At 35.4% G+C, this 72,089-nt stretch overlaps 5 protein-coding genes and 1 pseudogene across 7 annotated transcripts; 3 read left to right on the top strand and 3 right to left on the bottom strand.

The window, feature by feature from the left end:
• Positions 1 to 20,986: 20,986 nt before the first annotated feature.
• LOC133303885 (uncharacterized) lies at positions 20,987 to 21,865 on the top strand. The gene is made up of 2 exons (XM_061503854.1): positions 20,987 to 21,196; positions 21,335 to 21,865. Exons 1-2 carry the CDS (start codon positions 20,987 to 20,989, stop codon positions 21,863 to 21,865), a joined length of 741 nt encoding a protein of 246 aa, XP_061359838.1.
• A 3,904-nt stretch (positions 21,866 to 25,769) lies between these two features.
• On the bottom strand, positions 25,770 to 27,123 carry LOC133303893 (uncharacterized). Its single transcript, XM_061503862.1, has 3 exons — positions 26,850 to 27,123; positions 26,670 to 26,758; positions 25,770 to 26,430 (listed from the first exon to the last, which is right to left on the bottom strand). Exons 1-3 carry the CDS (start codon positions 27,007 to 27,009, stop codon positions 26,302 to 26,304), a joined length of 378 nt encoding a protein of 125 aa, XP_061359846.1. The 5' UTR covers positions 27,010 to 27,123; the 3' UTR covers positions 25,770 to 26,301.
• Positions 27,124 to 27,265: 142 nt separating this feature from the next.
• Positions 27,266 to 33,368, top strand: LOC133303891 (uncharacterized). 3 transcript variants are annotated; one of them, XM_061503860.1, is made up of 7 exons: positions 27,266 to 27,473; positions 27,568 to 28,170; positions 31,364 to 31,548; positions 31,763 to 31,917; positions 32,120 to 32,319; positions 32,674 to 32,799; positions 32,893 to 33,368. In XM_061503860.1, exons 1-7 carry the CDS (start codon positions 27,318 to 27,320, stop codon positions 32,989 to 32,991), a joined length of 1,524 nt encoding a protein of 507 aa, XP_061359844.1. In that variant the 5' UTR covers positions 27,266 to 27,317; the 3' UTR covers positions 32,992 to 33,368. The 3 variants fall into 3 exon arrangements, with proteins under 3 accessions (XP_061359844.1, XP_061359843.1, XP_061359845.1); XM_061503859.1 differs by having other exon boundaries at positions 27,268 to 27,473; positions 31,763 to 32,001; XM_061503861.1 differs by having other exon boundaries at positions 27,335 to 27,473; positions 27,578 to 28,170; positions 31,763 to 32,001.
• Positions 33,369 to 33,987: 619 nt separating this feature from the next.
• Positions 33,988 to 36,303, bottom strand: LOC133303894 (serine/threonine-protein kinase ATG1t). The gene is made up of 6 exons (XM_061503863.1): positions 36,010 to 36,303; positions 35,800 to 35,893; positions 35,653 to 35,733; positions 35,462 to 35,573; positions 35,248 to 35,362; positions 33,988 to 34,390 (listed from the first exon to the last, which is right to left on the bottom strand). Exons 1-5 carry the CDS (start codon positions 36,168 to 36,170, stop codon positions 35,295 to 35,297), a joined length of 516 nt encoding a protein of 171 aa, XP_061359847.1. The 5' UTR covers positions 36,171 to 36,303; the 3' UTR covers positions 33,988 to 34,390; positions 35,248 to 35,294.
• Positions 36,304 to 43,731: 7,428 nt separating this feature from the next.
• LOC133303884 (pentatricopeptide repeat-containing protein At4g21300-like) lies at positions 43,732 to 45,984 on the bottom strand. The gene has a single exon (XM_061503853.1). The coding sequence runs from the start codon at positions 45,982 to 45,984 to the stop codon at positions 43,870 to 43,872; it is 2,115 nt and encodes a 704-aa protein (XP_061359837.1). The 3' UTR covers positions 43,732 to 43,869.
• A 12,723-nt stretch (positions 45,985 to 58,707) lies between these two features.
• LOC133303883 (uncharacterized) lies at positions 58,708 to 63,735 on the top strand (annotated as a pseudogene).
• The last annotated feature ends 8,354 nt before the right edge of the window (positions 63,736 to 72,089 follow it).

Here is a 72,089-nt window from a genome sequence, read left to right as displayed (position 1 = left end):
CAAAAGCTTAGCACAAGGCTCCTCCAAGACATACTAGACCATTGGAGCATCAATCAACACCATGAACACAAATCTATGGAAAAGGGCCATGGACTTTGGGGAGGAATTTCTCAAAATCTAATGATTTTCAAGGCTCAAGGATACCACCAATGGGTTTGGAAGGGGATTTCCAATAAGTTTCATGACAAATTTTGCTTGATTTGGTGAGGTATTGATGGAGTTAGAAGAGGAAGAAAGCTTGGACAATTTTCCCCCCACCCATCCATGGAGGCTGCGGGTTCAAGGTGAGGAAGGAGAGAGAGAGGCTCAAATTTTTATGACTTGCCATGTGGCCAAGTCCGCTTAAGTGAGGTAGGCCCCACCGCCACCTCACACGATTTCAAACTAATTCGAATTTTCCTCTAATTCCACTAAATGTCCTAAAATTCATAACCTATTTAGAAACTCTAATTTTTAACATTAACCATTGTTTTTCAATTACTCTTGATCAGATGAATCATGAGTTTTTCGATCGTTTGGAGAAAATGTTGTTTTAAGCTGTTACGCGCGTCGTAGGCACGCTTCCCCAAACTTAATAATTTTCGTCAAATTTCATCGAAATTCATATTTCCTAGTTCTATAAACCATTTATAACTTGTACTCAAAATCTAGAGCTCAAAACTCAATCGGCACGTTTTACGGTACAACTGTACCGCAATATTTTTACTCGGTAAAAATACTATTCACTGAACTTTTTAAAACTTGCCTAACCACTCAATTTTTCGTTCTGAATCCATTTCCAGGGTTATTTTTATCATTTGAGACCTCCTACTCAATTTTACCTTCCTAGGGTTGCGTTTTTGGCTAATTACCGTTTTACCCTTTCTTTGTAATTTAACCCGATTTTTAGGATTCTCACTAATCCTTCCCTTTAATCCAATATTAATATATTAATATATGTTTTAGAAATGTGAGGTGTTATATCATCATGATTAAATATGTTATAGCATTCAAAGCATGTATATTCTAACAAAATTTACCCTATATGCAATGACAAGCACAATGAAGCAATATCAAATAGGATATTTTTTATCATGCTAAGCATAATTCTCAAGTAAAGAAGGCATCTATCATGTAACAGTGTAAATTCAACAAATATCATATCCAAATTATACAATACCAATAAAGTTTAGAATTGATGATACTTATCAAATTTGATTCAGTGTGAAGCTTTTTGTTCATGTTGATCCTAGCCACTTAAGTTTTTTTTCCTTTGAGTTTTCCATTTGTCAGCCTTTAAAGAAAGTCTCTTTTATTTCTCTTCATTCATCTCTTCTTAGCCATATATGCTTGACAGTTCAAGATTTTGTTGCCACACTTGATTACCGTTTACAAAGCTATCTCTTGAATCTTTCCAAATCAAATGTTAGCATCAATATCATTTAACCACATCTCAAAGCATAATTTAGGTTGATATACACTATAGAAACATGTATAACAATAGGAACCAAGAAAAAGAACAAATGAAGCACATATGCTCTTGAATCTTGAAATATGTATATTCTAAGCATAGTCAAAGCATGATTCAAGATTGACAAGAAGTACATGATCATCATCAAAACATATTCATTTTTTAGACAAACAAGATCATGTAGGGCATGTTATGATATATAAACAATTTCAAACATAAACATATGCCAATCCAAGAGATACAACTTATTTTCAAAAAGCAATACTTGAAGGGTCATGGAATTATCATTTTAAACATATTCTTCTTGTTTCAAGAGTATGGCATATGTCAAGCATTTTCAAATAAGAAGATATTTAAATTTTCCATGTTTCAAGTAAGTTGTGATACATTTAAGCATATAACAAAGAGAAGTAAAATAATTTGTGAGCATGTATATCTCCATGTAAAAATAATGTTATAGGCATAAGCTCAAGTTTAATGAGGTTATCATGTTATTACAACCAATGTGTGTGCCTAAAAATACTAGCATATATTATGACATTTAAGGCATATTGCTATAGTAACACAACTTTAGAATATGTAAGCATATCAAGTAAATATCAAATAATTCTCTAATTATCATGTATATATCGGTTAAGGCACAAAAATGGATAGAAGATTGACATCACCAATCTTATAAATGACTTCAACATTCAACAATCCTTTTTGAGAGTATGGATTAGCTCTCCATGTTTGCATCTCCTCTTATAAGTGAAGTCTTTTCATAATTCCCAAGTCTCATGTTAAAATTTTTTATTCCATTTGAACACAAGCTTGAGATAATTATAACCCTACAATTCAAAGTACGTTTGGTATCCATTTTAGATACATAGGGATTAGTCATTGATTATTAATTAATTATGCTTTCATGAATAAAAATTGTAAAATCACATGCAAATTGAGCATAATAAGTTAATCAATTTAACATTAAACACAAAGTCAATAACATATTCATTGTTTACTTTTCTTAAACCACTAATATTCCATTTAAAATTAGGAATTCACCTTAATTTCAAAAAATCTGAATTTTTGTTATATTATAACACACTTCTCAAGCTTTCTAACAAGGTATAGATAATGACAATCGGAGTTCAATAGCTGAATATATGATCAGTTAAAGTTACTATTTTAGAAACAGAGTATTCAGTGAAACAGTCACAATCACAAATTAACTGGGAACTACTAAAAACTCCATAAATTCCAAAAAATTTATATGATATAGTACTCATCATAAGCTTTCTAAAAAGACAAGAATCACTGCAATCAAAATTGTTTAGCATCATTTTACTAGTTCGGCTCATTTTCAATGGTATTTGCACTGGTGTTAAAAAATATTATCTTCTATGCGTCGAAAATGCAATGCATACTATAAGAGTGTATTATTTTCATGAAAAATGTTCTATGATCCCATTACTTAAATGTCAAATTGTTAATCATGAATTGTATGATTGATCATTATATATAAAGTGAATAATGATATGTGAATGAAAACAAGAAATTTATCAATGGCTCCATTATGATTGTACAGTCCCCCATTTATTATATGAATCTTTTGCATTTTATCTGAGTTACCTTCCTATACCAAAAATTATTGACTCATTGTTTCTGAAGATACGGTGGTTATCTGAAGATATGGTCTTATTCAACTTATTATTTCTCTTTTTTCCACCATCAAATAGAGATGGAACTTTTTCAACAAGTTATTGACTTATTTTATTTATTTTTAATGGTGGATCTGTTGATCAGAGGTCGTAGTAGCACCAAAAATTGCCCAACTAAACTTTTTTCTGCAATATTCTACATCAGGGAGCGCTCTTTCGAGAGGCAGATCTCTCAAATTCATCATTGGATCAAGCTCAATCTTTGATACAAGTTTCATCACATAAGATGCTAAAGTTTGACAGTTCCATTTTTGGTTTGAAGATTCCAAAATGGTTTTGTGCAATTGAGAATAAAGGGCGTCAATATTTCTATCCTGTTTTGGGCAATAATTTTCAAAGAGGGAGATCTCTTTGATCAGCCACTGGATCGTACTCAAATTTGGTCAATGTGTTCTTCTCTTGCAATACTCTAATTTGACCGTTGTGTTTTGTGAGTTGAGGTTTCTGATGGTAGATACTAATTTCAAACATAAGCTATGTTTTTATGTATACCTTTTATCTTTTGGTACAACTTGTGTTCAAGTTATTTATTCGTACTCTAATTGTTTATAGATGTAGTTGGACAACTTGTAATCTCACTTTTGTTTATAGTAAAGAATTTGGCTGAACTCTAAAACCGATACCATGGATTTTACTCATCAAATTGTTTTGTAACACTTTGCCTTTGTTTCTTATATAAATATTGTTGGAACAATTATTTTGCTTGTATTCAACCATTCTTAACCGATTTAGGAGAAGGGAATTTGGTCATATTTCCTCAACAACTAGTATCAAGAGCTTGCGTTATTTAAACAATTGACTTGTGTTAAAATATGGAAGTTTATACATGTATAATGGTTACACTAAATGGTTCAAATTATCATGTATGGAAAAGGAAGATAAAAGACCTTCTTTATATGAAGGAGTATCATCTAAGGATAATGATCATTTTGCCATGTGAGAATTCCCCCCTAAATGCCATGAGAACAGTATATTTTTCAAAAGTGTCACATGTCCAAACTCGCTAAGGAAGATAAAAGACCTTCTTTATATGAAGGAGTATCATCTAAGGATAATGACCATTTTGCCACGTGAGAATTCCCCCCTAAATGCCATGAGAACAGTATATTTTTCAAAAGTATCACATGTCCAAACTCGCTTCAATAGGTAGTGATTTGGTGTGTCAGCGTGTCACGATTTTGGTGGCTACCTAACTCGCTACCTGTTGTAGTGAGTTTGGGGTCAAAGTGTCAGTCTGCTTTGAGTAAAAGTAGGACACATGGCATCACTATATAAACTCGTTGAAGTCTAAGGACATTATTTTTGGGTCTGATACTCCACTTATTCCTCTCCTCAAAAATCATCTTGAAACTAACCTTTAACTTCTTCGAGAATTCCCCCTCCTCAGAAACCCAACCAACCTTTCAAAATATATTAATACAAATTTCCAAATTTTTATTTAAAAATAACATAGTAGAAGAGTTGGTGCAACATAAATGAAAAGAATAGAGAGAAAAGAAGATGTGCAACCAACACATGTCAATATTGATTGGCATTAAAGCTGCTCAATGTTCTTTGAATCTTAGGCATTGCCATTACCCTTCTTGTCAATTCTTATCTTTATGGCAAAGCAATAATAAAGAGGGGTCACCACACTCTTTTCTAAAAATCCTCCCAAAGCTTTCTTTCTCCATAAAATTGTTTTATCTCTTTATTTTAGGAAATAAACCAATTGTCTGGAAATATAAATTATTAAAAAAATTACTTTTTTTCTCACATTTTATTTATTAAATACAAATATCATAAAATGTGTTAACATTAAATACATATTATTTATCAAATATTGTTTTTTGAAGATAAAAACAAATCATGTTATTAAATATATATTTTATTCAAAAATTCTTCGTAGCCACATAAATAATAAGAAAAAATATATCCTCATAAACAATGCCAAAGAAAATTTGGAAATTTGTATTAATATATTTTGAGAAAATTTCTAATTTAGCTAAAAAAATTTATGTTATTTATCAAATATTTTTTTTTTGAAGATAAAAACAAATTATGTTATTAAATATATATTTTATTCGAAAATTATTCGTAGCCACATAAATAATAAGAAAATATATATCCCCATAAACAATGCCAAAGAAAATTTGGAAATTTGTATTAATATATTTTGAGAAAATTTCTAATTTAGCTAAAAAAAATTGAAACATTAATTTAGCTCTTGAAAGATTAACAACATCAAGTATATCAATTTTGTCTGAGAAAATAATTTTTAGATTATCTTAGAATAGAAAAAAATCATTTGACGAATAAATTGATATATTAATTCTTTGAGAAGTAAATTAATGTTTTAAAAATCTTATGAGTATCAAAATAAAAGTTTATGCTATTTTAACATATACTGACATACTTGTTGATATAACTTTAATATATCCTAACGTTATAGGTTTTGGAAAAAAATTTAATTGTGGTCAGTGTCCCCTAGTGTGTTATGAGATTTTCGATGAAGTGAAAGTTTGGTTGGATTTTAGGGGGGGGGGGGGGGGGGGGGGGGGGGGGGATTTTCGAAGAAGTGAAATTTTAATTATCTTGCATCTGTATCGACATTGACATGGGACACGATATATGTCGATACGTTAATTCTAAAAATGTCATGTTTTGACACGTTAGGATATGTTTTGATATTAATAATATTTTTAATTAATATATATATAATATACTTTATATTTAATACATATAATAGCCCATATAAGTCATATAACTAATCATATATTCAAATTTCATAACATAAAATAAAGCAAAAATATTTTTCATGTCAAATTTCATAACAGAAAAAATTGATTTAGAAATTATTTTTTTATGTTTTGTTAATAAAATAAAATTTAGACCTAAAAAAAACATGTCGGATGCATGTTGGAGCGTTGACCGCATGTCGAAACGTGTCGGACGCGTGTCGGTGTCCGACACACATTTTTTTTAAAAGTGTGCGTTAGTGCTTTCCAGAATGCTAATTCCAAGAAGGTTTATGAGGAGAGAAATAAGTGCAGTGTTAGACTAAAAAATAATTTCCCTAGAGTTTACTTGTTATATGGTACAACGAGTTCATATAATGATGTCACGTGTTACACTTTTACATAAAAGTTTGATTATTTTGACCATCATATTTGATATGTGCCGTAACGAGTTTGGGAGAGGCTGCCCTGCCACGTGTGACATGTCTTATTTTTACTTAGAGTAGACTGATACTTTGACCGCTTAACTCGCTATGACTCTTAGCAAGTTAGGTGACCACCGAAAACGTGACACGTTGGCACACCAAACTCTCTACCTGTTGTAGCGAGTTTGGAAGCGTGACACTTTGAGAGAATGTATTACATGTTTGCTTGGCTTTTAGGAATTTTTTTTTTTAAAAAGGTGGCATTTAGGTCATTGTCCCTTGTCTATATGTATTTGGTATTGAAAAATTAGCAAATAAAACTAAAGAAAGATGTAATTTGATTCATAGACAAGTTTGTAGTTGTGTAAGATAACGAGGAGATGATAATATTTTAAACCATATTAGTGATGAGACTCATCCACGTAGTGGAACAAGCTTGAACAACTCTATGCAAGAAAAATTGATGATAATAAACTCTTCTTGATTAATTAGATGGTAATATTATGGTATTAAGAAGGCAGTAGTCAATGTAATTTCAAGTAACTATTGATCAGTCGGGAAGAATTATACTAAGATTGAAGACGAAATAAATGTACCATTTCATGAATCATGAAAGTTAAAACGGATAGGGAAAACATGTGATGCAACAGGTAGTAATTTGCTTAGGTAGGTTTTCGAGTGAGGTCCAATCTGAGCATGCCATCAAATCAATGGGACCATCATAGTAGGAGACTTTTGGTTGATGCATCGCTAATGGTGCATACTTCACCTCGTCCTTGTTCATTTTGAATGTTCTTTTTCAACTTTCAAACTAAGCTGTGCGTTTTTTTTTAAAATACATTTTAATTATTTTTTTGAAGTATATAAGTAACTTTCTTCGATATTTTCGTAAGTTTTAATTTTTTGAATAGATTATGAAATTAATCTGAAGTGTGAAGTAGGTCATAAATAAAAATTTTAAATTCCTCCAAAAAATGACATATAAGAATCGAACCAAAATCTTTTTTTTTTCCAATGCTCAACTCCATTCACACGAGGTACCACCATTTGTTACTATGTTTGTGTTTGTTACTTTGGTACTACGATTGCTGGATTAGATTAAAAGGTCAACTCAGTAACATCCGAAAAACTATAATGTATGAGCAACGTTATGGGGCTTCAACTGTTTGCTTCTAGGCTACCTTAATTTGGTCATATACATTCTATGGCAATTAAATTTCAACTTCTTTGACGTCATAGGAAAAAAGGTGGCGCCGCTGGCGCGGTGACCAAATAATAATATTATCAAATATAGTAGCGTGATGTGTCTTAAATGGTGACTACTCACTCAAATGTAACTCCTTTGCTCGATCTCAACTATATTTGAATAATCAAGTAGACAAATTAAAAGTTTCACAGCCAAACCTAAGGTGTAAAGTGAAGACAAAAAAAAATTATTTAAGAACACAAAGGAAATGAATTGCAGTTTGCAAAATGGCCCCAAGGCATGCCCATCATCCTAGACGGGTTTAGGCACAACAAAGGGTTAATGAAAACCTCAGATTAGATACGCATAAAGTGTGGGTCAACCTGAAAGGTCTGACATTGCATTTAATTATTATCCGCTTGGGGATGGATAGTGCACTTTTCTCGTCATTTTTACTTGTTAATTCACTTGAAGCACACGTTCAAATCATGTAGAGGTGACAATTTGAGTTAAATGGGTTAACTCACTAATATGTTAAAATGGAGTGGGTTGAGTTATATATTTCAATTCATCAACTCACCTAAACTTGTTTTGCTTAGTTGTGGGTCAAAATGGGTTGGCAGTGGATCGAGATGAGTTGGCCCGCGAGTTAGTTTTTTTTTACTAATAAGTAGTATTTTATTTGTCACTAAGTTTTTGTGATATGAAATTTTTTTTTATCTTAGTGCTCCCCTAGAAAAATAAAGAAGAAATATTTTAATTATTACAAAGGTTATCCATATATTGAGGTAAAAGTAAATTCTTAAAAAATATTTGATTGAATATTAGTATACATTTAGGTTTGAAATTGGAAAAAAACTAAAGGTATTATGAAATGAAAATAAGAAATATCATAAAAATTTATAATTTATTTATAATTATTTTTTATTTTTTAGGTGGATTCAACCTACCACAAAACGGGGTGGGTTGGGATTTTCCACCCATATCAAAATACGGGGCAGGGAGGGTCAACCCCTTTTTGACGGGTTCGCAGCGGGGCGGAACAGGCTGACTTGTTTTGCCACCTCTAAAATCATGTATAAAAAAAAACCTCTGCCCGAATGTTGGTCTTCCAAAACAACTTTTGACAAATAGAAAACTATATATTTATTATGGGTTTAATATTTGTAGGAGATAAATTTTTCGAATCCAAGAAACAGACTCTTTGCAATTATGTAAGGGTAAAGTTGCGTTCAAGAATTTCTTCCACCCCACACTCCCTAGTCGGGTTTAAGAGGGAGTGATTTGGTTTAAAAATATATGAGGCTTATATTTTCTTTTTTTCTCTCTTTTCTCCTTATATGGGCATGCGTAGACTTTACACACTTTTATATATGTATAAAAAATAAATTTATCGTGAGAAATATTAAATTCATTTAATATTTGACTTTTCATTTTAGATTATAATATAACTTTAGGGGAAGGATCTATTTACATATTTTTTTTTACAAATTACACTAAGTATGATCGATCGTATACTCTTGATTGAAGTATGAATGGTCATATTTAATATAATTTATGAGAGTTTATAAACAAAAAATTTATAAATATAAATATTAAACTCATTTATTATTTGACTTTTCGTTTGAGATTATAATATAACTTTAAGGGAATGATCCATTTACAATTTTTTTTACAAATTATATTAAGTATGATCGATCATACACTCTTGATTGAAATATGATCAGTTATACTTAATATAATTTATAAGATTTTAAAAACAAAAAATTTATAAATATTATCTTTCCGCTAACTTTAAATACATAATCATGAGTGGATATTTCATAAATGGAACACTAGAAGAAATCAAATAGGAACAGTAACTATTATTGAAAATCGGTACAGAGTGGGCAGATGAAGGAACAGTGAGGTCAGAGTGTACGTGAGTTAGTAGAAGTTTACTTGCTGTGGATGCTCATTGATAAGGTAACACAGTAGCCCCTTTAATTAGGGGAATGGGTTAAGACACAGAATCAGAGAAGAGTAAAATCATAGCCTACAAAAGGTTCATTCCGTGACATGTGGACAAGTTTTCCTGCATTGAAGGGGTCTAAAACAACAGTTCCTTGTTCCTTAGTAAGACCGTTAATACGGAGTGGGTCCAAAACATTCACCAAACCACAAAAAAAATGACATAACACAAACCCCCTTTGCTTCATCTCTTTCTTTCCTTTCTTTTATTGGTTTGTATTCGACCAAGAACAAATCCCATTTTTGTTGGCTTTTTCTTATTGTGCTATTTCTTTCCATTTTAAACATTAAATATTTGTCAACAAGGTGTGGCACAAGTGGTTAAGGAGTCGGTCCATACCCCAAAAGGGCGTGGGTTCGACTTCCTCTGGCCGCTTTAAAGACTTTTGTTGATGGGTAAACTGTAAAGCGGGTTTAGTTTGCCGTTGTCCCTGGTGTAAATCCTCATAGAGGTTGAACAGGTCTGCCATGTCTCCCTTTCTAGAACGTTTTTTTTTTTTTACTAAAAAAAAAAAAAAAAAAAAAAAATTAAATATTTTATAATCTTTTTCTTTTCATTATAATTCACTCTATCCCATAAAGACCCGTTCCAAAAAACTTCCCTCATGCTTTTCAACTTTCTGCTCCCAACATCACTGTTACTTGTAGGAGCAACCCTTTTTGATTCAATCGCTTTATTCCTCCCTCAAACCCTCTTCTCTCTGCCAAATTACAGTTTTGCATTTAATTGCCCATGTTTCATGTTATTTCCACCTCATTTTCCTCAAAAGCTAGTCATTTCAACTTCATCTTAAGTCTTCACTCTTTACCACATTGTATGTACACTGGCTCATGAACTTTTACATAATGGTTATACGCAGTAGGGGACCTCAAATTTTACTGTTCTGGCTGATCTTGTTCCTCTGCATATTAAACCACTGTCATGGCTCAAGCTCAAGAGTTATAAACGTTTTCAAACTCAAGCCAAAATCTCAGCACACGGGTCACTTTTTTGGGTTCTTGCCAAGAAGGATGCACACACCGTACTCCTCTCCTTCTAGGAAACACAATGACATTGGCTTACGAAGTTGGAGATCACCCTAAAGATTCAGAAACCAGCTTTGGGCAAAGGTGACTTCTGGGTTTTTATTTCAATTTTCTTTTGAATCAAGGCAATTAACTAATGCACATTGGGGGTATGGGGAGGTTTTAAATGGTTAATTCATAGTTTTTCTAAGTTTGATGACAATGTTATTTTGTTTTAGGGGATGTAATGGGTATGATCTATTTCCTGAATTTCTCTTTTTGATGAAATGTATGTTTAATCTCTAATTTTTATTTTTCTGGGTTCTTCTGGGATGTGAATCAATATAATATAGACAATGATGAATGATCCACAGCAGCACATAGTTTCCAAATCAAGTCTAAAAGTTGTTCTGCTGTATTTGAGATGAAAATTTCTAGTACGTATACCGTAGTATTACACTACTACTACTCATGCATTTTTTGTATTACTTCTACAACTATTCCTCTAAAATCAGTTTTCTAGAAGCTGCACTTCAAAAGAATTGGAAATTCTTCTGATTAATTATGCAAAGGATAATGCATTTTATGCTTAATAAAATTAGTGATTAATCAATAACTAAATTATTCATAGGTGGAACAAGTAGACTGGAACTAAATACCTACTCCGTTGAATTTAACTTTATGCAAGCAAGAATCTGATGCCAATGAATGCGGGATAAGGTGATCTCAGTATCATGTGGTCTGGTTGCGTGTATTACATTCTTCTAGATTTTCATGTATATGAAAAATGTTTGTTTTTCTTCAGAAAAATTTAAATCCATATATTTGGGTAGTGATAATCAGCCATTAAAAAAAAAACTCAACTAAATTCAAGAGTTAATGCCGGATGAAAATAAAATAGAATGTATCATTCATCTTAGTGAATCTGCCAAATTAAAGTTGTAATAGACATTTCCCATATTAACTCCGGACAATCTTTGGAGAAAGAAAAATAAGTTCAACCTAAAGCATTTACATTACTGTTTATGAAAAAATAGTTTTCGTGATCATTATATTTCTTTCTTTCATAAAGAGTCTAGAATTCTAAATTTTATTAGTTTTTGTTGTTTAATTATGCTTAGCTAGCATACATTATGACTAGCGTTAGCATCATTATAAATCGGTTGCTTTGGATAATGACTAGTAATTAGAGTTTGATAGGATTCCAGTGAAAAAAGACATTATGAAGAACACAAATAATAAATAATAATGTTTTTTTTCCACCGTTATTTGTTTCAATATTTTCAACATTAGACTTCTCATTTTGATTGGTTTGGTTTTCACTAAAAACAAACTACCAGTGATAAAGAACTACAATTTAATGTGGCAATCCGCCATTAGTTGAATTGGAATAATTATAAATCAATGAGAAAAACGTAAATACAACCTCTTTCCAGGTTAATGTTTTATAGTTTACCAAAAAAAAATGTTTTATAAAAAATGGAGAGTCCGAACCCAAAAATATACATGATTACTGAATCCTCCAAAGGTTAGTCTTCATAATATTGTTTCTAACTCTGGAAAACAGAGTGCATGAATTATCGGCTTTTTGACCTTTATAACCTTTAATTAATAATTAATTATCAATTTGACCTTCATTTGAAACTAATTCGAAAATTTAACCCCTTCAGAAAACATAACATCAATCTGCCCTTGTTTGACCGTTGACCATGAAGCCTACCCGGGTACACCCCTCCCTACCCTGGTATTTTTTGAAATTTTTTATCTACCCGGGTAGAGAGGGGTGTACCCGGGTAGAGTTCTTGAATCTGGAAAAATGGTTGAATTAGTTACCCGGGTAAGAAGGGTTGTACCCGGGTAAACATCCAGAGTAGCGTTTTTATATAAATGAAAAAAACTGTGACAGGCATGGTTCATGGACGATAGCAACGAAGATCCAAGGCTTCCTCGCCATGGCAGCCCTAATGAATTTGTTTCCATCAACCAATTAGCAGGTCATTACTCTCTCTCTATCTATCTATAGTTTTACTTAGTTGTGACGCTGCAGAAAAATGGTGAGTTTTGCAGAATTGGGACTCTTATACTGGAAGCTGAATCGAAATGATGTTGAGGAAGATTAGAGAAACTACGGGATACAATTACATGGTAATGTTGTATTAATTTTTTACTAATTTCATTTTGTTTTCTGTAATAGTGCTTCAATTTTTTGCGTTTTCATTAACCTGATAGAAATATAAATCCGAGGAGAATATGAATTGGAAAAAGAAACTTTTTAGCATCTCGGTTATATAAAAACGCTATTCCGGATGTTTACCCGGGTACAACCCTTCTTACCCGGGTAACTAATTCAACCATTTTTTCAGATTCAAGAACTCTACCCGGGTACACCCCTCTCTACCCGGGTAGATAAAAAATTTCAAAAAATACCAGGGTAGGGAGGGGTGTACCCGGGTAGGCTTCATGGTCAACGGTCAAACAGAGGCAGATTGGTGTTATGTTTTCTGAAGGGGTTAAATTTTCAAATTAGTTTCAAATGAAGGTCAAATTGGTAATTAATTATTAATTAAATGTTATAAGGGTAAAAAAGCCATGAATTATCCCATACCTATTCTCATACCTCAACTACTCTATGACGCAATTATCTTCAAATTAAATTACCTTTCTGCCAGAATTTTTTCTTTTTTTGGTTGAAGGGCCACCTTTGCACGGTTATATTCAATTTTCATTTCCAAAAACATTGCCCCTTTGTCCATGGCATGCTTACAGATGAAATGGTTGCAGTACCGCAACTAGAAGAAAAAAATAAATATTATAGACAGCTTTTCTATCTAGGGGTTAATTCTTTTTGTCACAACTTGGATGTAGTAATCAAAGAATAATATCAGCAGCATGGGGCTGGGGGTTCATTTCCAATTGGGAAAGCTAAGGTAATCCCTAATTTACTAGGTGATGTAAAAATGTCTATGGAATCATTGAATTCCAATACAGGAAAAAGAATTCCCCGGCACTTTACTAAGAATTAATTTTCTATACAACGTGCGGTGCTTATAATAAAATAATAATTTTGCCTACTAGTCAAACTTTACTAAGCATCGTTATTTGTCAAATGCGAAAAAAAATTCGGAAGATTATCAATAATTGGGTAGTCTTTTGTGGAAATGCACTTTATATTTTTAGAGTAAATATCCTTTTTCGTCCCTGAAAATTTTTGCGAAGCACAATTTAGTCCATCGGTTTAAAAAAGTCACATTTCAGTGTCTGATTTTTGAAAAAAAGGGACACGTTTATCCTTCTGTTAAGTGGAAAGTGACGGCTCTGTTGACGGACGCCACCTGGAACGTTAAGTGGCTGAGTCACTAACGCCCTGCCCACGTGGAGAGAAAACAACGTCGTTTAGATAGGCCCCTTGTGTCTAGTTGGATGTTTGGACATGTCACTGTTGCATGAAAGGGTGAGTGACCCAATATAGTCCGTCAAATTAGAAACCCTAAATCAGCCTAAGAATAAAAAAACCCCCAAAACATAATTTGTTGAAGATTGAAAATAGTGTCAAGTAGAAGGTGTTTATTGGCTATTTTCTGGTGCGTAGAAGACGATGAGTATGTCATCTGGCTTGGGGGGATGAAGTGGGACTACGTCTTTTGGGTGTCAGATGTTGGTGAGCAAGAACTGAGTATGAATGAAGTGGGACTACGTTCTTGTCACTAACTGATTCTTACTTTCTTGAACAACCTGACGGAATGGAGGTCGAAGGTGCAAGATGTTGGTGAGCAAGAACTGAGTATGAATGTGCAGGAAAGAATGCTGTGATGATTGCAAGTGTTGTAACAATGAAATGTTATGTACGAAATGTAGTTTTTCTTCAATGAAATTGAATGACTTGTTGAGAAGATGCAATGTAGTTCTGTTATTTGGGCTATAAAATGTGTTTATGTGTATAATGCTAACTTCATGCTTCAATACAGTAAATGTCAAATTTGTTGTTGCAAATGGGAATTTGAGAACTGGATATTGGAACGTAATGATTTAAACTAGACCCCAACTTAGTCCCTGGAATTATGTATCGAGGGTCAAATAGGTCCTTGAAAAATGCTATCGGGGCACGTTTTGGTCCCTGACAGTTAAAAATTGGACATGACCTGTTTAGACTAAATTGGACACAAGCTGCAACTTAAAAGCTGCATTTTAAAACCTGCATTTTAATCTATGACACATTGGATTGCAGCATAAGCCAGATTGCAGCAAATGGTAGTACATAATTGAATTCAGCAAAGGAACTTGTAGTAAAAAATGCAGCAAAAGAAACTTGTAGTCAATGAAGATATGAGACAGTACAGAGACATAATGCAGCAAAAATTGGACATGAACATATTGCATTGAATTGTGTCCAAACAGCAACGACCAAAACCCAAACATCAACCACCTGCATTGTAGGCAGAATGAAAAAGACTCATACACAAATTCAAAAATAACCATACAGATACATATCGCAGCAAAGAGAAAAAACTGATATAAAAAAGAAACTTGTAGTCATTCATAATGGAACTTGTAGTCAGTTACAATTCAAAACTCTTCCATCATAATTAAAGGCCTGCCAGAAGTTATGGTCCACATAAACCATTGTAAACCATCCTTCAAACTATTCCCCTATTGTTTTTTTTTTGCTTCAAAATACTCCCAGACAGAGACATATTGTGATTCAAAAAAAAAAGCATACACTTCAGTTAAATGTCTTAAATACAAAAAAAGTGGGGGTACCAAAAATTACAGTCATGAACATTGTTGCCTATACAACAAAAAAGTGAACCCCTATACAAAAAAACTGTATCCAGATTTCATTCAAGCTGGTCTTGGTGGCCTAAACCCAGGTGTGGCCATGAATGCCATAAGCCTGCTCCTTGTGCCACTGCTTGTTGCATTGACAGTTTCAGTTGACAATTGTTCTGCTGGTGGTGTGGCTGTAGGTGGTGGGCTGTTGCCCCTAATGGCTTCATCAGGTGTCTGGGACTGCCTTGAAGGTCCTCCTTGACTCAGAGGGATCTCCTCTTGATGTGGAGCTGCTATGTTGACATTAACTGCATGTGAAGGTGCTGCTGCTATCCTCCCTCTCTTGCTTGTAGCTGGTCCCTTACAGGTCTTGGCATAATGACCAGATTGCCCACATTTACCACAAACTGCAGCACGTGCCCTCTTTAATTTTTTTGTTTTGCTCACTTGCTCCTCAGGTTCATCCTTCTTCCTATGCTTTTTGGGACGGCCAATAGGCCTTTTCAGTGGTGGAGGAATGGGTTTAGGCTCAGATGAAGCAGGCCAATATTGTTCCGAATTTACAGGGTTCAAGGTATGTGCATAAGTGGCATGCAAAGCATCCACTGTCAGCCATTGATGGACATAAAGCTCTGCTGGTTCATTCTTGTGGCATATTGCAGCAATTGCATGCTCACATGGCATTCCTGTGAGCTGCCAGACATTACATGCACATGTATTGTAGGTAAGATTGACACCAACCCTTTCACCCTTTGCAGTCACTTCATATAAGTCTTGCTCCAAGTTCCCTGTCCAAGTTGGTGTCCAGGAGTTGCTTAACACCTTCAATTGATCCAGCTTTTTCTGTTGAGCTGGGGCAATTTTACCCCTAACAGTACCCACAATTCGTTGATGGGCAACCATTCTCCTCATGATATAGCATCTCAGTTCTTCACATAGGCTGACAATGGGCTTGGACTTGTATGCAACAATTTTTGCATTCCACACCTCAGCCATGTTGTTGGTTATATTGTCACACTTGGGCCAGTGACTAAAATATTCCTTAACCCAGCATGAGGGGTGAATCTTGTTGAGGTATGCCCAAGCATCTTCATTCAACTCCTTCAATTTATCCATTGTTCTTTGGAATTGGGGCACAGTTGTGCATCGTGCAGCCTCCCATACTATTCCTCTAATGGCTTTGTCCTTCCATTGCTTAATAAAATTCTTCCACACTTGTTGCACACAGAACCTATGATGGGCACCAGGCATGACCTCCTGTAATGCTGGTATCAAACCATGCATCCATATATCAAGCAACAACAAAAGTGATCACACATGGCTAGTAATGAACAACTTTTAAAAAAGGGAAAAACCTTTGAAAAAAAATACCTTTTGCTGATCACTTATGAAGTTCCATCCATGCACTACACAACTGCCAATGTCTTCTTGTAGCAAGGTCAGAAACCACTTCCAATTTTCTTTGGTCTCACTGTCAACAACTGCAAAAGCAATGACATAAAAGCTCTTGTTTGCATCCTCTCCCACTGCACTCAATAGCTGTCCCCCATAGTAACCTTTCAAGAAACATCCATCCAGTCCAATCAAAGGTCTACAACCAGCTTTGAATCCTTTCTTGCAGGCATCAAGGCAGACATACAGTTTGTTAAAAATTGGTGAGCTGTTAGGGACTGGTTGTGGAATTACTTGCATCTGGCAAGTGGAGCCAGGGTTGCTCCTCAAAAGCTCAGCTAGGTAGTCCCTTAGCTTGCTATACTGTTCCTTCTCACTTCCTTCTATGTTTTGTTTGGCCTTGTGTAGTGCCTTCCCTAATTTCTTCAGATGAACATGGACCTTGTACTCTTCCTTTAAATGTTCATAAGCCTCGACTCGTCATATTGGGTTGTGTGACCAGCCTTTTCTCCAACTTTGCAGCAACCCAATCCCTGGTGGCCCTTTTATTTTTGAAAATTCTGCAGCAGGTATGGTTGTCATTGAATGTCTTGACTTGGAAACAATTGAATTTGTTGATCCAAGAACAATATATCATCCACTCACAGTCAGCATTTGAGCACTTGGCTCTTGATCTTACCTTGTCATTCTTAAGCCATACAAACTGCCTCCCAAGACTTATATTGTAGTCTTTGACACCCTGTTTAAAGTGCTCCAAACTGGAAAACTCCATTCCAAGCTCGAGCTGTACTAAACCAAAGGGCTGGTCCTCATTAAACTTAGGAAACACTTCCCTTTCAACCTCCTCATCCCCACTTGAAGGTGGAGTCTTCAATTCTTCAGAATTGTAACCATAGCCTTGATCTTCAAATGACATATTCTGCTCATCCTCAGAATTGTTAACTGTCTTTTTTTCCTTCTTTTCTTTCACCTTCTTTTTCAATGCAATAATTGGTTCATCATCTGTATCGTCTTCAACACCCAGTGGCGGAGGCTTATAAGGCTCGTCTTCTACACTGTCATATGAATCACTTGACAATCCATTGCCCTCCCCCTCTTCATATTCATAATCATGAGTCATATGGGAGTCAGACAAACTGTCAACTGAATCACCTAATACCCCCTCCTCATCAGCACTTTCAGGAGGAGTTGGATCTGCAGCCCCTCCCAAAATCTCAGGAATTGCAATGCAACCATCAAAATATATGTCTATTTTGTTCCCATTACTTAAGGCAGTCTTGACCATTTGCAAAATATCAGAATCCTTTTCAAGAAGATGCAACCCAACCTCTAAATCACTCTCACCAGGCTTCAATCACCACATCCGCCTACATTTGTGGTAACCATACCCCTTGAACAGAGCTTCAAGGTCACGAAGGTTTACATAGTCTCCATCCATTTCTGGTAAATCATCCACTCTCCCATTCACATAATTCAGCTTCCCTTCATCATTCCTAACCAACACACCCCCATGATGATATCTCATGACTATATACTGATCCATCTGCATATAAAACATAACATAATCATTTTTTACACTACCATCATATTAATTTACAATATCATACAAGTAATCACTACTTAACAATATGGCTTTGGGGCTTTTTTAATGGCTTCATAAAACTAATTCCACGACACTGTCATGAATAAATTTGGGGCTTTTTTGGTAATCACTACACACACCAACTTAAAATAACAAATGGGGGACCACATGCAACAAGTTCCAAAAAGATTCAACCAAAGGGGACCACATTAAAAAAAACCCTAACTTTGTCATTCCTTAACCACACATGGGGGACCACATTAAGCAAAAACACCATTTTAAATACGAAAGAGGGACCGCAGATAATAAACAAAGAAACGAATTTCACGTACCTTGCACGACAGTAACCAGAGTCACAACCGTTTAACGATCTCTTCAACCTAAACCACACTACTTCCACAAGCTTCCAACTGCAGAAGCCACGTACAGCAACAAACCACCGTGGGTCACCAACCTTCACCGCAACTGAAGCTCACGAGCTGAGGAAATGCCGGGTATGGACGACTTGTGTGACTGTGTCAACTGAGTCAACAACAGGTGTAGATCAACTCACATGCCATTCCTCAAACGACGTCGTTCCCTTTATGAAATACCTGATACAACCTTCCAATGTAAAACGACGTCGTTCCTTTTCTCTCCACGTGGGCAGGGCGTTAGTGACTCAACCACTTAACGTTCCAGGTGGCGTCTGTTAACAGGGCCGTCACTTTCCACTGAACAGAAGGATAAACGTGTCCCTTTTTTTCAAAAATAAGACACTGAAATGTGACTTTTTTAAACCGAGGGACTAAATTGTGTTTCGCAAAAATTTTCAGGGACGAAAAAGGGTATTCACTCATATTTTTATTTATATCTCAAAATTTTCAAAAGGACCATCCAGTGATTGATGATCTTAAATCACTGAAAATTTTCTCGTCAAATGCCCTTCATTTTGGCCCTATGAAATTCAATTTTTTTGATCATTGACTACCAGGGACAGTAACCGATTTCCATGTTCAAGGCCAAAAGTACCATTATACCGGAAAATAGAGGATTTACATGTTTTTCATACAGTTTAATAAGGCAATTAGATACACAGTTAGATAAGTATAATATTGAATTAGTGATATAAAAGTAAGAATGTTACATTTGATTAGAGAAGCTAAAATGTTAAGTCCGGGATATGCAAATCCGTGTTCTGATTTCAAGGCACAATTTCAATTGGATTCAGAAGTTATTCTGGATCAAGTTATGATTAGTTGGCTACCTTAATGAGTCAACTATGAAAGAAGATCACAGTTTTAGCATTTAAAGTGCAATAAAGAGATTTTTAGTTGTTATTAACTCTTGGGAGCATGACTTTTGAAAGTTGGGTTTAGTTATTGTTATTTCTATTTCCTAAGCAACACAATTCTTGGATGCATGACTTTTGGGAGTTGGGTTTAGTTATTTTATTTATATTTCCTAAGCAATACAACTCTTGGAGTTATATGTGTCTTTGTATTCTCATGCTTTTAGTTATTCTATAAACATGAGATGTTTTGTAATGCAAAAGACAGATTTGATAAATGAAAAAAATGTGTTGGATGTTCTCAAACTTCTGTTGAATCTTGTTATCTTTATCTAACCTTGGGTTAGTGGTGAGGCAAGTGGGTCCTTTATCAGTTGGGAGGGTGGCTTAGTCTTTAATCTCAATTGTGGTGGACTCTTATCTATCCCATTTATTTTTATAGAATGTATTTTTCCCTTTTCCTCATACCCATCACGTATTCAACTTGGTATCAGGAGCACCGATTTACATGGAAGACGAAGGTCCAAGGTACAGAACTCGCGAGCAAAATCAAAATATAAGGCGTGACCAACAACTTGCAAATCTTGAAAAATAGATTGAAGAAATACGCCAAACTCTTGCTAATCTTATCCAAGGAAATCATGGATGTAAGAGACATTCCAAAAGCACTCATAGCCCCTCCAATCATGATTCTACTGCTAGTGACTCAAGTGCTTCTTCAAATGAGTCAACACCTCATGATAGAAGAAGGAGAAAATTCCAAGATGACTTTAGAGATGTGAAGATTGAACCCCCATAATTTGATGGCAGCTTGAATCCCGATATTTATTTGGAATGGATTTGTTCTATTGAGCGAATTTTTGAAGCTAAAGACTTTGATGATGAGAAGTGCTTCAAAATTGCAAATATCAAACTCAAAAAGTATGCATCAATATGGTTTACGAACTTGAAGATGGAGAGGAACTAAGAAGGCAAGAGAAGGCTCAAATCTTGGGCTAAACTGAAGAGGATGATGGATAAAAGATTTCTTCCTGCCAGTTACAAACAAGACTTGTATCTCAAAATTGCTTCTCTTAAACAAGAAGATCTGAGTGTTGAAGAGTATATTGGGGAGAATGAGCAACTCCTTATAGTGGCCTTCAAGAAGTTCAGGAACAAAAAATTGCTAGTTTTATTGGTGGGTTAAATACCTATATTGCTTAGAAGGTGGAACTACAACTTTTTTGGACTTTTGAAGATGTGTGCAAGTTAGCCATTAGAGTGGAGAAACATTCAAAATCAAAGAAGACAACCAGCAAGTCATCCAGTTTCTTTAAGAATTACTCTTCTAAGGATGACTCCTCATAAAAAATTATTAAGGAAAAAGAGAAGGAGAAGGTCAAGCAAGCTCCAAAAGAATTTTAAAAGAATTTGGATGGAAAGAAATATTTTAAATGCCAAGGCTATAGCCATTTTCAAGTTGATTGTCTTAATAGGCGGGTCATGACACTTAAAGAAATTGAGCATGAATATGAACAAGGTTCAGTTTGGGATGCTGAACATGATGAAATCTCAGGTGAAGAAATTATCTTAGGAGCAAACCAAGGGGAGCATCTGCTTATGTTACGAAGAGTCCTCCAAGCTAAAGAAGCACCTAAAGAGAAAAGCCAAAGAGGACAAATCTTTTACACAAGGTGCATCGTCAAAGGAAAGGTATGCAATCTCATTGTTGATAGTGGAAGTTGTGCTAATGTTGCTTCTACGTTACTCATTCAGAAGCTTCAATTACCAACCACTCCACATCCTCATCCTTACAAACTACAATAGCTAAGTAAGAATAGTGATGTTAAGGTAACTCAACAAACCCTTATTCCTCTTTCAATTGGGAATGCATATCATGACCAAATCTTGTGTGATGTGATCCCTCTGGATGCATGTCATATTTTGTTGGGACGTCCTTGGCAATTTGATAAACATGTTCATGATGGTCATAAAAATACTTATTCTCTTGTTGACAATCAAAAGAAAATCACATTTACACCTTTAGCACCAAATGAAATTCATGTGAATTTATATGGGGAGGGAAACACACGTGAGAAAAATTCCTATATGAGTGAAACAGAGGTTGAGCGTTCATTACTTCAAAACAAACCTATTTTTGCCCTTCTTGTTGTCGAAACATCCATGAATACAGTTGAGGCCCCTTTACATCCTTTGGTGCAACATTTGATTGAGAAATTTCAAGATGTGTTTCCAAATAACTTGCCCTCTGGTTTGCCACCAATCAGGGGAATAGAACATCAAATTGACCTTATACCTAGCGCTCCATTACTAAATAGGGCTGCCTATAGGTGTAATTCTGAAGAAACAAAAGAACTATAAAGACAAGTGGAGGAGTTGATGGCTAAAGGATTTGTTAGAGAAAGTATGAGTCCTTATTCTATTCCAGCTTTACTTGTTCCTAAAAAGGATGGTACTATGCATATGTGTGTTGATAGTATAACAACATCACCATCAAGTATAGGTATCCGATCCCTCGTCTTGATGATATGCTTGATGAATTACATGGTTCTAATATTTTCTCTAAGATTGATCTTCGCAGTGGATATCACCAAATTAAAATGAAGGAAGGAGATGAGTGGAAGACTGCATTTAAGACTAAAGGAGGTTATATGAATGGAGAGTCATGCCCTTTGGGCTTTCTAATGCTCCAAGCACCTTTATGAGACTTATGAATGAAATTCTTCGTCCTTTCATTGGGAATTTTGTTGTGGTGTATTTTGATGATATCTTGGTTTATTCCAAGAGTAATGAATATCATTTGAAGCATTTGGAAAATGTCTTTTCTGTTTTGAGACAGCAAAAACTTTATGAAAAATTAGAAAAATGTGATTTCTTCTCTCCTCATGTTGTTTTTCTTGGCTATGTTGTCTCCAATGATGGAATTTTTGTTGATCAATCTAAAATTGAAGCTGTGAAATCTTGGCCAACCCCAACTAGCGTAACTGAAGTAAGAAGTTTCCATAGCCTTGCATCTTTTTATATAAGGTTTATTAAAGATTTTAGCACCATCATGGCTCCCATCACTGAATGCATGAAGGTAGGTTCCTTTGAATGGACTAAGGCTGCTGATAATGCCTTTAACTCCATCAAGAAAAGACTTTGTGAAACACCAGTTTTAGCATTGTCCAATTTTGATGATCTCTTTGAAGTAGAATGTGATGCTATTGGAGTTCGAATTGGGGTTGTCCTAGTGCAATCTAAGCGTCCAATTGCATATTTTAGTGAGAAGTTTAATGGCTCAAGGCAAAAATACAACACTTATGATAAAGAGTTCTATGCAATTGTGAGAGCTCTTGATCATTGGAGACATTATCTTTGTCCTAAGCAGTTTGTGTTGCATTCTAACCATCAAGCACTTAAGTTTATTAATAGGCAGCACAAGTTGAATTCAAGGCATGCCAAATTGGTTGAATTTCTGCAGTCCTTCTCATTTGTATCCAAACATAAATCTGGAAAGTCTAATATTGTAGCTGATGCACTTTCAAGAAGATATTTTCTCTTATCCATTGTTGAAGCTAAAGTTCTTGGTTTCCATTTGATTAAAAATCTTTACAGAGATGATCCAGATTTTTCTCATTTATTTGAAGACAAGAAAAATTGAATTTCAAGCCCATATATGATTCAAGAAGGCTTTCTTTTCAAAAATAACAAGTTATGCATTCCAAAAAGTTCTTTGCGTGATCTTTTAGTAAAGGAAGCTCATCGTGGAGCAGTAGCTGGTCATTTTGGTATCAACAAAACTCTTGACATCTTGCATGAGCACTTTCATTGGCCTAAAATGGTAGGAGATATTCATAATGTTGTTTCAAAGTGCTCTATTTGTCACAAAGCAAATAGTCAAGTTCACTAAAGGTTATACACTCCTCTACCTGTTCCAAATCAGCCATGGGAGGATGAAAGTATGAATTTTATTATGGCATTACCTCGTACTTAAAGAGGTAAAGATGTTATCATGGTGGTTGTTAATCGTTTCTCAAAGATAGCTCATTTCATTCCTTGTACAAATCAGATAATGCTTCTCATGTGGCTGATCTTTATTTCAAGGAGGTTCTCAAGCTTCATGGAGTACCAAAAACCATTGTAAGTGATCGAGATTCTAAGTTCTTAAGTCATTTCTGGAGGTGTTTATGGAAATTATTGGGTACTAAGCTCTTATTAAGCACAACTTATCACCCTCAAACTGATGGGCAAACTGAAGTCACAAATAGAACACTTACAACTCTTCTTAGAGGTATGGTGAGTAAAAGTCTTAAAGATTGGGATATTAAACTTTCCTATGCTGAATTTGCACATAATAGAGCTCCACCTTATGCTACGGGAAAGTCTCCTTTTGAGGTAAACTATGGAGTAAACCCTCTCACCCTCATTGATTTAATTCCTCTTCCAATAGAATCCCAAGCGAGTTTTGAAGCCGAAGAACGTGCTAAAGCAATGAAAAGGCTCCATGAACAGGTCAAGGTCAGAATTGAGAAAATTAATGAGTTGTACAAACAAAAGGCAAACAAGCATTGCAAATCACAGCAACTCAGTCCTGGAGATCTAGTTTGGCTCCGTTTGAGGAATGAGATATTTCCTTCGAAGAGAAAAAAATAAACTGATGGCTCAGGGAGATGGTCCCTTCAAGGTGATTGAAAAGGTTGGAGATAATGCATATAAGTTGGATTTACGCGGAGAAGCCAATATTTTTGCAACTTTCAACGTTGGTGATTTAACTACATACTTAAGTGAAAATGAAGATCATGAGGATTTGAGGACAAATCCCAATCAGAGAGGAGAGGATGATACAGAAGTAAGAATGTTACATTTGATAAGAGAAGCTAAAAAGTTAAGTCCAGGATATGCAAATTTGTGTTTTGATTTCAAGGCACAGTTTCAATTGGGTTCAGAAATTATTTTGGGTCAAATTATGATTAGTTGGCTGCCTTAATGGGTCAACTATTAAAGAAGATCAAAATTTTAGCATTTAAAGTGCAATAAAGAGATTTTAGTTGTTATTAACTCTTGGGAGCATGACACTTGGAAGTTGGGTTTAGTTATTATTATTTCTATTTCCTAAGCAATACAATTCTTACAAGCATGACTTTTGGGAGTTGGGTTTAGTTGTTTTATTTCTATTTCCTAAGCAATACAACTCTTAGAGTTATATGTCTCTTTGTATTCTCATGCTTTTAGTTATTCTATAAACATGAGATGTTTTGTAATGCATAAGACAGATTTGATAAATGAAAAAAAATGTGTTGCAAGTTCTCAAACTTGTGTTGAATCTTGTTATCTTTATCGAACCTTGAGTTAGTGGTGAGGCAAGTGGATTCTTTATCAGTTGAGAGGGTGACTTAGCCTTTAATCTCAATTGTAGTAGATAAGTCTCTTATCTATCCCATTTATTTTTATAGAATGTATTTTTCCCTTTTCCTCATACCCATAACGTATCAATTAGAAGAGTCCATAATTGCAACTTCGTTTTAAAAAATATAAATCAGCGTAAACTAAACTCAATTATTTAAATTATTAGGTAAATATCATATCCCTAATAAGGGTGAGTATATTGGTTAAGGATTAAGATCATATTCTAGAAGGGCGTGAATTTTAATCCAGTTGGGAGATCTACGCTAACTTTGGTAAGATATCGATATCTAGTTCCACTTAAATTTTTAAATAAAAAATATTAATAATTTTATATTATATTTTTCTAATCCATACAACGTTTATAGTTAAAGGAAATAAATTATGCGCATTCACCTTCTAATATAATATCTCTAATTGGGAAATACCTTAATTATTTTTTTTTTTTAAAAATTATCCTGTCATGTTTGTATAAAATAGAGAGTGGGAAAAGAATAACCTTGATTTATTTATTAAGTACTTACATGACCTGTTGAATAAATTGCTTATTTGTTAAGAACTACTCAAATGTCTTACATGACTTGTCAAATAAGATATGGAAGCATCCATTCCCCGGACGAGAAGACAATGGTTTGCATCAAACACTGTTGGCACAAGTAGTAAATAGTTTGTATTCTTTAATCATAGATCTCTAGTTCAAGTTGTGGAAATGAAAAAAATAGTTTTGGAAGAGTCGTTCTCTATAGAGTGCGACAATACTTGAACCGAATTAATCCAATGGATGAACACGAGAAAAAGAAAAAAGACGATGTTTTGGACTGTCGAAGTAATGAATATTAAATAATTCTTAGAGTAAATACCTTTTTTGGTCTTCAGCAAATTTCACGATGCCCGATTTAGTCCCTAGCAAATAAAAAGGCCCACACTGTGGTCTTTAAGAAATTCAAAATGGATCCATTTAGTTGAAATTGTGATCCCTCACAAATTCAAAAAAGACCCATATTAGTCCTCAGAAAGACTAAAATGGGTTCATTTTGAAATTTTTTGGACCATGAATGGTCTTTTTATTTGCTAGGGACTAAAACGGGCATGTGAAATTTGCTGAGGACCAAAAAAGGTATTTAATCTGATTCTTATACAGTACACAAATAAAAACTACAAAACGTCAAGAGAGGAGGCTAATATTCATTGAAGATAACCAGCATAATGAAATTGTCAAAATCTATACTGCAATACAAACGAGCAAGCCCAAATAGAAAAACATTACTGGTTTCAAAGCATCAAGAGCATTGGTACTCTTCTACAGCTAAACAGATAATCACATATTCTGGCTTCAGTTATTGTGGTAAATAGCAGTATCAAGCAGCTAGTTGCCCCATCAATGAAAAAACCCGTTTTCATTTTTCTCATCACTACTGCTTAGAGACTTTATCCAAAGCGTCAAAAACATATTGCTGAGTTACATCTTCCACAATGACTGTCTTATCTCTTGACTTAGAACCAGTACCTATAGAAACTTGTCTTCTCTTTACACCTAAAACCTGGTATCACCATAACAATCTTATATATATAGTACACATTCTTTGTAACAACGCCATGTTTAACATTAAAGAACCTAAAACAGTCACAGCACCAAATTTTTATTTTATTTTAATTTTTTTTATTAGCAGGGATTTGATAAAAATGAAAATGATGCCACTCGAGAAATCAGCTTCAACATACCAAATACCAAATCACAAATTTATTTTAGTCAAACACAAGAATTACTATTAGAGCTTACAGAGCTAATGTAATCGAGAAGAGCTGCATTTGCTTCGCCATCCCTGGCCGGTGCGTCAATTTGCACTCCAACAGCTTCATCGCTGACATCTACTTAATAGAAAACAAAAAACCAAAGCACCATGATTGCACTTATAAATTAAAAATCGAAGAAAAGCGAGAACGAGAGATAGAGAACAACCTGTTACGGATGCGGATTTGGAACCTGGTTTCGCGTGGATGGTTATAGCGACGGAGGAAGGAGGCATGCACCGTATACAAGACGGGAAATTATTAGGTTTTTCCTTCGGAGTTGTTGCCTTAGGCTCAGCCTTCGCTTTTCCCCTCTTCGCCGGCGGCATATTTTAACTTCTCGATAACCGATGCCGGAGACCCGCCGATTCCCTCGCCTTGCGTACTCGGAACGCTGTCGTTCTTGATAAGTCAAAACTTGTTAATTAGCATTCGCTTTCTGTGATGTGCAGGAGCACCGAATTTATGATGCGGTTTGTCACATAGGATTAGATTCTGTTCCCCTATCGTGGCCGTCAATTTAATCCAACGGTTCTAACTAGGCTATTTAAATAGAGAGAGGTGCATTTTAGATTTTTTCAAACGCTACCAGAAGATTGGAGAAAGAAACTAAATCTGATTTTTTACGACGCCGGTGATGGGAGCGTCCACTTCGGCGGAGCCGCGGGTTTCGGCGGAACAGCGGGAGGCGGAAACGGTTGCAGCCTCCACCGGAGCTCTTCCCATGCTTCAGAAAGCTTTCTCTAAACTCGCCAATCCCGAAACGAACGATGTTCCCTTAGAAAAACTACAGGTACTACTTAGAAACCTTGATTTGAGATTTTCTTTTATTTTTCTCTTTCTTTTTTTAATTTGGTCTTTCTGACGTTTAAACTCGTTGTTTTAAGCAATGCTTAGGTTTCTCTCGCGAAGGTCGAAGTAATCATGCAGGAAACGTGCCTGATTTGTTTGCGGTGTTGTTGGATCACTTAGGTTCATCCCTGGTTGATCAATTTTTCGTGGCTGATAAAGGAGGAATAAGTTGGTTTGAATTTGTGAAAGGTTATAACAAGTGCTGTGCTAGGGTGTCTGCTTCAATTTCACTGAATATGCTTGTCAGAGTGTTCCTTGCTGTGACTGGAAGAGGAAATGTTACTCTGCATTTGGAGTTTGAATCTGGGGATGCTGATTGTAAGATCGACGGTTACCTTCTTCCTAGTCATGTGTTTATGCTTCTTTTCATGTGTTGGGCTATGTCATGGGATTGTAGAAATTTGAAAGGGAAAGGAAGTCTCAGTCTGCCAGATTTGAATCATTTGGTGTTGTCCGTCATTACATCGTGTGTAAAAGTTGAGGGTGGCTTGAATGTATGGGATTGTGACATCTCGAGCTTGGAACTTCAACTTCCTGCAGGGAAGTTTATTACATGGGTTATGAGTACGGTGCCATGCCTCCCGGATTGCTTAAGACAGTATTTTCATGCAAGATTGCAAATGACAGTGACTGCAGGGGTAATTTGTTTATTTATATTCAATGGCTTCAGTTACCATCATGATTTCTTTTTTATGACCACTTCAGCACAAGTTTTCTTTATTTTTTTTACTCAACATGATTAATATATTTCATTCTGCCTTGGTTACCATCGTAGTTGATATGTGGTTTAAAAATTAAAACAATTCTCATCATGTAATTTTGCCAGTTCTATTTTTTGTTTTTTTTGCCTTGCCTTCATGCTGATACTATTGTGATCTGTAACTATTTCCAAATGTGTTTTCTAACATACAACGTTCACCCTGTAATCTATGTTTGGCTTTTTTTGTTCCCCATGATTGAAATACGAAGGTTGCTACATTTTATAAAAAGTTGGTTGTCAAACAGCTCCCAATAAATTGTTTGCTTTCTTTTTTAGTTAATCAGCATGGCATTGTAGAATTGACAAATAATCTGCGTTTTAACTATTGTTATCAATCCTGGATAACAGCGTATAGTGGCCGATCCCAAAATTACTATAGCAAATAGCTGGATGGTTGCTGCTACATTGAAGATTATAAATAATTTATAATATACATATATAATTGCTCAAAAACAAAAAATTACCCAACATTAAAGACATGCATAATTAAAAATCAAAAGTCATACTCTTAAGCTAAACAAATACTCTAGTAATCCCATTAGTAGTAGTTTATCCATAGAAATCACATGTGGCACTCTTTCAATTGTTCACATCTCAAGCTATTTCATTTCCATGTCATGTTAATATTCTCACTGGTAGGTTTTATTAGTGCACAAAAAGTGGCTTAGGTTGAGGTGCTTCGTGGAGTAATCCCTTGTTGCTAAGTGGATGATGTCATGATTGCAAAGGATGTGAAGTGTAATCAATGAGAAGTAAAAAACTCAAAACACAAAAATAATTAACTAAATAAACAAAAGGGTGGGGGATAGATCAGAGAACATGAAGGGCACAGGCCTTTGTAAGAACTCAGATCAGGGAACAATGTCAACAAGCAATGGGTCGGGGGGTTGGTGTCAAAAGAGAAGATTGCTGTGGGTCAATGGATGTTTGCAAAAATGAATGGTTTGGAAAGGTTTTCATAACCTATTTGTTATTCGAATGAAAGAATGTTGAAAATCACAAAGTATCCTAGAAAAAGTGGGGGAGGTAAGGGGAAGAGGGGTTTTACTTTGTTCACATTCACAATAGAGGCATGAATCTCTCCGTAAATGGATGCTATTGTGGGCACAAAGGTTGTAAAGCAAAAATGCTCCACGATGTTGTTAATAAGCTTGGTTTTAACATCCTTTTAGATGTTGGTAATCTAGTTAGGTCTCTTTTAGATTGGTTATAGAAGGCAATGATAATTGTTTTTAGTATTTTTATACTCAAAACTGTATGCTTGCTATTTATGCTACTATTATGGAAAAGGAATTCCCCAGTTTGGCAGTTGGCTGTATGTTTGGCTTTTCTAGAAACAATAATGTTTTGCTTTATTATCATTTATGCTTAACTGTCATTATGCTTGTCAATAACAATAATTGAATAGGAAACCTAGAAGAGGCCTAACTAGGTTAGTAGCATCAAAAGGGATGTTAGAGTCAAACTTATCAATACCACGAGATAGTGCTATTATTGCAGTGTCGCATTATGACCAGAGGTCGCTATGCTACATGATCTGCTATGCAAAACGCTTTTGCTTCAAGCTCATTGTGCCAACAATGAGGTTCATTTTTGCAGATATTTGGCATAGCATGGCAATAGAATAACTTGAGAGATATTAACAATTGGAAGAGTGTCATATGTGATTTTTGAGACAATACTACCACTCGTGGGACAAGAGCTAAAAGATACCAAATGGGACTTGTGTATTTAGCTTAAGACTATGACTTTAGATTATTAACTATGAACATACCTTTAATTTTGGGTAATTTTTTTTTTTTTTTTTGAGCATTTTTATATATGTAATATAAATTATTTATTGTGTATTTATAATCATCAGCATAGCGACCATCTCACTATAGTGGCTTTGAGATTGGCCGCTATCTGAGATTGACAACTATGACTATAATTGAAAACTGAGGAGAAAACTGTCATTTTCAATCAATCACGAAGGCCTGTTGCTTAGGGTATGTATGGATATGATGGGATGGAGGACCCAAATGTCCTTCAAATGGCTAAACCCATCTAGGTTATCAGTAAAGCAGCTATGGTGCGCAATCCCGCTACAGATGCAGTAGCAGCACACAAACTCTATTTCCACTATGTGACACTACATTTTGTAGTCGCGGCGCAATCGCGGTATAAGGAGGTATTACTGGATAATCATACTGTTTATTAATTTAAAGAGTACAATAACATTAGAGGGGATTTCCTCTCCAAGGAGTAATTCCCTTCTCTGAGAAGTTATTCTCACCCTAGACTTCTTACTAATCAACCACCGGCTTCCTAATTGGGGATAAGCTCTCTTATTACAAGACATAATAACTACCCATAACCAATACATAAAACAAAACTTTCTGCCATAAAGTGTCATCCATATAACTAACCCGATAATTAACTCAACATACATTACATAAATAATCAACCAACTACCTTGCCGAAAACCCTCCTAGTATAGACTTTAAGAGGTTTAGGCCCCTTAATGCCCGCATCCATATCAGTATATCCTCTAGTGTGGCAAAAAATCCACTTACCTCTTGAAGTAATTATGTTTATTTGTGATTGATTTGTCATTTCTGTTCAGTAACTTCAGCTATTAGTTGATTAATTATTACTACATTGGCATGAAGAATTATCATGACATTGTTTTACTGTCTTACTGCTGAAAATTCTTAGGATTATAGTCCCTAGTACTCTTATTATTCATTTATCATTTGCAGAGAAAAGCATGTATTTCTCAAGTTTTTGTGCATATTTTTGTTGTTATTTAGATTCTTGCCTCAATTGCCATTGTGTTTTTAGTTAAATAATATACTACGTTTATTTTTTTCGTGCTTTTCATTTGAGTTCATCGGCCACCAATCCCAACTAGTCTAGGATAAAGGTGTTGTTGATGTTGAATATATTTGTTTCTTATTATATTATTATCTGAAACTGTGTAGCAATATAGCATTCTCTCCTTTTACCCTTAGTTATTGTAGGAGAGAAAGTATTTTGCTTCTGGTTCTTAGGTGTCGTGAGATGGAATAATTTCTTGATTGAAATGGCAGGATGAATTGGCATCCTCTGATTCCTCCTCTGTTGGAGATATTTCATCAGCAGCTGCATGTGATTATATTTTAACCCAAGGAAGGGCGTGGGCAATTTCTATTACACAGAAAAGTCCAGTAAATGAAGAGATTTCTAGAGCATTGATTAGCAGTGGAGGTGGAACAGATGAAATCCTTATTTATCGGTTTGAATTTCTGATCCTCAATCATAGCTGCATCATGCTATTTTGCTTTAAATGGGGAAAAATGTATTTTGGTCACCTATTGTTATGTTTTTCTGATTTTCTGTCTGTTGACTGAGATGGTATGTTGCTTGTTCTGCAATATTGTAATTTTGTTTATGAGACTCACCAGGTGGAAAAGGAAATGCCTATTGACATCGAATGTATACTGTTTTAGGTCATCCGCTCATGGAAGAGGCCTCAACAGATTTTGGTCTCGTGTTGAAGGTTACAAAGGTCCGATGCTAATTTTGGTTGCTGCAAGTTCAGGAGATGCTCATGAGGGAAATTCGATTAATAGGAAATGGGTTCTAGGTGCCCTAACAGATCAAGGTTTGGAAAATAAAAACATTTTCTATGGAAACTCTGGATGTTTGTATTCTATAAGCCCAGTTTTTCACGTATTCCCACCTACTGGTAGGTAGTAGAGGTGACACTGTTCCTTTTGTTGTTACTGTTTTTATTTCTCTTCTTTCAGGGGTCTGATTAATTTTTGTGAAACCCTGTAACCAGTTATGTATGTTACTATTGACAGGTAAGGAAAAGAATTTTGTTTATAGCCACTTGCATCCCACTGGTAAAGCATACCAGTCACATCCAAAGCCGGTGGGAATCGCATTTGGAGGAACACCTGGAAATGAGCGAATATTTATTGATGAAGATTTTTCGAAAGTGACTGTTCGCCATCATGCTATTGACAAAACTTACCAGAGCGGTTCCCTCCTTCCAGATCAGGTTTAATTCTATTGCTGAAAATACTTGCAGTATGACTATAGAAACTTTTGTATTATTGCATGCATATAAAGTTACTGATACCGTATGTCCTTCAAATGGAAACTTTTGTATTTTTGGTTTTTATAAAGAGTATAACGATCCAGTGAACTCTTCCATGCTGTGAAATTTTCCTTCATTACATCGTGATAATGTTTTTAATATTCGGCTAATGTTAATTGAAGAGATGCACAGTATGAATAATGTAGACAGTACACTGGGATTGGTTAAAAGTATCTTGGCCATTGACCAATAATGAACTGCTCTTCGCTATGACTTCATATTTATGAGCTTTTGTTGGCTTATCATATGTTTCAGGGTTTCCTACGTATTGAAGCTCTGATTTCAGAAGTTGAAGTTTGGGGACTTGGTGGGAAAGTGGCAAAGGAGGTGCAAAACTCATATAAGAAGAGAGAGGAACTTTTCACTGAACAAAGACGAAAAGTATCGTACCTGATCCAATTAGTTGCAAATAGGAATTAAATTTTGATAAATCAAAGAACAGCAGTAACACTCTGTTATTATGCTTTTTTGTAGGTTGACTTGAAGACTTTTGCGAGCTGGGAAGATTCCCCTGAGAAAATGATGATGGACATGATGTCTGATCCAAATGCTGTTCGAAAGGAAGACCGCTGAGTTGGACCATGCAACTTTGCCTTGCTTAGTGCAGGCACACGCACGGAACAAATTTCATGTTTTATCTTGTGATTTATCAGGCTTGTGATCCCCAAGTCGCTGTACAGAATATAGAAAATTTGTATTTAAACAAATATCGTGTCATAATAATTTTCTTCTAAAGTACAATGTGGCGTTTATGTGTGCTTACAGTATCCTCGTCAAGTGTACGAAACATGTGATCGAGGCTTGGCTTTAGGAGAAAATGACTTCCTTGTTTCTAATCGTTTCACACTATTATGTGCATTACAAGTCAATTGAGGAACATGGCTGCAATGTATGTCACTAGAAATCCTGGATCGAGATAGCTATTGTATCTAGTGCGTGTTAATAAAATGGAAAGCTTAGCTATACTACGTTATAGTATGGTGACTGTCATTGGTATTCACCAATTGTGCAAATGTACGTTTCTTGCATCTTCAAAAAATGTACTCGTCTACACGTCATAATATTTAGCGTTTTAACACCCTTTGCGTGCAACGATCTCTTAATCGTCTCAGGATGTTTGCGTCCATAACTGAAGATATGAATCTCGAATAGATGAGGATGACTTTGCGTTTGCCTAACCCAAACAAAGTGTAAACATGGGGCCTATATTTAAGCAGGTTTTATTATTATCTAGTTTATCCCTATACTCTCATATATTTTAATAAATTATAACTGTTAAAATAATAAAAATTAACGGTTAAAATTTAATTATAAGAATTCATAAACAATTTAATTTGTAAATATAAGCCACACACATAATTTCTCAAGTCATATACACACAAAAATAGGTAGAACTTAATTTTCTTTTATCTTTTTTCCTTAGTGAATTTCATTCATTTTTATGTACGCGCACGACACATGCATAAAAAACTATATTCACACACACACACACTTTTGTTATTCTGTAAAAATTAAAATAAACTGGGCTGGCAAAGTCATAAGCAAGATACATCTTTTTTCACACACACACACACTTGTTATTCTGTAAAAATTAAAATAAACTGGGCTGGCAAAGTCATAAGCAAGATACATCTTTTTTCATTTCTACTTTATAGTTACAGGTAAAGATGGAACTTGATCACAACCTACCATAATAGTCTTTGCTTGAGATGTCAAAAACAAATGAACACCAAAAACTAAATTCTGTCAGTAAGTGGAGGTTAAGAAAAATCGGCACCCCTATCCATGTCTCTCTTTCTCTCACACACTTTTGGCACCTGCTTGCTACACTACCATATTTTTACATTGCAAAAGCTAGGGTGAAGGGAGCAGCCTATCACGGAAAAATAAGCTTATGCTTAATAATTAGGCACTTCTTACAACCCCGGTCGTCTTTCGAATCATGCCAACAAATTAGTCGTCAAATTATATCCTGTAAATTTAGATCCGGTAAGATTTCAGTATGTTGACAAATTATAAAGATTTGAATTCCCTAAGAATAGAATCAATAAAATGTAGCAGCTTTTCATAATTATACACAGGCAATACAAAAATTCAAGTGCAAACATCTACTTCGTACAAAAAGCACATTAATCTTGCAACTCTAGCATAAGAGATTGAATAGAAGAAAAAGAAAGAAAGATCAAACACTATACTATGCCAAGTAGTTTATACAAATATACATTAACTTAATTTCCAGTCAATTTGTTTTCCTTTTAAATGAAGATATCATTAACTAAGTTCCTTTGACCAGCTTGTGGAACTTGCAATTTGACAAGAAAGAATGTGATCACATTTTTGCCATATATAACTAAGGCAACCTAACACCACTTCAGATGAAGCCATCTCATAAACCAAACCTGGTCCCCCCACCCCATCCCAAAAGGAAAAAAAAAAAAATATCATACAATTTTCGATTTGATTCTTCTATTGTTGAATAATTATTTCATCTAGTTTCACTCTTTCCAAATTTAATGAAAATGCTTTATTCAGCACTTTTCTATCTATAATGCAACATTAAGGACTGAAATCGGTATCACATTAAAAGGTTTCTGCATAGGCGTTGAGATACCGTTAGGCACATGAGGAAGGTTGCTATTCTTATTGGAACTGTAAAAATATTCCCAAGCTGCTGAGCTTGTAGTCAGTGGTCAAAGAAAATACTGAGATATTTTCCCCATAAATAGTTTAAGTGAATGATCCCATGCTCAGAGAAGAGAAATCAAAGAAGGAAAAGAAAAGGAAAAGGCATCAACTTTTACTGATGATTTTAATAGTTTTGAAGAAGACCTGCTAGGGGAAGTCATAAACACTTATTCCTGAAATTGCTGTCAATGTCATGTTCCTATCAACTTTCTTCGTAGAAACCTATGCCAATAAAATTCATCAAAAGATATGCGCTCCCCTGCAACAGGGTGCAAATACTTCAGACATAACTAGATTTCCACAGGAAATTAAGTGAATAGGAAAAAAAAAATTATATAAAATGGGAAATGTGCATAACCTGGATTTAAGCTTAGTAGTCTTGAACAAATATCAAGACAGTCAGGATCCAATCCCGAAAGAATCAGCGGAGAAAATGGAAGACAGGTACAGGATCTGATGTTTTTCAACAGCTGAAATCAGCATTTTGTATTAGCAGTGATCACAAACTGGGAATTTCTTAATATTTGTTGTTCAAAGTTATGGTGTTACCTGAACATTATTTGTACCATAAAAAGGTGGGTAGCCATTTAGAAGCTCAAAAAGAATGGTCCCAACACTCCACATGTCTGCCTATAATAATTACTTAAATTTCAGTAAACCAAGTTAATTAATGTTGAAAGTAAGGAGAGCTGATACCTTGTCATCATATCTCTGAAACTGAAGAACTTCTGGAGCCATGTATAATGGAGAACCACAAACAGTCTCAGCATACTCGCCCGGGCATATAGTTCTCCAAATTGTATGCAAGGGAAAGAAGTTGTCAAGTTAGTGCAAGTAATAAAATGAAAATAAATAAATAAATAAACTGTCTTCCACTCCGTATTCTTTTCCCTAAACGGACACTACCTTGAGAGACCAAAATCAGCTATCTTTAGCACAGCATCACCCCCATGGCTTGATAGCAAAATGTTCTGATTCAATAATGGCATCAATGCAAGCAAATTTGTTTCTGGTCTCAAAATGATAGTCACGACAAATATATTATCAATAAGGGAATGCTTTCCCATGCAACTAGGACAAGCCGTTATAAAAAAGGGCTGTGATTTTCCCTTTTTTTCTTGTGTTTTGGCTCTCAGTAGACAACCTGAATCATTTTGATGTCAGTTTAAACTATAACAAAGTATTTGGTATGTGATGGAACCCCCAACAATTAACAACAAACATAACAACAAATTCTTCCATTGATAATAACATTGACTATAGTAAATCAGAACACAATGCAACGGACTTGATAATCCAAATTACAGACTCACAACACACTAACCTATTGATAAACCAAGAACAGGAACACACTAATACAAAAGATAAACCAAAGGTCTCAACTCACCCTCAAAGCCAAAGACCTAGGCCTCAAGACATCCTTTCCCAAAACCCCACTCTAAATTCTCTGAATACATACATACCTCACTACACACACTTCCCTTCCGTTTATCCTATTCCCTAAGAACCTTCTAGAATAATTCTCTGATGGCACCAGAAGATTAACAGATAATAAACAGGAAAATATACTAAAACTTGAATTGCAATTGAGTTCTTACAAACAGTGATTAACGCTCAACAATGAAACAGTACTCAGAATGGACTACTGACAACGGACCGCTTGAGACACCTTGAAGGAAATTACAAATACTGAACCAGTAAAATACTCAGCTACTAACAATGGTTACTCTCAACGAGGAAGAAAACCCCACTCCCCATCAAGCTACCCATACTTTTCTTACAAACTTTCTAACTAACTTCCCTTACTCCCTTTTTCCTATTTAGCCACTGATTCCCTTCTCCCATTCCCCTCCCACATGGTATGCCCCATTCAACGCTTGCCACGTGTGCTCTTTTATAACAAACTCTCTTGCAGTGCTTTTCTTCTCAACAGCCAGCACTATCTGTTTCACCAAGCCTTGGCCACCCGAAGAAGCAATGGGCTGATGTTGATCACCCAACGAATCTGCCATGGCCTGCACATTTACTGTCATGGGCTGCTTGTCCGAATCTGCCAATGCAATGGGCTGATCACTATGGCCTTTGCCTTTATTCTGCTTCTTCCTACGTTCATAAACCCATTTTAGGGGTCCAACAACACCTCCCCCTCCAACAATCACCTTGTCCTCAAGGTGAAAATTTGGAAACAACTCTTGCAATTCCTCCATGTCTTCCCATGACCACTCACATTCAGGCAGGTTGGCCCATTCCACCAACACTTCAATCTTCCCATTCAGAAGCTTCCTAGCATTTCGTACCGAAGCAGGGTGAACTTGTAACTCCATCGAATCAGTCAAACAATTGGGCAAAGTCATCACTGGCACATCTGCATTCACAGCCCTCTTCAATTGAGACACGTGAAATACTGAATGTATTCGTGCATAATTAGGGAGTTGCAATCTATAAGCAGCTGGTCCAATCCTTTCCACGATTTCAAAAGGTCCATAAAACCTTGGACTCAGTTTCTGATTGAGATGTTTAGCTAATGATCTCAACTTGTATGGTTGGATCTTCAAGTATACCTGATCACCCACCGAAAATGTCACATCTCTTCTACCTTTATCATCCTGCATCTTCATTCTCTCTTGTGCTTTGCATAGATTTTGCTTCAATTCCAGCAATAATGCATCACGAGCTGCCACCCATTGATCAACCGCAGCCACTGAGATGGGCAGTTTGTCGAACTGAAAAATGGTTGGAGGATCTCTTCCATATAAAGCTTTGAATGGAGTCATCCTTGTGGACCTGTTGTAAGAGCTGTTAAACCAAAACTCAGCCCAAGGAATCCACTTAGCCCAACTCTTAGGGTGACTACTAGCAAAACACCGCAGATAAGTTTCCAAAGTGCGGTTCACCACTTCCGTTTGTCCATCCGTTTGGGGATGGTATGCTGAACTAAACTTAAGGTGAGTGCCTGCAGCCTTAAATAATGCTCCCCAAAATTTACTAAGGAATAACCTGTCCCTATCCGATATTATGGATTTAGGGAATCCATGCAACCGGATGATGACACTCACAAACAGGTCAGCTACCTCTTCAGCAGTAAATGGATGTGTGAGAGTGATGAAGTGAGCATACTTTGTTAACCGATCTACCACCACCAGTATAGTATCCACCCCCTGGGACTTAGGCAACCCAGATATGAAATCCAAGGACAAATCTTCCCAAACTTGATCTGGAATAGGTAAGGGATTTAACAATCCAGCAGGTAATAAACTTTGGTACTTTTGTTGTTGGCACACCCCACAATTCTGTACAAACCTTATAACATCCCCCCTCATTCCCTTCCAATAAAGCAATGCAGAAACCCGCTTGTAAGTGCGGATTTCTCCCGAATGCCCTCCCCAAGGAGACGAGTGAAACTCTTCAAGAATAGTGGGAATAAAAGTGGAAGAGCGAGGGAGTACCAACCTGTCCTTGTACCACAAGCAACCCTTCGTCACATGATAACTCGGGTGAGAAGAGCTGTTATTCATGATCTCAGTGATCATCTTCTTAATTCCAGCATCTGCCAAAGCCTCATCAGAAAGCTTCTGCAAATCCGAACTCACAGGTGTGGACATAACCTTGCATTCCATCATACGGGATAGTGCATCCGCGGCCTTATTCTCCAAACCTGGTTTGTATTGGATCTCTAAGTCAAAACCCATAAGTTTTGCCACCCATTTATGTTGTCCATCTATCAACACTCTCTGCTCAGTGAGGTATTTTAAGCTCCTCTGATCAGTTCTTACTATGAAATGTCGACCCAGCAAATAATGCCGCCACTTTTGTATAGAAAAGACAATAGCCTTGAGTTCCTTTTCGTAAACAGAGAGCATTTTATCCTTCTCAGAAAATGCTTGACTAAAATAAGCGATAGGTCGACCATGTTGCATGAGTACTGCTCCCATACCTACCCCTGAAGCATCGGTTTCCACAATGAATTCCTCATCAAAATTAGGCAATGCCAATTCTGGCAGGGACATCATCACAACCTTTAGTTCATCAAATGCCCCTTGAGCTGTCACATCCCAAGCAAATCTGTCTTTCTTAAGTAATCTAGTCAGGGGGCTGGCTAAATGACCATAATTCTTCACAAAGCGTCTATAATACCCGGTAAGACCCAAAAATCCCCTTAACCCTTTCAAGGACAAAGGAACCGGCCAATCTTTAATGGCAGCTACCTTAGAAGAATCTGCCTTTACCCCTGTTCCGGAGATCACATGGCCCAAATACTCCAACTCCTTCCTTCCAAAACTACACTTCTTGAAATTTGCCACAAAGCAATTTTTTTGCAGTACCTCCATCACTTGACATAACTGAGCCCAATGAGAAGATTCATCCGCACTGTATATGAGAATGTCATCGAAGAAGACTAGGACGAACTTACGGAGAAATGGCTTGAACACCTCATTCATTAAGGATTGGAATGTCGAGGGAGCATTCCTCAAACCAAACGGCATCACAAGGTACTCATAATGGCCCTCATGAGTCCTAAAAGCCGTCTTCTCAATGTCTTCTTTCCGCATACGGATTTGATTATATCCCGACTTTAGATCCAGCTTAGAAAAAATCGAAGCTCCTTCTAACTCATCCAACAACTCATCTATCACTGGTAATGGGAATTTATCAGGGATGGTCACCCTGTTCAAAGCCCAGTAGTCAACACAAAATCTCCAGCTGCCGTCTTTTTTCTTGACTAAGATCATAGGACTGGAAAAGGGGCTAGTACTGGGTCGGATCCACCCCACCAACAACATTTCCCTGACAAATTTCTCCAACTCCTCCTTTTGGTAATAAGGGTAGCGATAAGGCTTTAGATTTGGAACACTGGCCCCTTCCTTCAGAATGATTCTGTGATCACAGGTTCTCTCCGGAGGTAAATCTGTTGGTTCCCTAAACACCTCAGGGAATTGGTGCATGACCCTTGAAGTCAACTCAATAGAGTCCTCCTCCTTGCCAACATTGGTACTCACTACCCTCAGATCCACTAAATAATTTTCCAACCCCTTTTTCATGGTCTTACTAAGCTTCTTATAAGAAATAAGCCCTCTGGACAATTGAGGATCTCCTCGAAGCTCAACAATATCTGATCCATAAGGCACCCTCAAGAAAAGCTCGCGGAAATTAGCCTTTATCTCCCCCAAACCCTCCAGCCAGGTGTAACCCAGAATGACATCCTCCCCCTCCAAGTTAAATATGAAAAAATCTTGAGTTATTGACATACCTGGGAGCTGTAATAACACTCCCTTACACGTTCCCATGCATCGTACTTGATTCCCATCACCCACCGTGACCGTGGGGGATTCGGTCTTGTTCACCAGAAGCTTCAGATCGTCAGCTACATGTGGTGCCAAGAAATTGTGTGAGGCTCCTGTGTCAATCAACACCACAACCCTCTTGCCCGCGATCGTCCCCCACAACTTCAAGGATCTACTGGACGTAAGCCCAGCAATACTGTGGAGACTCAATTGAAGGTTCACCCTTTCTTCAGACGACTCTCTGTTCCCCAAATCGAGTTCCACGTCCTCTGTGTCTCCCGTTCCGACCATCATCACATTCAAATGAGCCTGGGGGCACACGTGATCGAAGGAATATGGTCCATTGCACTTGAAACACGTGTTCCGGCGTCGTCTATCCGCCACCTCCTCCGGTGACAGCCGTCGGAAGCGAGCGCGACCACCGTTGCCGCCGTTAGAGCTCCGTCCGATTGTACCGCTGTTGCCCTCATTAGGGTTCACAACCCCACTCGTGCCCTGATTCAGATTTGGAGTGGAAGCCCCACTTTCACTACCCTGGGTGCCATTATTTTGAGTTAACGGGCTTGTCACGTTTGGCCCACTAGTGGAGCTCCTCACATTGAAACTCGAATGACGACTAGGGAGAGCAGGCCTAGAATAGTGTGGGCCATTGCCAGCATTTGGCCCAAACCTCCCACTCTCCTGACCCAATTTCCCCCTGATCTCCTCTCTCTCTCCACACGCTGAGCCATCGTCATCATCGTGCCCAGGTTCCTCAAATTATGCAATCTGATTTCCGCGCGAATCTCTTCACGGAGGCCATTCAGGAACGCAGCTTGCATAACATCTTCATCTGCGTGTCTCAACGGGGCTGAAAGCAACTCAAACTTTTCACGGTACTCCGCAAACGATCCCTGTTGACGAAGACACATTAAATCTTCGTAAGGATTTCCAGAAGATGATGGATGGAATCGGTCCAGAATCGCTGCACGAAAGTCAGCCCAAGAGATGGTTGGGTTCCTTTGCTCCCACCATTGGAACCAGTTGAGTGCCCTTCCTTCCAAGCATACCGACGCGGTCTCCACTTGCTCGCCGATAGGAATCCTAAAGATTCGAAAAATTCGCTCGGCCCTGTACAGCCAGCCATAAGGATCATCTCCAGAGAAATAAGGAACCTCTACTCGCCTTCTCCTTTCGTATTCCCTAGCGTTTCCGTCCATGTCACCACCCACTTGGTCACCTCTCACTTCTTCCTCACCCTCCGTTGTAGAGCGTTTGCCAGGGCTCCTCGATCTTCCTCCGCCCATATGATTGAGTCGTGCTAAAATCTCCGTAAGGGTACAGTTCACCTGATGCACCGAATTTCCTAACCCTCCAATTCGCCCCGTCAAACCCACGTTGCTCTGTTCCATAGCCATCAGCCTCTGTTCCATATCATCAACTCTTGTCTCCATCCTTGATCGAACCATTCAACGCACTTGCAGGATCAAGTGCTTTGATACCAATTGATGGCACCAGAAGATTAACAGATAATAAACAGGAAAATATACTAAAACTTGAATTGCAATTGAGTTCTTACAAACAGTGATTAACGCTCAACAATGAAACAGTACTCAGAATGGACTACTGACAACGGACCGCTTGAGACACCTTGAAGGAAATTACAAATACTGAACCAGTAAAATACTCAGCTACTAACAATGGTTACTCTCAATGAGGAAGAAAACCCCACTCCCCATCAAGCTACCCATACTTTTCTTACAAACTTTTTAACTAACTTCCCTTACTCCCTTTTTCCTATTTAGCCACTGATTCCCTTCTCCCATTCCCCTCCCACATGGTATGCCCCATTCAACGCTTGCCACGTGTGCTCTTTTATAACAAACTCTCTTGCAGTGCTTTTCTTCTCAACAGCCAGCACTATCTGTTTCACCAAGCCTTGGCCACCCGAAGAAGCAATGGGCTGATGTTGATCACCCAACGAATCTGCCATGGCCTGCACATTTACTGTCATGGGCTGCTTGTCCGAATCTGCCAATGCAATGGGCTGATCACTATGGCCTTTGCCTTTATTCTGCTTCTTCCTACGTTCATAAACCCATTTTAGGGGTCCAACAGTATCAGAGCCTCTTTTACCAAATAATTAAGAGTTAACTCTTGCAGCTACCAGTCTCTTAATCAAATTAAAACTCAGTACAAAGTACAGTAAGGCTAGAGTTTGTCCACTCTCCCAAGTCAAGAGGGCTTTCACGTGAATCGGGGCTTGGTAGAAGCAAGACTAATTCTTGGACCACTGCCTACATGTGGAAGAAATAAAATCAGAGACCATGTTAAAACAGCTTCCAGATATTTTAATTATCATATACCATCAATCTGAAAAACTCAGCACAAAGTTCATAAAGCCAAAAGAGAAAACAGAGGAGATCCATTGACAATTTTAGCTATGCCCTTGATGAGCACCTTCCAACAGTTTACAGATGATATGTAGAAACCTATATGCTCCATTTTTTTTAGAATATCGAGTTCATTATAAACAAAAATTAAAAAAGAAAAAAAAATCTTCTTTAAACAGGGAAAATCATGAATGGAGCTTGGTTGTGTCAAGATATCTTTTAATCTCTCAAGGAAAACAAGAACTACATCTTTGATCTACTTTTCATTTTCTCCTTGACTCAATGAATCTCCCAATTGCTGCATCTAAAATCTAAATTTAAATAGTGTGTGCTATGCACCACAGATAGTGTTAGATGAATTTTAATAGATACTACAAATACGAAATTCAATAGATACTATAAATTAAAATAAATTATTGGGGAGAAATATCAATGTTCTTGATGGTTGATTACCGGCATAAGTCTGAACATCGACTGAAGTGAGTGATTTGGTCCATTTAAAGTCAGCACTTTCCAAGTTCAAAACACAAGTGAATCCACAGCAATGCTGCAATGCTTATTCTTCAAGATTGGAACTTTCTGGAGTACAACCAATATAACAGCTCCCACTCATTGTTTCAATGAAAAACTAACAGCTGAAGATAAAGATACATGACATTTATCAACCAACACCAAGATCAAGAATGTGAAAAGCTTCAAGCAATAGTATGTGCCTGTAAATTTTTATCAACCAATAATAAAATAGAAAAATAGTATGTACCTGTCTTTGGTCAAACTCTTCAGGGGAAAAGAAAAAGAAAGAGAGCTAAGCATCTCTGTCATCAAGTTCTTCCCCTTGTGAAGCACAGGCAAAGGCATCCTATCCAATTCCATCATTATCAAAGTTATTGACTGTTTGATGCCCATTTACACTCCACTTAACTCACAAAGACTCTTGGGTGATAATATATACTTTTAAGAAGTCTGTCCAAAACTGTACTCCATTTTCTAAAATTTAAATTATATTGATTCGTATACTCACTTTGATACCATTATTCCCACCACTGATATCATTGGCCATATATCAAAATTCTTTTCTTCATGTGGACATTAAAAGAACAATTTTTTTTCTTTTATGGTTCACATCTCATATGCTGCTTTTCTAGCTCTATCAGACTATATCCTGGAGGGCTTTTGAATTCATTATCCTTTGTCATTGCCCTTATTCGGGCTACTTCATCCCATCTCCCCCCTTCTGCAAATATATTTGATACCAAAACATAGGAACCTATGTTATGTGGCTCCAATTTTAACATCTGCTTCACTATAGCTTCACCGATCTCTGTATCCCCATATAGTCTGCAAGCAGAAAGCAAAGCAGACAATGCAGCAGAACTGTGTGTTGATGGAAACCTTTTAACCAAATTGTGTGCCTCTGTAAGCAGTCCAGCTCTGCTTAATAAATCTACTACACAACTATAATGAACTTCACCTGGAACTATCGCATATTCATTCACCATGATCCCAAAAATCCGTAGACCCTCTTTTACCAATCCTGAGTGGCTACAGGCAGTGAGTATTGATGTAAAGGTTACTTCATCAGGTTTAATTTTACCCAATTTCATTTGATCAAAGAGTTTCAACACTTCTGTATAATTTCCATGCATCGCATAAGCACCTATCATTGCATTCCATGATGTGAGACACCATTCAGTAATCTGCTGAAATACATATCTAGCCATATGTATTTTTCCACACTTAGCATACGTAGTAATAAGAGAATTATTTACAGACAACTCTCTGCCATGAAATATTCGGTAACTGAAGCAGTGAACTTCCTTAACAAAACTTAGACATCCAAGCTGGGATAACCCCTGAAGGAGACCAATTAGAGTAATAGAGTCGATATTTAGATTTTCTCTTTGCATCAAACGAAACAAAATAATGCCTTCATCAATATGGCCATGGTAAACATAACCCATTATCATTGAAGTCCATGACACCAAGTCCTTACATCTCATCCTATTGAAGACTTCCTTTGCATACAGCACATACCCACACTTTGCATAAGAATGAATTATTTGATTTGCAATTTCCACATTCATGATGCACTGATGCCTCAATACATACCCATGGATAGAACTGGCTAGTCTGATGTCTCTCAAGTTTGATACAGCAGAAATTAAATTCAGAAATGAAGCCACATTTGGACTAGCACTCATTTTGACCATTTCACGGAATACATTTATAGCCTCCACAGATAACTCATTTTCGAGATAACCACCCATCATAACATTATATATAACAGCATCCTTATTCCCCAAACTTTCAAATATTTTTCTAGCTTTAGTTACATCAAATTTAGAGTATAGATCAACCAAAGCAGTACTAGCCACCAGATCAGGTTCTACCCCCGTTCGGATCATGTATCCATGGATAATCTTTCCTTCACACAAATAATTCAAGTTGGCGCAAGAAAGAATTGCATTGGCTAAGGTTAACAAATCAGGCAAAATCTTTCTATGCATCATTTGACAAAAAAGGCCAAAAGCTTCTAAAGCCTGTCCATTACGAAGATAAGCCGATATCAAAGTGTTCCAAGAACCAACTGTTGTAGCATCCATCTTGCCAAAAATAGAGGCAGCCATCCTTACATCTCCACATTTGTTATACATATCAAGGAGGGCTGTCTCAAAAATCTCATCCAACAAGCCAATTCCTTTTCTAACGGCATAACCATGGATTGCACGACCCTCATGCAGCGCTCCCAATTTAGCTGCTGTATGTAGTAAGCTCACTAATGTTACTCGATTGGGATGCAGTCGTTGCTCCTGCATTAAGCAAGCAATTCGGAAGGCCCCATAAGCACATAAACCCCCACAGTGAGCGTAGGCAGTAATCATGGAAGTATAAGCCACAAGATCTTTGTTGGTAATTTCATCAAACACCTTATATGCATCCTCAATTTTTCCATATTCAGAATATAACCGAATGAGAGAAGAACCCACAAAACAATCAGAGTTCAAATTAAGCTTTAAGGAATCAACATGAACCCCTCTTCCAAATTCGAACCTCCCTAATGCAACACAACTTTTCAGACAAACCGTAATGGCTGAGCCACACAAACCAAATTTAAATTGCTTCAATTCCAAATACCGATTGAGAACCTCACCGTAGTGACCGTTCCTAAAATACCCAGCAAGTGCGGAAAGTATTTCGTGTGCTGCTATGGAGAAATTGAACAACATCTATTCTCTTGTTAACCCTTTAACCTTTCAACGATAAATAACCCTTGAAATATGTAAAGTTCGATACTGAGTACAGTAGTTTACTTCGGAATCATGAATTAGGACATGAACATGTCAAATTCATCAATTTAAGGTTTTATTATATAAATACAATTTTAATAACTCACTTTAATATAATATTATAAACAGAATATTACATTCTTCCAATTAAGATATACAATTTAATAAAATTATTGGTTCATAGACTAGTTTATAATCAACTATGTCCAAGTCGGTTAAATCAGTGTTATTTAGTATTATCATATTATGTAAAGAATATTAATTATATAAGGATAAATCAAAGGTGATTAAGGAAAAAAGAGAAAACTAATTAGGATAAAAAATTACAAAATAATTACCATTAAATTATTAATTAGGGAAAGGATATAGTAAGTGTTACTATTACTACTAATCAATTTCACCGTTAGATCGATTATGTAGATCCAACGGTTATATTTATTTTCATCTTTGTATGATTATGATTTCCTATATTTAATAATTTATATTTATTTTGAGATAGGTTATTTTACCTACTATTTTTTTTGCCTACCATCCTTCAATATCATTAGATCAGAATCTCAAGAAGAGAGAGGGAGATAAATGTTAGTTAAGATTTTGATCTAACGGTGTTGGAGGGTGGTAGGCAGAGGTAGGCAGAAAAAATGGTAGGTAGAATAACATATCCTATTTATTTTTACCCTTATATTGTTTTGATTTCTCATATTTAATGCCTTCACATTAAATATTTAATATTTTCACATTAAATATGGAGAATCATAATCATACAAAGACGAAAATAAATATAATCATTGGATTAATATAATTGATCTAACGATAAAATTGATTGATAAATAATATTAATAATAACGTTAATTAATCGTTACAATATCTTATCCCAATTAATTAATTAATAGTTAATATCCTCTGAAATAACATGATCACGCTAAGTAACATAATATATCAACTCTCAAAATTCTAATTATAAAGCTACTGTATCTTTAAACTAACGTAAGAGTCTTCTATGGTTACAAGAGTTTTTTTTTTTTTTTTTTTTGCGCAGAAAGAGTTCTTAACTTTTACTTACATGTCACTTATCACTTTATTGGTCTTCTTAAATCTTGTATGCCTAAATTTTATTAGGGTTCAGTTTATCATTTCAAATGATACAAATTGTTATGTTGTTTTAGTGACTCACTCATATCAGTCGTATAATTCTGAAAAGTTATTTTTTTTTTCATTTTATATGTCAGCGATGTGACTGAGAAGAAAAAAAAATAACATTTCATATTTACACAAAATATAACTGGTCATACTTTATGTAAATCATCTAAAAAACATAACTTGTGTACTTTTAAATGATACTTCTTTTTCCCATTTTATTATCACACAAACATTATGTGACTTTACACATATACCTCAAGACAAAATATGAATGCCTCAAATTTATTCAAGGTTTACACACAACGATATTAAAGAATTATATGTCAACGCATAAAACATTAATATTATAAGAGTTACACCAAAGTTATAATTTAGTAACTTTATTGAATGCAAATAACTTATTACATAGTCAATGTTAATTAAAAATATTCATTACAAATAAACAAACTTCATAAATATCATAGAAAATATAGGAATGGTAACACGCAGAGGCGGATCTAGGTGCATTAGAAAGGGAGCAAGTGTCCACTCTTAAAATATAATGTAAAAATATAAAAATATTCTTTTCTTAAAATTCAAAATTTTCCAATTTAATTTAAGGGTAGGATATTGTAACAATCAATTAGGGTTACTACCAATCAATTTCACCGTTAGATCGATTTTATTGATCCAACGGTTATATTTATTTCCATCTTTGTATGGTTATGATTCCCTATATTTAATACTTTATATTTATTTTCACCTTTGTATGATTATGATTTCTCATATTTAATACTTTTACATTAAATATGGGGATCATAACCATACAAAGATATAAATAAATATAACAGTTATAATCGATCTAACGGTGAAATTGATTGGTACTAACATTGGTAGTAACTCTCGTTGGTTGTTACGATATCCTAGTGTAACACCTCGTAGTACTCTGATTGTTAACATCATGATATTATAGCGTACACAGCGGAAGATTTTATTTAAAGATTAATAAAATGTCTTGTAAAAATACGAATAAACTTTTTTCAAAACATTTTATGAAAATATTTCTAAAAACGTTCACATGAGATACTGCGAAAGCGTAAATCTAAAACATATATCTATTAATTAATCTCATTAGCTAGTATTAGTGGCCATTGACTAACCGGATATGACAACAAGTGTCATTTCTGCCAGAGTCTCACAGACAACATAACAGCTATTTAACGGATAACTGGGAGATAGGAATCTCACACACAAGTACACCTGATAGACATAATTATATAACAAACAGCTTGCATGTCCCACACAGACTGCAATCCTCATCTAGGGTCAGTACATACATAATGGTTCTGCGCCCAAATTAATAAATCCATACATCATGTCTATATGTCCTCATCATATGCATCTAACATAACTTGTAACAATTACAGACATAATCCAGAAGCTCAATTAATAACAATCCTGAGCATTTTACATTCAGCACATAGTCTCAAAATAAACTAACTAGGCATGTCAAAACACCACACATGCCACATAACAATGTAACAGCATAAAATAAACAGCAGCCACAATCCACTAATCCATAGCTGGGCCCTTGCCCTTAGGATGCACACTGTTACCATAGGTACCTGAAATGATGTCCCCAAAAAGGGGTGAGATAACGACATCTCAGTAAGCTCAAGGTTCTTAGAAGATCCTCTGATCCCTTGAGCCTACTTCCTGCATGACAAGTCATATATAAAGCATATAATACAGGCATACACATAGCATCATCATATCATCCTTGTGTAACCCTAGGGTCAAAGCCATAGACGGTTACACATGTGTGACTCCAGGGTCAAGCCATAGACAGTCAACACAACCTCTGTATGAAATAGCTCTCAGAGTCAAGTCATAGGCAACCTACATACCATAATCACTGGCCGGGATTCTCATAACATATATCATCAGTGCATCATCATAACATCAAGAATCATATAACATCTATATGAATGTGAATGAATGCACATATACGTTATACCACTTACTTTCATACAATACAACTATAATGCCCACCATCATGGTGGGGCCACAAAAGAGAGGAGCAACCAGAACTAAGAGCTTACCTCACTGAGCTTATCACAAGCCCAACTCCAACAGTAAAACACGTATGCTCTAATAAATCCTCAAGTGTCAAGTCCTCTAGGAAAACCTAGAGTAGGAATTATTTACATCATTAATACTCAATCACTTAATGATTCCACATTTCATTCTTACTTGCCAATAATATGCCCATTAAAAGTCTAGACCATTTATTACTTAATTACATATTTTTAGTGCATAAGGAATTGCTCCCTAAGTCCACAATAACTCATTAGACACTAGTCCATTAATAAACTCTCTTAGATTAAGGCATCTTCAACTTCACTTATAACTAATCAAGACATTTATTATCAATATATGTCATTCATAACCTTGAACATTAATTATTATAAGTTACTAACGGTTCCCATAAACCCACTAGCCTAAATCTCACTTTTACAGTTTTTCTATAATTGTACATGCTTCTGTTTTCTAGTCACTATGTGCAACCCACTTATTATAAAATTATCTTATTTTAGTATGTTAATCTAGACTCAATTATATTTCCCACAAGGTATCACATGCCTCATTTGAAGTTTTCTAGCTCCGGTTATCACCATTTGAAGTTGGACAAGCAAAACTGTCTGTCAACCTCAAACCTAGGAAGTACGGACACTCCAAAAAATAGAGAGTGTCGTGTCCGACACGTTCCGACACGGCGACACGCTCCGACACAATGTCGGAGACGGGGTCAACATTCCCGACACATTGACCATTTCGACAAGCGAATTTGACCGAGTCCGACACGTTCCGACACGGTCAAATGGCATTTTCGTAAATTTTTTATTTTTATTTTTTAAATTATTTTTTAAAAAAAATTATTTTTAAAAAAATTAAAATATATTAATAAAGCTTCCACATGATCATAACAACTCCCCCCTTTTTCCCCCTTAAGTAAATAATAGATCATCTCAGCACCATCATTTTCATTCCTGTTACGCTCTTACTGTGTCTCCTCCACCTGATCTCTCTCTAATCTGATCTGATCTCTCTCTCTTTCATCTCAGTTCTTGTTTTTTTATTAAAGCTTCCACCTTTTATAATGTTTGACTTGGTGTTCTTATTTTACAGTGTATTCTTTTATTTTATGTTTTTGCCTTTTGTGAAGAACGCCGCTACAATTTTTGGTATTGGGTGTCGGTGAATTTTTTTGCTGTTGTTGCCATTGGTTACATCAGATTTTTTTTTCTTTTTTTTTTTCTCCCTTTATATAACACCTTGGATTCCGACTTTGAATCAATTTTTCTTATGTGGTTTTGGATTGGAAAGGAAAGTTGCAAGATAATATTTTGATGGGTATTTTTAATTTTTTTTTAATTTTTGTTAAATTATTGAATACTAAATGAAATATACACTATATAAATTAAAAATATTATTTAATATTAAAACGTGTCGCAACGTGCCGAAATCCATATTTTTTTAGGATTGACGTGTCGGAGTGTCGTGTCGTATCGTATCACGTGTCGCGTGTCGTGTCGGTGCTACATAGCCTCAAACAGAGCTCCAAACATCCATCACCATTTCTGCTATTATGGAAGATATACTAAACCAATTGCTCTCAAATTTGTATACAGAAAACTAGACACTTTCAGCTTTAATTATATATATCATGAGCCTAATTTGAGTAAGAAATGAGGGATAAAAAAATTCATGGAAGGTGCAGCCACGTACAGCCCCTGCACATGGCCTCCCTGGGCAGTCTTCACTCAATCAGACCTACAGAATGCTACACATTTTCAAATGGTACCAAATTTTGACACCACATAGCTGACATCTCAAGCTTCAAAATTATGTATGACACATCCCTATTGGACCTCTGTGAAGGGAGATATGCTCTTCCAAAGTTATCCTAAAAACATATCATTTAACCAAAGTGTGTTTAATTAGCAAATCCTAATTAGGTTTAGTTAGAAACCCTAAGTGAACATAAATTTCAGATTTTTCATTTATTTATATCCCTTATGCAATTCCATATCATCACTTGTGCATTAATTTATTTATTTCACTAATTACATTATTAGTGGTCCTAAACCCTAATTAGTTCAATTTTTAGTGTTTAAGATTTGATTAATCGATTATGCTTAATCCACCTCACTTGGTCCCTCCATTAGTGTCCTAATTAAGTCTTAGAACCATTTTAAGACATCACACCCTAATATATATCTATATGGCTGAATTGCATAGTCATAAGATTAAGGTTTTACTTGTCTTTTTAACACACTTTCATGGTTTAATTAAGTCTTTTATGTCTTTAGTCCCCAAAGGTGTCATCTTTATTAATTTTAACCATTAAACCCTAATATTAATGAAGAGGGCAGAATCAAAGCATGGGGTTTTTAGGGTTCTTAGTTCATCCACATCAAGAACAACTCACACACAAGCCAAAGGTGACACTTTTTCTTACAAGTCTTCATCTTTCTTGAGTTTTAGACTTTCACCAACACATCTAACCATCAAGACCCAATTTTTAATAATTTGCAATATCATTATAAACATATAATCATTATGGTGGAAATGGAAAGTGGGAGGAAGAAGGATTTGGAGTCATCTTTTTCATGGATTCAAGTCTTGCTTCTCCAAGATGGCTCCTTTAGTTCAAGCTCCAACCTTTACGTACCAAGAATGCTTCTTTTGCACCAAGAACACACCTTCATGAAATATTCAAAGATTTAGAACCAAGAACATGAATTTAAAAGAGTAAAGGTAGGGTTTTTCAAGAAAAAAATGTAAGGAACTTACACTAGAACTCAAAGGAATAAGCACCAAAGTGGTGTTCTTCAAAGAGAACTCAAAGCACCATCACCATGGCTTGAACATACTCAAAAATCGCTGCTGTATGGAGGGAAATTCACCATGAAAATTTGGTTTTCAAGAATAAAAATGGTATGTTCTTGAAGAGGGTGATGAGAGGAACAACTTTTGTGAAGGGAGTTTGGTGATTTGATGAAGTTTTGGTGATGGAATCTTAGACAGAAGGTGGAGAAAATTTGAAAACTCAAATCTAGAGAAAGATGGGGCTGCTAGGGTGCTGATCAGAAATGAGGGGAAGGGTCCCTTATGTTTTTCGGGTTTATGTCATGTCACTAAGTGGCTTTTTGTCATTTAGTGACACCCGGTGTAATTTTTCTTTGAACTGTTATAAAATTTTTACCCGAAAATCCCCAAGATCCCAACTTTAAGTAATTAATATTAAGTTTTTTAATTAACATATTTCTAACTCAAAAATCTAATTAGTAACTCACAGATACGCTTACTGCTGTTTAACTACACTTTAATCTTTACGGGTATTCTTAACTGTACCCGGATTTCATAATCTTCTTAACTTTAACATTATTGGTCTAATTATGACTTGTTAGGAATATATTAGTCTTTCTTTCCATTTTCTCATTTTTTTCCGTTCCGGAATTCTACCGGTTTCTGCTACAGTAGTACAAAATATTCGATAAAAGTGACTTTTCATAAATACCCCAATATGGGTATCAATCTTCACCATTTCATATACTAACCTCATTCATGATATTTATATGATTATATTAGCTCTCTAACTCAGATTTTCAAGATTGGAGCTATTCTATAGATTGTTACTGCGTCAGCAGTCAAAAACAACAGCTGAAAATTCAACTGTTCAGAATACCCACAATATGGGTATCAAACTTCATCAAATCTTATGCTTACATCATTTATGATATTCATATCATTAGGATAGCTCTCTAACTTAAATTAACTATACTGGAGCTATTCTACAGTCTATTACTGCATCAGCAGTGAAAAACAACAGATGAAAATTCACCTGACTAGAATACGCTCAATATAGGTATCCAAATTCTTAGAGTTTCATTCTCATTCTATTTATGACCATAAGGTCTTCATCATAAACCTCTAATTTGAAAATCATGTAATTAGGGTTATTATACCTACCCCTTTGATTTCCCTCATTCTATTTTATTTTCCTGTGAGTTTTTTTTCTCTCTTCCACCTTCATTATCTAAACCTAACAGCAGAGAACTCTATTTCATACCCATCGTTTGCATCTACATACTGATTCATCTCCTCTCAAACCTCCTCAATTTTCGTTATTGGAAGTTGGAACATTTGCTTCTTCCTCTATCGTTGGTCCATTTGAGTCGCAATCCATCCAGATCTAGATCTAAACCAGACCCATCCAGCCGGCAGCTGCTCGAAAGTCACGTTCCAGACCAGACCCAATCTATATGTACATGAACTCATATATTAAGTGTCCACCCTTCATTAATTTTTTGGATCCGTCACTGGTAACACGACGAAATTTTCATATTTATGTCAACACGTATTGATATTCATGTTGTGATCAAACTCGAAAAAATCATAGATGTTCATGCTAAGGATATTTGTGTTTGTATCGAACTGTTTGAATCAAATGATTATATAATTGCACATTTACCCCACTTATCCCACTTTTATATATTAATTTGAGTTATTTAAGTAATTTTCATTCAAAAAGAAAGATTAATAGTTTATTCATGTCATGCCAACACATGTAATAAATGGATTGTTTTTGTGTCGAGTGTTCTGACATGAATAGTCATTGGTGTCATGTTCATGTTAAAGGTATTCAAGTTCATGCCCACTTTGATATTTCATAAGATTTTCAACACATTCAACCAAATCAAAATTCACAATTTCTCACAATTAAATAACCTACACTAGCATATACAAGATATCAACAAGGCAACCGATGCAATAATAATATAGTTAAAGTATATAGAGATTGCAAACTAAGATTTATCCTAATTTGATCACCATTACTTGTGACCTACGTTCAGATTGGAGTCGCTTGATCAAATCTTTCACTAACTGCCAAGCTTACTAGTGCTTGAAAAATATCTACAATCCACCAGATTTATGGGTAGTTGTCAACCTTACAATTCTCTCCAAAATTTTCAAGGTATTTGACTACCTTTCTAACTTAATGGGTCTCATAACCCTTTCAACTCAAGTATACAAGAAGCAAGTGTTTGGAAATGAATATGTTGAATCATAGGCCAAGAAGACTATATTTATGAAGTTTTGATGATAACAAAGCACTAACATAGCACAACATGAAAGCTAATATTACAAGGCAAGGCAACAATTATAAATGGTACAAGAAGCCTTTAACAAAGTGCAAACATAGAAAGAAGACTCAAAATGGCAAAGTCAACTATGTAGTCAAAGTATTCAAGTATTAGAAGACTCAAACTATGAAGACTTGAAGACCAATGAAGACATAAGATCTATATTATTTGTAAGGTCTTCTCTAAGTCATAGAACTTCTAGGATTGAGTTTATTAAGCTTTATCTTGGGAAGTGAAAAAATAAACCATAAACTCATATAGGTGACATATATTTACTTTGATCATGCATACAATGTTCACACACATCAAGAGTGGTTATGCAAGTGTGAAACATGATCATACATATGTTAGGAGTCACTTAGAATCATTTTTTTTAGTACAACACTTAGAATCATTTAGAAGTCACTGGAAATTAGTTAAATGCATTAAATTTTGAAAACCAATGTGAAAACTAATTTCTGTATAGAAGTAATCAAATACTTTTGAGAAGTAATCAAATACTTTTCTGGGTTGAACAAGTAATCGAATAATTGATGAATAGTAATCGACTACTTTCTGGATTTGAAGAAGTATTTGAATACTCCCCGAAAAGCAATCAAATACTTTCACGTAGAAGTGACTTAAACTCGAAGTAATTCAAATTTTTTGATGTCCAACGGCTATAAACGACTAATAACTCATTGGGCACCTATAAATACACATCATTAGGGTTCTGAACACAAGAATTAATACTGAAAAACTCATAATCAAAGAAATTTCAGAATTGAACCCATATTGGCTTACTTTTGCACATCATTGAGAAAAATCTCAATTACTCTCTTATTTTTTAATCTTTTTCGAATCTTTCTGCTAGAAAAGAACAAGGGGAGGATACCCTAAATCTGTTTACATGTTTTGTGTTGTTGAAATTGTTGGTGAGACAATTGGAGTGATCCTAAAGGTAACCTCTTGGTACTTGGGTTTGATCCCCTTGTGTGTTCCACCATGCCTGTTGAGGGTAATGGTAGGAAGTGTATGTAAGTAATATAGTATAACATGTTCATGCATGTTGTATGTGTGGTGGTACATAGGATGTACCGTGTCTCTGGCCAGTAGATTATTTGCCTTCAAACGTTACAGACTTCCACTAGATAGGTCTCCATGAGGGAGTTCCAGTTGACCTGGGGTCGTGGTGTGTGATCCGGATAGGAGCACACTAGGAAGTCTCGGGTGCATATGGATGGAGGGTGCCTTGGTTGATGTTCTGGAAACACGCCTTGGTTTGAAACCCGTAGGCTTATATGCCGAGCCAATAGGCTGGACGTTGCGTGGTTTTGGCATTGACCATCCCAGCTTCGTCGTATTTTGTATCCCTATGCTCCCCTATTTCACTAAATCCCTTGCTTTATCTCGTTTTCAGATGTTATGTTGTATTATTTATATGCATCGAAGTGAGCCATTTGGGCGGAGTATTCTCCAGAACCTCTGGGTTACTGAGATAGATTTGTATATCTCACCCCGCTTTGGGGACTTTATTTCAGGAGGTAGCAGTGGTGTTGGAGCGGCGGGCAAGAAGCCCGTAGGATGATTTGGACGTAGGACTACCTATTTTGCATTTTGTTGGCCAGTGGGCCTAGACTAGACTTAGGTCATGAACAATGCATATGATTAGGATTATGGTTATCATTTTGTTCATGATGTATTGTGTCTAAATTTATTCTTGATTTATCATGTTTATTTTGGAGTATTTACTTTGTATATTTAAAGGAAGGTTGTAATATTTCTACTTGAAGTTGTAAATTGTAATATGCAGAATTGATGTAACCATGAAGTATGTAATATGATGAAAGGGCAATAGGCCTATTCTAGGATGTGAATGGTACTTTATGATTCAGAGAATGCATGCAAATGGGACTTTGTGATTGAAATAAGTTAAATTGAGAAAGTAAGCATGAATGATGTATATTGATTAAATTGAATATAAACTGTGAAGGGTTGTAAAAGTACCAAGACATTGCTGGTCCTTGTGTGCCACCCAATGATTATTAGGTACAATTTGAGGTTGAGTGGATTTTCCAGAATAATTGATTGAGTGAAGGCTGTTTGAAGCTGTTTTGGGGTTGGCTGGCAGATTTGCTTGTCCAACTTCAAACGGCGATACCCGGAGCAAACAAGAACTTTATGACTCGTGTGATAGCATCCTAGAAAGGTAATTAAGTCTAGAATAACATACTAAAAGATGGAAGGCTTGTAGAATGTGATTTGTCCGCAGAAAATTAAAGACTGAACCATGTTCGGATAGTTAGAAAACGTAAAAGTGAGATTTTAGCTAAGTGGGTTTATGGAAACCCCTTAGTGACTTGAGAGATGTAATATGTGATGTAAAAGTAGTTTAAATAATTATTTCCCAAAGAGTTTACAGTTACAGTCACAACTTTTATTTATTACGCTTTTTATTGTTTTAAATGCCCGCGTAATAAACAGAAAAAGTTTACTCGTATTTTTATAAATGAATTGTTGTGATTGTAACTGCGCTTAATATGGGTTTAAACAAGTTTGTTTTAAATGCCCGCGTAATAAACAGAAAAAGTATACCTATAAACTACTAGTTTTGGGCAAAATCACTATAAATGCATTTACTATGGGTTTAAACAAGTTTGATTATTATTGTTATACGTCTTAAGGATATTTTTAGAGTATTATCAGTATATTTTACATATATTTCAATATCTACCAAATATCATACATATTTGAGCTCATATTGTGAAAATTTGTATACCTATAGTGCTTCAAGTTGTATATTCACACTTTAAGAGTATTCTGAAAAGAAAATATGGCTAAACAATCACAAAAGGGGGAGGTGAATTGTGTGTTACTTCTAATTCAAGAAATAATTCAAAATTCAATCCTTTTTCATACAACTTCAACCAAAATAAAATTTAATTATCATAAACTTTTTTCCCAATACTAAACATAATTAAAACAATTATAATAACATCAATTCAGAGGCAATTGTAGTGGATTCAAATTGGAAGGGAAAATAGATAAAAATCAATGTTTATGGCAACCCTTTTCAAGAAATCATGCAAGAACAAATTAGAACAGAAAAGTAATGATCCCCCACCCCTTATAAAGATTCAAAATAAAATATATATAAAAAATAAAAATAAAATTTATTGATAGAAATCAAAAGAGATAGGGTAAGGAAGAATCACATCCTGGTTCACTCTCTAACCACATAAGAGTTACGTCTAGACTGAGGTCAATCATTTTCACTATCATCATGCTTCCAAAAGGTGCTTGAAAAAAACCTTTTTACAACTAAAATTTTATAAGTCTATGATCACACTTAACCTAAGCCCTTAGGTCACCAATTTTAAAACTCATGATTCAACCAATAAAAGGTGTGAAAACTTACCCACAATCAAGGCCTAAGACTCCTCCAAGTGATATCCAAGCAATGACTTGATCAAACAACTCAAGAACACCAAATCTCCTCAAAATTTCGTGGCTGAAATTGTCACTTTTCTCCAAATCTAGCGAGTTTCAAGGCTCAATAATACCATGTTGTGTTTGAATGATGATTTCCAACAACTTTGCTCACAAACTTTTCTTGATTTGGGTGAGTATGGAGGGAGTTATGTTTGGTTGAAGTTTTTGAAGCCAAGCTTCTTCTCCAACAATGGAGGCCGCGGGTTGTGTGGGAGGGAGGAGAAAGAAATACCAGAAACTTGTGTTGTCCAATGTGGCAAGGTCCACTTAAGTGAGGTGGGCCCCACCGCCATCTCACGCGATTTCAAACTAATTCGAATTTTCCTCTTATTCTGCTAAACGTTCATAATTTCCTAAACTAATTAGAAACTCTAATTTTTAACATTAACTATTGTCCTTTAATTACCCTTGATCAGATGAATCCAGAGTTTTTTGATCGTTCGGGGAATTTGCAGTTTTAAGCTGTTACGCGCGTCGTAGACACTCTTCCCCAAACTCACTAATTTCCATCAGAAATTATATTTCCTAGTCCTATAAACCATTTATAACTTATATCCAAACCTAGAGCTCAAAATTCAATCGACACGTTTTACAGTGCAACTGTATTGCGGTATTTTTACCTGGTAAAAAACACTATTCACCAAATTTTACTAAACTTGCCTAACCACTCAATTTTTCGTTCTGAATCCATTTCTAGGGTTATTTTTATCATTTGAGACCTCATACTCAATTTTACTTGCCTAGGGTTACGTGTTTGGCTAATTACCGTTTTACCATTCCTTTGTATTTTGACCTAATTTTCAGGATTTTCACCAATCCTTCCCTTTAATCCAATATTAATATATTAATATATAATTTAGAAATGAGAGGTGTTATAACCCGAAGTGGTCGCATTTATACCCCTGAAGAGCTTCGAAATGATTTGGCCAAGGAAGTAGTGAAATAAGGGAAAAGGGAAAACAAGGAAGGGAAGGTTGTTGGAGGGAAAGTCAGTCAAGATGGGTGCAAGAAAATAGTGACTGATGAGGAAGCCTGTGAATTTTTGAAGTTCATAAGACAAAGCAAATATAGAGTGGTGGAGCAATTGAATCGCACTCCGGCAAAAATATCTCTCATATCCTTATTGTTGAATCCCGAGCCACACAGAAAGGTGTTAATGAAGGTGTTGAATGAAGCTCATGTTGCCCACGACATTGCTGTGGACAAGTTTAATGGCATTGTTGGTAATATTGTTGCTAATAATTATATTGGTTTTACTGATAATGGAATACCTATTGAGGGAAGGGGGCATAATAAAGCCTTGCACATTTCTGTGAAGTGTCAGGATCATGCCATGGCTAGGGTACTTGTTGACAATAGCTCCTCTTTGAATGTAATGCCACTAACAATACTGTCAAAATTACTTTTTGATATGTCATACATGAGACCAAGTATGATAGTGAGAGCTTTCGATGGTACTAGAAGAGAAGTGAGTGGGGAAATTGACATTCCGATTCAGATCGGTCCATGTACTTTTGAAATCACCTTCCAAGTGATGGACATCGTGCCAGCTTATAGTTGTCTCTTGGGGCGACCTTGGATTCATTCTGCGGGAGTTGTGCCCTCCACATTGCACCAAAAGTTGAAGTTTGTAGTGGACAACAAGTTGGTAATTATCTCAAGTGAAGAAGATTTGTTGGTGAACAAAACATCATTAATCCCTATATTGAATCCGCAGAGGAAGCCCTTGAAACTGCTTTCCAAGCACTTGAGATTGCCAACATTACCTATGTAGGGGAAGGAGCCCAAGTTGTGAAGCCAACACCATCTAATGCATCCTTAATGGTGGCTAAGCTTATGCTTGAGGGAGGATATTTTTGTGGACAAGGTTTGGGGAAGAATGGAGAAGGCATTGTTGAACCGCTACAACTGTGTGAGAACCAAAATAGATTTGGGTTAGGATACAAACCCACTAGAGCGGATAAAAGAAGAATCATAGAAGATAAGAAGGAAAGAATGATAGCTCGGTTGGAAGATAGAGAGCCAAAAACTGAGAGGATTCACATCTGTGATATTCGGCAAAGCTTCAGAAGTGCTGGATTGGTGTTCTCGGACCAAGTGGCTACCATTGAAGATGATCATCTTGTCAACCAGCACATTAACTTGGTGTATCCATGCTCTCCAGATACAGAGCTTGGCAATTGGGAGATAGTCGAGTTACCCACGATCTTAGATTCAAAGTAATTTGTAGTGCTAATCCTATTGCTCTGCCCAAGGCTTTAGGAGTACTTTTGTAATATGGGCTCACATGTTTCATTTTCAGTATTTTCTATCAATGAATGCATTTTCTTCAGTTATCCTTGTTTTCTTTATCGTTCACCTACTCATTACATTAATATTTATTCATTTTTTCTCCTTTTCTTGTGTTAACACCAATAAATGCAGATCTAAAAGTGATTCTCTTGAAAATGACCATGTTAAAATCTCATCATATGATTTTGATCACCCTTTAATCATACTGACGAGGATGGTGAAGAAAGTTGGGAGCCTTCCTCTGAACTAATGAGATTAATAGAGCAAGAAGCCAAAGAGATTCAACCTCATGATGAGTCAATTGAAATAATCAATCTGGGGACTGAATATGATAGAAGGGAAATTAAATTGGCACATGTATAAAAGAAAGTGAGCATAGCAAGTTGATTAAGCTCCTGTGCAATTACAATGATATTTTTGCATGGTTATACCAAGATATGCCCGGGCTAGATGCTAGCATAGTTGAGCACAGATTTCCCTTGAAGCCCGAGTGTCCCCCAATTAAGCAAAAGTTGAGACGATTGAAGGAAGAAATGCTATTGAAAATTAGAGAGAAAGTCAAAAAGTTGTTTGATGCAGGTTTCATTGCAGTTTCTAAGTACCTTCAATGGGTTGCCAACATTATTCCAGTCCTAAAGAAAGATGGTAAGGTTTGAATGTATGTTGATTATCGAGATCTGAATAAAGCTAGCCCCAAAGATGACTTTCCAATTCCTCATATCGATGTTTTGGTGGATCATACTACTCAACACTCATATTTCTCCTTCATGGATGGTTTCTCGGGTTATAACCAAATCAAAATGGCTCCTGAAGACATGGAGAAAACCACATTCATCATGTTGTGGGGAACATTTTGCTATAAAGTAATGTTGTTTGGTTTGAAAAATGCAGGGGCAACATATCAAAGAGCAATGGTAACCTTGTTCCATGATATGATGCATAAAGAGATAGAGGTTTACATAGATGACATTATTGCAAAGTCTCAAACATAAGAGGACCACATAGTCAACCTACAAAAGCTTTTTGAGCGATTAAGAAAGTTCAAGCTCAGGTTAAAGCCAGCTAAATGCACTTTCGGCGTAAAGTCAGGCAAATTATTGGGGTTCGTGGTTAGCCAAAAGGGAATAGAAGTTGATCCTAACAAGGTCCGAGCGATCATAGACATCCCAGCTCTTCGTACAGAAAAAGAAGTTCGTGAATTTTTTGGGAGATTGAATTATATCGCCAGGTTTATATCTCAATTAATTGCAACTTGCGAACCAATTTTTAAATTGTTACGGAAGAATCATGTTGTGGTGTGGAATGAAGATTGTCAAAAGGCTTTCGAGAAGATCAAACAGAATCTACAAGAGCCCCCTGTTTTACTACCTCTGATGCCGGGAAGACCTTTCATTATGTATCTGATAGTGCTTGATGAATCCATGTGTTGTGTATTGAGGCAGCATGATGAATCTGGTAGAAAAGAGCATGCCATCTACTACTTGAGCAAGAAGTTTACTATTTACGAAGCAAATCATTCGTTATTGGAAAAGACATGTTGTGCTATGGCGTGGGCTGCTCGTCGCTTGAGGCAGTACATGTTGTGTTATACTACTTGGTTAGTGTCAAAGATGGACCCGATCAAGTATATTTTTGAGAAACCAGCTCTTACTGGGAGAATAGCTCGCTGGCAAGTTCTGTTATCATAATATGACATCGTTTATGTCACTCAAAAGGCAATAAAAGGCAGCGCTCTTGCATAGTATTTGGCTCACCAACTTGTGGAAGATTATCAGTCTATGTAGTGTGAATTCCCAGATGAAGATATAATGGCTTTATTTGAAGGAGAAGAATAGTCTTCACAACAGGAATATTGGACTTTATTATTTGATGGGGCATCTAATGCACTGGGGCATGGAATTGGAGCTGTTCTAATTTCCCCGGAGAACCATTTCATTCCATTCACAGCCAAGTTTTGCTTTGATTGTACAAATAATATAGCAGAATATGAGGCATGCGCCATTGGAATCCAAGCGGCGATAGAATCAAAAGCAAAAATTCTCAAAGTGTATGGAGATTTTGCTCTAGTTATCCATCAACTAAGAGGAGATTGGGAAACTCAAGATGCCAAGTTAGTCCCTTATTATGCTTACATAAGGGAGGTAATTAAGTATTTCGATGAAGTCACATTCCATCACAAACCTCGTGAAGATAATCAGTTGGCCGATGTTTTAGCCACTTTATCATCAATGCTCAAGATAAGCCAACAGAGGTATGCCACTAGTATGGATGGAAACTCGTGATCAGCCTGCATATTGTCAAACAGTGGAAGAAGAGCTCGACGGGAAGCCATGGTATCATGATATCAAATGCTACATTAAGAGCAGAGAATATCCTCTTGTTGCTTCAGAGAATGATAAGAGAACCTTGAGGAGATTAGCAATGGGTTTTTTTTTGAATGAAGATGTACTCTACAAGAAGAATCATGACATGGTGCTTCTTAGATGTGTTGACGTAGCAGAAGCAGAGAAGATTATCAGAGATGTTCATGAAGGGTTTTTTGGGACTCACGCAAACGGGCATGCAATGACAAGGAAAATCTTGAGGGCAGGCTATTATTGGTTGACTATGGAGACTGATTGTTTCAACTATGTGAAGAAGTGCCATAAATGTCAGACATATGCTGATAATGTTCATGCATCGCCAATTCCTTTGAATGTTTTAACAGCACCATGGCCATTTTCAATGTGGGGGATGGATGTCATTGGGGAAATTGAACCAAAAGCCTCAAATGGGCATCGTTTCATTCTGGTCGCAATTGATTATTTCACCAAATGGGTCGAAGCTGCTTCTTATGCCAGTGTAACCAGAAGTGTAGTCATCAAGTTTATCAAGAAAGAGTTGATCTGTCGTTATGGCTTGCCGAACAAGATCATTATTGACAATGCAACCAACTTGAATAACAAGATGATGAAGGAATTATGTGAGAGCTTCAAGATACAACATCATAACTCTTCCCCATATCGACCGAAGATGAATAGAGCAGTTCAAGCAACAAACAAGAACATCAAGAAGATCATTCAAAAGATGGTGATAACATACAGGGACTGGAGTGAAATGCTTCCTTTTGCCTTGCACAAATATTGCACATCCATTTGTACCTCAACAGGTGCCACCCCATTCTCTTTGGCATACGGAATGGAAGTAGTGCTTCTATTGAAGTGGATACCCTCGTTGACAGTGCTGATGGAGACAAAATTGGAGGAAGCAGAGTGGGTCTAATCTCGACTTGATCAATTGAATCTTATTGAAGGAAAAAGATTAAATGCTCTTTATCATGGCCAATTGTATCAAAAGAGGATGAAGAAAGCTTATGAGAAGAAAGTACGACCTCGACAATTCCATTCAAAAGGATTCTTTCCATTCAAAAGGAGATTTAGTGCTCAAAAAGATTCTTTCCATTCAAAAGGATCACCGAGGAAAGTGGACTCCCAATTATCAAAGGCCTTATGTTGTGAAGAAAGCTTTCTCTAGAGGGGCCCTAATACTCACAAAGATGGACGGTGAAGATCTACCACTTCCGGTCAATTCAGATGCAGTCAAGAAGTATTATGCTTAAAAATAAAAAAAAAATAGAAAAGAAAAGAAAGAAGAGGAAGTTGCTCGCTAGGTTGAAAACCTGAAAAGGCGGCCTAGGCAAAAATTAGAGCGACCTAGTAGGTTGAAAACTCGAAAGAGCAACCTAGGCAAAAGTTAAGGTCAAAAAATTGAAGATCACACTTGATATATTAATCTAGCATCAAGGGGTTTCCATCGAATTGGGGCAAATCATGCATTTGAAGCACAAGAGGCTGGAGCAACTGATATCCATGGAAGCTGATTAAGGCATATTCAAGATGATAAGCATGGGAAGCTAGCACTGGTCATTGGAAAGAGTATCACTGGATGAGCCGGAGCCCTCTCTTTTAGCATTACCTTTTGAATTTCTTTGTCTCTCTATATCCTGTTTTTATGACTCATTTGTACTACATTATTTTTCTTCATAAAATGGCATTTCCTTCTTTCTCCAATCCCTTTGTTGATTGCATATGCATTTTCCATGATAAGCTTATACTAAAATTTGAAATGTGTGATGATATCATATGAGCATTAAGAACTACTATAATTGCTTCAAAAGATCATGGTAAGCACGACAAATCTCCCACAAACGTGGTATAATAAGTAACAGATATCAAGAGTGTAGTTCAAAGGACCGACATCACAGTCTGGATATGCAATGCAAAGCAAGAACCAAGAACTCGTTTCAATTCATTACGGCATAACTAAGGGTTGCCGTGGAAGTAAAGGAAAGAGAAAATATTCGAATTTTAAAATTTTGAGAGTTTCTGCATTGTGTGACATGCATTGCATATTGCATCATCTTTGCATATCATAAACAACAGAAAAAAAAGAAAAAAAAAAGTTCTCCAAACTTCAAAGTCTCAAGAATTTTTGCATTGTGACATGCATTGCATATTACATCATCTTCACATTTCATAAAAAAATAAAAAATAAATAAAAATAAAAAATAGTGACAAATACTTTGGTTCTTTACTCTTTGGGTATTCATGCCCACATATACTCAAGCCGGGTTCAAGTCTGCACCTTTAATTTCCATCTAAAGACGGGTTTAAGTCCGCACCTTTTAATTTTCAATTAAAGACGGGTTCAAGTCCGCACCTTTAATTTCCAGCTAAAGCTGGGTTCGAGTCCGCACCTTTTAATTTTCAGCTAAAGACGGGTTCAAGTCCGCACTTTTCAATTTTCAGCTAAAGACGGGTTCAAGTCCGCACCTTTTAATTTTCAGTTAAAGATGAGTTCAATTCTGCAGCTTTAAATTTATGCCAAGACGGGTCCATTCTCCCGCACCTTTAAATTTAAGCCAAGATAGGTCCATAGACCATACCTTTTATTCTTCAGCTCAATTCGAGTTCTCTGGCCCACACTCATTCAAGCTGGGTCCCCTATCCCATAATTGATTATTTTAAGATTAATTTAGTTGTGATAGCTTATTAATCTTATAGTATACTTATAGTTTATTTTAGCTGTGACAGCTTAGTAACCCAAAATTGAAAACTTATCCCGTATATATCTATTTCTCCTATTTAAGCCCGGATTATAATCCGCATATGATTAAACTTCCGAGCCGCCACGCTCATCATTTTTTTTATTTACCTTTTAGAATCCTTCACACCCTCTGCTCTTAGACAAAATTGGAGTTCACGTCTTTACTTTTTCCTTACCATGATAATACGAAAAACTATAATTATTCATATTATCTAGTAAGAAACAAGTAAAAAGGGGCAGCTGTAGACACCATATTTTGTCCAGGAGATATAAATTTAAAATCAAAATAAATCTCATCACTCATGTAGCTTCTGCAATGGAGGTTGGCTACTGTTACAAAGAACCATGATCACGTGTGAGAGTGGAGAAACAACAGGGAACTAAAATAGAATGCTGAAGATATGTTCATGTGGTCTGAATGAGGTACCCTTTCAATACATCAAAGAATACTCTACAACCAATTGTTGAGATATTCAAGTGTGATGAGTCCCACATTGGTTGATAATGGGCTAAGTGAAGAGTATATAAGTGGAAGGACCTATGAACCCAATGCCTTAAGGTTTTGGGTTGAGATGTGGTGTCGGATCCACTTGGTGCACTTGGAGTAACTTAGCTCATTGGTGGTGGTCCCTCGCCACGGGCTTTCCCCTGAACCCGCCTGACAATGGTATCAGAGCCGGGTTGGGCTCGAGCTAGCCTGGTGATTGGCTAGAAGGCAGGTTGAGTACTTTGCGCTTGGGGTACTAGGTTGAGGGAGAACATATCAATGTTAGATTTCACACTTGAGGGGAAGATTGTTGAGATATTCAAGTGTGATGAGTCCCCACATTAGTTGGTAATGGGCTAAGTGAAGAGTATATAAGTGGGAGGACCCATGAACCCAATCTCTTAAGGTTTTGGGTTGAGATGTGGTGTCGGATCCACTTGGTGTACTCGGAATAACTTGACTCATTAATAATGGTCCCTCGCCACGGACTTCCCCTGCAACCGCCCGACATCAATTACCCACCATATAATGTCAAGTCAAGAAAACTCTTCTTTTTTTCTGGCTCTATAAAAATAACAAAAAGCATAACAAAGGTGATCATTTTTTTTTTGGCTTCAGTTACTCTTTAAAAAGAAGGAATCTAAACAAAATAGGAAGAAAAATATGAGAGAAACCTCAAACTTCCTGTGACTTAAACACCTTCAAACACAAATCTAAAAAACCAATACAGTAATAAATGTCTGTGTGCCATTTATTTGAACCATCGTTGAACAATTAACCATCGCAACACCGATATCATACCATGAAGCTCGTCGGGCTTGTGTAGTCACTGTCGTTGGACCACCGCCGCTAGACAATCGGAGCACCACCGCGTGTCCCCGCCGGACCACCGCGAGCTCCACCAGCGCGCCTCCACACACACCACCTCACGCCACCGCCCAAGCCACGTTCACTACATCACCACTACACATGCCGCCTTGCTAATCCATTGATTTTTTTTCATCGTATTTTTGCTCCATCGTTTTGTTGCAGGTGAGCCCCTAAACTTCTCTGCCACTAGTATATGGTTGTTAGGCTTTCACAAAATGAAAGTTCAGATTTGGCCAATGTAGAATATTTATTTGGATCAAGTAAATTAAGCCCATTAACCATGGGCTAATCGATTTGGTTCTCTTAAAGAAAGAAATATTTTTTTGTGTTATGGTCAATGTTTTTTTAAAAAAAATATAAAAAGGATGAAATTAGTTATAATAAAATTAAATAAAAATGCAAAAAAATTGAAAAAAAAGAAGATAAAGAAGATAACAATGGGCGCTGTTTTTGCATTCGTTTTAGTTTTATGTTTTACACTTATCTTTTTTATATGCATGGTCATTATACAATTTATGTATTTGCTAGTAGAATAGGTAAGATATTATTTAAAATGAATTAAAAATCAAATATAATATATATTTCCAGTATTGTTTATGGGTGGTTTGCCTTCATGAATTTCTTTTTAATCTTGTATAACTTAGGATGATGTGATCAACTATTTTGTCACAAAAGTTATAATTTTTTTTTTACAAAGATTAAATTTTTAACTTTGTTTTAATTCACGTAATGATTTACAACGTTAATATATGGTCACCCATCCTCAAGGAAAAATTTAACCGTAACGGTTGTTATCAAAAAAAAAAAAAAAAAATTAACCGTAACGGTTTGTTAATTCCGAAATCTTTTGAATCATTTTATCCGTGACGGCTTGGTGATTCAAAATTTATGGTAAAATTTATAATAAAAAATAATAACTTCAAATCTATTTTAAAAAAAGAAGAAGAATTATTTGAGTTAAGACAGCTTGTTAATTTCGTAATCTTTTGAATCATTTTAGCCGAGACGGCTTGGTGATTCAAAATTTACGATAAAATTTACAATAATAAAAATAAAAATTATTTAAATAAATACAAATCATCAAATCCAAAACTTTCCAATGAGTTTCTCTAAAATTATTATTTTTTAAATTAAAATCAATCAACACACAAATATTTTCTACAGAACGACGTAGCTTTGAGTTGCCTATTGTATCGAATGATAGGTTGGAGCGGGACCTATCTCGTCAAGCACAAAAATAAATTTTAAAAAATTAGTTTTCTTTTCTTTAATCAAATTTTTGTTTAATTCTTTGGGATGAAATAAATATTTAAAATTTTATTAATATTTTGCACAATTAATATAAGGTAACCATTTTTTTAAAACGGATTGTGTAGGTTGCTAACATCTTCCCTACTCGTAATCGACTCCCGAATCCAATTCTGTTTTCAAAGATCAGTTTTCAAATAAAAAGAATTTTTCCAATATTTTTCAAAATAAACTTTAGTGACAACTCCATTGTTTTAATTATTTAATATCTTTCGCCGTCATATCGCGATCTAGTTGCGACAAAATATAAAGAAAATAAAAATTCTAATAGTATTAAAGTAAAAAAGGATTATCACATCACACCAATATATACATAAATTGCAATAGATGAAATAAGACAAAAATACAAGCAAGTAAATGATGATAAACAAATAAAAAATAACGAGACAAACTATCACACTAAAAAAAAATACGTACATTAAAGATGGCCCACTAATAAAATCTATCAAATAAAACATTGACCTTTTAAAAAGAAAGAAAACAAAACTTATCAAACTTTAGGCTAATTTGCTATCCACGGATCAACCCAAACAAATGAGTTTATCGACTTTAATTTGGCTATTTAACTAAGAAGGAAAAACAAATCTAATTACTAAATGTGTACAAATTGGCAAGATCGCAAATTTGGTGGCTTACTAGTGATGGAGACTACCTGTGGGCTGTGGCTCATGGGGACGTGCAAGGGGATGCGATTTAGATTTTGGTTATGATGGATGCTCACGGGGGAAATATGTATAGCGATGCTATCTTACATTTTGTGCAAATGTGGATTCATTTTTAATTTAAATTATTTTCTCTCAAAATTTTAAATTTTAAATTATTCCTCTATTTTATTCAATAAATTTGTTTTATATCCTAGCAGCGATGTGTGAAATTGTTGTATGGCTTGCCACCCTCAAGTGTTATAAATTTCGCTGTAGCTTACGTATAGTTATGCTATCTTAAGCTTTATGCAATGATGGATTTTCATTTTTTATTTTAAAAAATATAAAATAAATGATCTCTTTCTAAAAATTAAAATTAACTAAAACACATACATTTTATAGAACGATGTAGCTTTGAGTTTCTCATTGCAGCAGAGGATACACCGGAGCAGAATTTCTCTGTCAAGTTAAAAATAAAACTTTTAAAATTTTGTTTTCTTTTCTTGTAAATAATTTTAATATCTTGCTTTATTTGGGTTAAACAAATATTCTAAAATTAATAAAAATTTGCACAACTAATTTAAGTTAACCGTTTTCAAAACGGATGTGTTAGGGATGTAGTGAAATTAAGTTTCTACCCTTCCATGTGCATAATCAGACTCCCGAACCTTGATTCAAAGACCAGTTTGCAACGAAAGGTTTTCCAATTTTTTCATTCAAATATAATTGGTGGCGACTCCATTGTTTTAATTTTTTAATTTTGGGTCGTTACAGATGATGTAAGTTGCTATTTTTTAATTTCAATTGTTCATGTATTTAATTTAAATTTATTGTTACTTGAACCGTCTCTTAATCTTTTATTTTCATGAAAGTTGCTAACTTGCTAGTTGTTTTGAAGATCACAGAGTAAACATTGAGCAAGTTGAAAGAGCGAAATATGGAAGATACATATGGTGACTTGGAATCTTGGATATTATTTATAATAAACTATCTTGTTTTAGTTTTTTATTGTTAATTACTCGGCTATTTGACCATTTTGCCCCTGATTCAAAACTATCCACTAATCTGTCCCTCTTTAATCGATTAACTTGCATTTTTAATCGATTAAATGGTTGTTGGGAGATTTAATCGATTAAATCTCTCTACTTAATCAATTAAAAAATCATACTGACTTGTTTCCCTTTGTTGCCTGTTGGGAGATTTAATCGATTAAATAGGGAGATTTAGTCGATTAAATCTCTCAACAGTCCTTTTTGCCTGTTTTGACCATTTAATCGATTAAAAATGCAATGTAGTCGATTAAAGAGGGGCAGATTGGTAGATAATTTCGAATCAGGGGCAAAATTGTTATTAATTAATTAATGAGGGGCAAAAGGATAAAAAAGCCTTAATTACTCTGTTTTAACTCTTCATGAGTTTTAAGACTTGTATTAGTTTGAATATTTTAATTTTTTAGTGATTTGTAATTTTGTATGGCTTTATTTGGATATAGCTAGTGATTTGTATGTCTAAAATTTTAGTCTTTTCAAAATTTAAAAATTGGTCCAATCCAAATCAAATGAAATTAAATTGAATTAGATTGGATTTAAAAAAAATCCAAACTGAATAGATGATTAAATAATTAAACCGAAGAAATTGGATCATATGTTTTTTACCTTAAAATTGATTCAAACCAAACCGCCAATACCCTTACCAAGAATGGACTAAAATTGTTCCACAAAATATCAGAGATCGTTCTATAACAAGTGACTGATGAGGCCAACATCCCTTCGCCGATTGAAATGTTGAAAACAATTTACAAAAAAAAAAAAAAATGTTGAAAACATGGATACAAATTTTAAATAGAAGTGGAGAGTGGAATTGTTCATTGTGTTAACTAAAATTAAGGATAACAATAATCTGAACTAAATATATAATATAATATTATTATTGACGGGAGAATTATCTGAAAATGGAAAAATAGTTTTGGGAGAACTTTCCCACCCATATATATATATGGATTAATAAAATTTGAACCGAATTAATTAAATAATCGATAAACCAATAAAAATATCGAAATAATATATACATAGACAATCATTCTTAATTTAAAAAGCCTATAATTTTATAAGGAATATTTTTAATTATAAATAAAGGTTATATTATTCTACAAACTAAACAATCGAGTCGGGTGCATAAAACAATATAATTGTATTTAAAGAATCATAAACAATTCAGTATGTGTTATTAATCAAGAGAATGGTATATAAGATTAGAAAATGATGTTAGTATGAATAGTGTTTAAAGTTTCTATAGTTATTTTAGATAAGTTTATCTAATGTTCATCAAAATACATATAAAAAAAAGTATGAGATCCATGTTTTCTTTTTCTCTCTCTTCTCTTCACTTGAATCCATATAGATCTTACACATTTTTTTATATATATTTTAATGAATAATAGATAAAATCATTTAAAATAACTTTAGAAACATTAAACCCAATTTAATTATGGACAGAAGCTATGTACAAAAGTTGGAGCATAATCTATATCTATATCTATTTTAAAGCAAAATCATTTGTTGACAAATTTGATTACGTGTCAATTTCTCATGTATTCTCCACTTTGTGTTCACACTACAAACAACTTAAATTTTTTCCACTTTTAGAAACAATTTAAATTTGAATTCTCATTATTTTTTAAAATTTGTTAGTGGCAGACAGCTGTATTAATGTCCCATTACTTTCTACATTGAAATTGTTAACCCTATTAATTGTTCTCACTAATTTGTGCATAGGTAATTGTTCTCCTATTAATTGTTCCCACTACTTTTTGCATGGGTAATTGTTAATACTATTAATTGTTAGAAGCTTTAAAAATAAATTTTTGAAATAAAAAAATGAGTTTAAAAAATGAATTTTGTATGTAGTACATGTATAAATAGGATATGTGTTGCTACATATTTTCCTTTGGTAATCACCTTTTGTACACATATTTCTTCTATTTATGTCTGTTATCTTCTTCATCTTCTCAAACTGTTCTTTCGCATAACCTTACTCATTATTTATGTGTTTATAGTTTTCTATTTCATGTTTGTTGATGTTCCATGTTCATTGTTCTGTACTTTATTTCGATTTGGGAGCTTTTGTTGAGCAAATAACGTTTTGAAGAGGATCCAAGCAGGTCTACACTTTCTTATACTCTGCCTTTAAAATTTAAGATATATTTTGTGTTTATTACCTTTCGATTTGGTTTGTACACTTTTGAGCTTAAGATTTAGATTTAAAATGGTGTTACTACAAGTTTCATATGTTTTGGTTAGCTTAATTTTGCCGAAATGATATATTGCTGGAAGGACTACAATAAGAACTGGAAGAATGTAAGAACAATGAAGTAAGTTATTTTGCCATCATTGTGTTGAAAACTATGTTATTGAAATGGATACAATATATTATGTTGTTATGTTGCTTTGTTTTGTTTAGGTAGTTGCAAATATACTATGTAAAGGTACTAAAACTTAGAGATTATACAAAAGGAGTTAGAACGATTTGCGCAAAGTTGAATTGGATTCAATTTAGGTT

The sequence above is a fragment of the Gastrolobium bilobum genome, unplaced genomic scaffold (genome assembly GCF_033153095.1).
Source record: "Gastrolobium bilobum isolate Gb01-03AN ecotype WA unplaced genomic scaffold, APGP_CSIRO_Gbil_v1 utg3122, whole genome shotgun sequence".
NCBI classification, from domain to species: Eukaryota; Viridiplantae; Streptophyta; class Magnoliopsida; order Fabales; family Fabaceae; genus Gastrolobium; species Gastrolobium bilobum.
This window is presented reverse-complemented; position numbering and strand designations above follow the sequence as displayed.

Coding starts and splice junctions, on each gene's coding strand:
- LOC133303891 (XM_061503859.1), top strand. CDS start 27,318: ATGGGAGCGTCCACTTCGGCGGAGCCGCGGGTTTCGGCGGAACAGCGG. Junction 32,002..32,119: donor TCACGTATTCCCACCTACTG/GTAGGTAGTAGA, acceptor TACTATTGACAG/GTAAGGAAAAGAATTTTGTT. Junction 32,320..32,673: donor GTTCCCTCCTTCCAGATCAG/GTTTAATTCTAT, acceptor CATATGTTTCAG/GGTTTCCTACGTATTGAAGC.
- LOC133303893 (XM_061503862.1), bottom strand. CDS start 27,009: ATGCCGCCGGCGAAGAGGGGAAAAGCGAAGGCTGAGCCTAAGGCAACA. Junction 26,759..26,849: donor CAAATCCGCATCCGTAACAG/GTTGTTCTCTAT, acceptor TCTATTAAGTAG/ATGTCAGCGATGAAGCTGTT. Junction 26,431..26,669: donor TTCTCGATTACATTAGCTCT/GTAAGCTCTAAT, acceptor TGGTGATACCAG/GTTTTAGGTGTAAAGAGAAG.
- LOC133303894 (XM_061503863.1), bottom strand. CDS start 36,170: ATGGGAAAGCATTCCCTTATTGATAATATATTTGTCGTGACTATCATT. Junction 35,734..35,799: donor TTCAGAGATATGATGACAAG/GTATCAGCTCTC, acceptor TAATTATTATAG/GCAGACATGTGGAGTGTTGG. Junction 35,363..35,461: donor ACTACTAAGCTTAAATCCAG/GTTATGCACATT, acceptor ACCCTGTTGCAG/GGGAGCGCATATCTTTTGAT.
- LOC133303884 (XM_061503853.1), bottom strand. CDS start 45,984: ATGTTGTTCAATTTCTCCATAGCAGCACACGAAATACTTTCCGCACTT.
- LOC133303885 (XM_061503854.1), top strand. CDS start 20,987: ATGACACTTAAAGAAATTGAGCATGAATATGAACAAGGTTCAGTTTGG. Junction 21,197..21,334: donor GGTGCATCGTCAAAGGAAAG/GTATGCAATCTC, acceptor AGTGATGTTAAG/GTAACTCAACAAACCCTTAT.